The sequence below is a fragment of the Pleurodeles waltl genome, chromosome 3_1 (assembly GCF_031143425.1).
Source record: "Pleurodeles waltl isolate 20211129_DDA chromosome 3_1, aPleWal1.hap1.20221129, whole genome shotgun sequence".
Taxonomy (NCBI): Eukaryota; Metazoa; Chordata; class Amphibia; order Caudata; family Salamandridae; genus Pleurodeles; species Pleurodeles waltl.
In genome coordinates this window covers 736,502,998-736,575,086 of record NC_090440.1, presented here as the reverse complement: position 1 = coordinate 736,575,086, position 72,089 = coordinate 736,502,998, and positions in this window count along the sequence as shown.

Genomic DNA, 72,089 nt, shown 5'->3' with positions numbered 1-72,089 from the left:
CAAAGGAGATAGATTTTTAGCCCATGTCATTTCAGGCAGGAGGGACACCCAAATACCTAACTATTTGAAGCTAAGCCTACGTTGGGGTATTGTATTTTGCCAGTCAAAGCAGTCACGTGAGTTTGCCAGTGGGATCAGAATTGATTTAGTGGAGTTCATTTTAAGTCCCGATATTTGTTCATAATGTCGTAAAAGGCAAAGACTTCTCGGGCCGGTGATTCTGGGTTCCTCCATGTATAGCAGGACGTCAGTCATCCGCGTATAGTGCTATCCTATCCTCGCGGGTAGGACCCCATTTCCATCCGCGGTGGATTGAATCGGTCCTATTCATCGGGGTCAAAGGCTCAATGGCCAGGGTAAATAAAAGAGGGGATAGAGGACATCACTGCCGCGTGCCCCTGAAAATGTCAAACGCAGAGGACAGAGTCCCATTGACCTGCACACAAGCCATAGGGTTAGTGTATAGCATTTGGACCAGTCGACAGAACCGTACTCCGATGCCCACGAGTTGGAGTACCAGAAAAAGAAATCCCCAGTCAACCTAATCGAATGCCTTTTCGAAATCGATAAGCAAGACGGCAAGGTTTCGGGGCAGTCGGCGTCTCTCTGTCAAGGCCACATGCAATCTACGGATGCAGTGCTGTGTACTGCGGGTTGCCCTAAACCCACATTGATCTGGGTGGATTAGTTGCAGTAAGACCCTTTTGAGACGAGTGGCAAGGATGGAGGCGAAGATTTTAATTTCAGTATTAATCAGTGATATTGGTCTATAGTCTGCGCAGTGTGGTGAGGGGGGTTGGGTTTTGGGGAACACTACTATCATGGCAGTGTCCAGCTCTTGGGGAAAGGATCCATCCTTTTCGACTTCCGTGTAAAGTCGCCGTAGTTATGGGGTCAGGTCCTCCCTATACGCTTTGTAGTATTCCGTGGGGAGCCCATCAGGACCTGGCGTCTTGCCCGTGCCCAGTGCCGAGATTGCCTCCCCAATTTTCCCTGCCTGATGGGTTCTTCCAGGATTTGTGTTTCTGCTGTGGGCAGTTGCGGGAGGGGAGTCCCTTCTAGTATTTGATGGGCCTGATGTAGATCTATTTGTGCGGGCGCCTGGTACAGAGTGGTGTAGTATTTGACGAAGGCATTTGCAATTTCGGAGTGCCCTGTAACCAGGGTCATGCCCTCATCATAGATTTCAGTACCAATTCTGGAGGCATGCTGGTGGGAGATTAGCGAGTATAACATTTTACCAGATTTGTGTTTTGCGGCTTCTAAGGAGCAATCTCGGATTTCCTCCCGGATTAGAAGGAGCTGTTGCTCCAGCTTCTCACTTGGGTTTGTTGTGCTTTCATTTTCAAGGGCCATCGCCCGGAGCCCTGTCGCTGAAAGCCATCCATTGATTTCCGTCGCTAACGTGTATCTATGAGTTGAAAGTGGCCCGGCTACATCTTAGGTCGGGTCTGGGGTTGCGTTGAAATTGCCACCTAATCTAGTATGTCCAGGGGGTAGGTCGGAAAGAAGTGTAGTGAGTGCCTGGAGAGTTTTGTTGATCAAGGAGGGGGGGTGTAGACACTGATTATGTTGATTGTGGCTCCTTCAATCTTGCCGGTGAGGGCTATATATCGTCCCTGTTTGTCTCCCTGTATCTGGATGTGTGTCATGAGGAACGTACGATGTAGTAGTATAGCTACCCCTCGTGACCCGCGTGTAAACTCAGCGTCATATACCCTATCAAACCCCAGGCGGGCCAGAAAGGGACAATTGTCACCTAAAAGGTGTCTTTCCTGTAGCATAAGTAGTTCTGGTCGATATCTATGTATATATGAGAATATTGCAGTACGCTTGATTTTGTCAAAGAGACCGTTAACATTCCAGGAGATAATCTGCATCTGATTCATGGGGGATGAGTGGTTTTGAGTAGAGTTTCACAGTGATTGTCCCTGTTTTTAGCTATGGAGAAGTGGAGTTCTGGGGAGCCTGCCTCTTGACCTCCCTTTTGCTGAACTTGCGCCCCAATTGTGTCAACTGTATTTCTAAGTCTTTTGCTTTGTGTGCTAACTAACAAATATAAACATAAACCTTGCATTGGCATAACAATCTGAACATTGGCCTTAGAAACTAGGCCTGAACCCCTTTGCCCCCCAACTCCCTCCCCTCCCCATACTTCCCCCCAGAAGCATCTGTCGCCCATATATATGACACCTCACTTCTACAACTGGTGAGGTGGTTTTCAACTGGTAAGGATGTGGTAGTGGTGGTACATTATTATTACTTTTAATAATGCTAATTGTGGTTAGGAAATAGGTAGAAATTTGATTCAAAACCTATTTTAAAGTGTTATCCAATTTACTTGATTTTTAATAACTATTAACCTCCACCTGGTAGCTAAATAGCCCCTTTCAAGATGATGAAAACAGCTCTCAGAGCAGGAAACAAAGGCTGGGTTGTGGGGAAATGTTTCTGTATCTCAGGCAGGATGGCCATTTGGGCAGTGCTCAGAAGCTTACTTATCTTCAAAAAGGCCTCCCTTGTCATGGGCAGCTGTCAGGTGACACCTTCACAGGCCCATTCTTTGTTCCCCCCGACCAACCAGCCAGGCTCTGATTCCAATGGGGAGGGACCTGCTCCCTGAACTGGTTTGAAGTTACCACACAGGAAGGGTTGATCATTTCCCAGGCTACATGTCTGGGGTGGGTCCACGTGCACTGAAGGGAAAATTGGTTTTGCCATCTTAGATTTAGGCAGAGAGGGGCACTGTGTGGTTGTTTGCTGATGGGCAGAGGGGAAATGCTGCAAAAATGGGTAAGGTAACCACTAGAAAGTTTTATTCCATTGGTTAGGGAGGAGCCAGGAGTCGCATCCACCCAATGGTTAGTGCCAGATATAAATGTGACAACCCCAGCAGCCTTCTCAGAACACTACTGAACCCGTGGAAGATCAGAAGAGGATTGAAACTCCTGTCTGACACCTGAAAATAGCTCTGTTAGATTGGGCCTGTGCTCCTTCGTGTGCTCAGGACCAAGACGTGGAATCCAAGGACCATAAAGCAGACCTCTTGTTCAAGCTACAGGGACACATCAATATACAAGAGGTGTTGGAAATGGCCCTTTCAGCAGGGTCACCCTCAAACCTTGCTGAATTTGTTTTTGCCGGCTTTAGGACTCTGAGCATTTTATTACTTCTAACCAGTGCTTAAGTGCATGTGCTCTATCCTCTAAACTTTTCAATATTGGCTTATCCTCAATTGACATATTTTATTTACTATTAAGTCCCTAGTAAAATGCATTACATGTGCCCAGGGCCTGTAAATTAAACGCTACTTGTGGGCCCGCAGAACTGATTGTGCCACCCACTTAAGGTTGCCCTTTAACCCTGTCTCAGGTCTCCCATTGCAGAGCCTGTGTGTGCAGTTTTAAACCGCCATTTCGACTTGGTCAAGTAAACCTCTGCCCAGGCTTAAACCTTCCTTTTTAATACCTATAAGTGTCACCCTTAGGGTATGCCCTGGACAGCCCAGTGGGCAGGGTGCAATGTATCTAAAAAGTAGGACATACACTTTTAAGTTTTACATGTCCTGTCTGTGAAAACCTTTTTTTACTACTGCAAGGCCTACCTCTCCTATAAGATAACATTGGAGTTGCCTTTTTACATTTTATATGTGTCATTTTCAAATGGGACGACATAATTCCTTGAAGTTTGGTGTCTCTGGAATCACAATTTTAAATTCCACCTTATAATGAACCTCAGGGAAGCCGAGCTGATTACAATTCAGCTTCCCACCAGCCTTTTTATGGTTGTCACTACGCCATGGAGGGGCTGGCTCAAAGCCAGTGCCAGGGCCCCCCTGCCCAGCACCATCAGAATGCGCACTGTCTGCTTTGAAGATAGTCCTCATTCCAAGGGTGCTGTGTGCTATGGTAATGGCCCCAACTTCCCTAAAGGAGCCAAGGCCAATATCGTAGCACTGATCCCACTGCTACCCACTGCTCCCACGTCGTAATACAGTGTTACCGCCAGACAGCCCGGAAGGAACATTGTAATACAAAGGAGGAGGTGGGGCTACCGGCATGGTGGTGGTGTCCTCCCCAATGCATTGGCAGTCCCGTGGTGGGACCCCCAATGTTGTAATCAGATCCATTGCCTCTGAATGAGGGAACACTGGGGCGTGCCTTTAGGTTTGAATATTTGGGCATCATGCTGGATAGTAGACTGTTGTGTTCCCCCAAATTAATAAGCAGAGGACAGTCCTTCAACACCAAGCTTTGTCTATCTATAAAAAGCATCAAGCTTCCTACTCTGGAGCTCTACTCCCCACTGGAAGTGTATACAATAAAGCTCAACCAGCAGCACTCTATGGAGCTGAAATCTGAGGACACACAAACACGGAATCATTGACTCAGAGTGAGAAAAAGTTTGTGCGCTCTCTCGTGAACCTCCCTAAGTGTACTCCAGATGTATTTGAATGTCGCACTCAATAGGGTGGGCTGTACTCCCAAATTAAGGCCTCTCCTATATTGAATGCAGCTTTGGACCACAGAGAAACTTTTGCCTTCCAGAAATGCTGTGAAGGAATTGCTAGCTCTTGATAAGAGAGTTTTCTTTACATGGTTTAGTCACATTAGACAGTGGTTTGTATGGTTGGGTCTTGGATCCTTCTGGACTAATCCTGAAGAACTCACACCAGCCTCAAAAAAGTATCTTAAAAAAAACATCTATTGTGATTACATTATAGCCAATCACTCTTGTAATCATACTTTGGGGACACTATCAGGAGAGTTCAAGGCCTTTAAGGCATTCCCCTATTATGAATCATTTTTGGATAAACCGCAATCCCGACTGGTAAAAACTTTGTATCTTAAATCCGCTACAGTACTCTGGAAACAGGGTTCTTTACATTACAGTGGATTTCAGGAAGGCCAACAATCCACACTGAGAACTGCCCTATGTGCTGTCTACCCCTCAAGGAAAACACCGACCACATACTATTTTTTTCTCTAGCTTATGCAAAGCCGCGATCCAAATGGAGTTGACCAGTATGTAGTTGGCTTGGCTTTGGACATTACAGGGAAGCTTCGAAGGTATTAAGAAGTCATACTACTATTGATGGTGTGTTTTTCCTGAGTAAGTATCTATTTGCAGTGGGTCTTCTAAGAAAACGTAAAGACCTTAAGCTATAACCATGTAGAACTTTATAGCATTCTTCATTTAAGCTGGTTATTGACTGCATACCTTTTAATGGGAAAGGCCATAGTTAGCCCTTGCCTATTTAAATCGGGTCCTTTTAGGGCATATGTAGTTTTGGTTATCTTTGATGACTTATTTGGGTAGTACATGCACTTTGAATTGAATACTATTGCGTATCAAATTGTTCAATCAAACCTTGTGTTATTATTTTCTTTCAATATTTTTATTTGTTGATTTTCTGACTCTGCTTTTAGCTTGTATGTTATTGATTTTAATGGTGTTATTGCATCTAATTTTTATAACTCTAGTTGCAGCTTAGGCATCGGTTGAACTGCACTGGAGCCAAAAGATCCATGTTGCGGACTATCAATTGTTTACTTGGCATATGAGACATTGGGTTGTTTTTGGTGAATTTCCCTCATATTTCAATGTTTTATACTGTATTGTGTTTTTTTGCACTGTACGTTTTATGGAATAAAATTTCCAAAATAAACATTTCAAAAGTCAAGAGTCAGTTAAAATACTTTCCACCGTAAACCCCTATATTTACGAAACCCCCAAAGATTAGCAAAAAAAAAAAGTAAAGACTACTAAAAGAATTTTTTTGAAAAAAAACATGAATTCAATATAAAAAAAAATCTAATTTAAACTATGTATTAAGATGCTTCCCACTCTATACCCCTATTTTGCCCAACAACCCATTGAAAAAATAACATCAATAAGTATAGTACATAATTTAAAAAATCTAAACATATTTAAAACACTATTTAAATGTTTTATTTTTGAAATCGTAAACAAATTAATATTTAAATACTACCCAACCAAAGCCCCAATAACTCCCAATACCCTAATAAAGCAAGTAATATGAATAAAAACTTTAAAAATACTAAACTTTAACACAACTTTAAGAATTTTCAAACACAAAATGTAGAAGCAATCACAAAAGATACACTTTTTACAATATTACACTAACAATAAAATTACAAATGATAAAAATGCAAATATTAATGCACAATATTAATAAACATTACTGCCATAAAAGGTATTTAAAATGATAATTAAAACCAACAACATTTGAAACTATGATTTCTTTAACTCTGACTTTACTAAACCAACTAAAAACATACTTCCCTACGATATTACTTACTTCGATATATTAGACTCTTAATATTTTGTCTTTGATATTTAGTTCTGTTGATATTGTCACTTTGACATTTAGGGCGACCACCTTCTTGATTAAGTCACTTCCTCAGAGGACAGCAAAGAAGGGTAATACTTTTTTAATACATAGAATGAGACAAATAATCTGTCACACGGATCTCTGATTTGCTCATGATGAAGCCACCTTCCTTCATAGCTGCCTGGATTGGGTTTCTGTTTCTTTTATATGGTGTCCATACCTTAGCTGATAGGCAGTTCCTTCTGAACTCAGGAATAGGCCCTCTAAGAGGTATGGTCTGGCGAATCTTTCCCTACCTAAGTGTAACTGAACACCTTTATGTAGTTTATGTCACATTCACTATTAATCTCTTCTTTGTCCTTCCTTTGAGTTGACTAAATGCCCAAAAGCAATGAGGGTGTTTGTTTAGCCCTTCTTTCTGTGTGCATGCTGGTGGACCAGTGAAGAGCAGGGGAGTGGCCACATTACCTATCAAACATCTAACCTGTAACAGAGGTCTTGGATTGCTAAGTCTACCCAAGATCACTGCAAACGTGTTAGACAAGCCGGACTCCCCAGCAATTTGCCGAACACTGAGGGCTAAAAGTGTATCTCCCTGTGTCTCTATCCTCCAGCTCGCCTAAATGCATGGAGCAGTCTACATTTCTGCCCTAACAGGCAGTTGATGCCAGCCTCTGCTTACGACTGCAGCAGTACTGGGGAGCCTGGAAGGAGATTAGAATGGGGTAAAAGTAGCCAAAGGCAGCAAGTGATCCTAATTGTACACAAAGTCCAGGTTGCGACTGCTTCCCTTTCTCCACTGAGATGGCTGTTGGATGGGGTGGTCTTACAAGAACATTTGGGAGTCTGAGGTCTTTCTTCTTCCCTTTCACCACCCTCACAGATGGATAGTACCCCATTTGCTTTCTAACAGTTCTAAATCCAGGAAGTAGAGAAGAAATGCAATCTATTAGACAGGATCTGAAGGAGTAACTTGAGCCCTTCCTGACTAGAAAGTGAGAAGCATAGAGTATAGCAGAACACCCTTTCACTCTCCTTAATTTAATGATTTTCATGCTATCTCATGGTAAACCATATGTAAAATAATGCATTTGTGATAATACATATAATACATCTTCTAAAAATGATTGTGTAAACTATTGTGAACATGTCAAGACTCTGCATTGGCTCGTCAAACAAAGCAAATACTGATATTCAGTAGGGAATTTCAATTTGCCGCAAGCACTACATTTAAAACACAGTAAGTAAGCCAATTAAATCAAGTGAAATAGAGATGGAATCTTTAGAGAAAAGCTTGAAAAGTGTATCCCTTGTTACCATTTTTCTTTCAATACAGTATATTCAACTAAAAATGTATGGAATGCGATCGATATATACCGTCAAAAATGTTTAATTATTGCATTTTTCCTCACTTGAGCATTTTTAACATACAGTGCAATGTTTACATTTGCTTTTTTACACATAGTTTGTAAGTTGTTTGGCCAAATGATATTAATTTTCAAAGATACTTTTAAATAGCTTAATTAAACATCAGTCCTCCACCCTTTGGACCTCACTCCTCCCTGGAAAGCAAACTTACAGTTTTAAATCCATTACTGGAAAGAGAAGAAGACCAGAAAGTTTACCTATCAGCAGACAGGGGAGTGACGCAGGATCCTTCCACCACTGTTGCACAGGGTGGACCCACGGCCAACCCTTCATGGGCTCGGTAGCCCTTCAGGAGGGCCCCATTCGGACCAAGGCCAAAAACTCTCTATGACATATAAGATGCTAAGGGCCCCTCTTCATACGTGTTTAGCCGGCCCAAGATGACCGGCCAAGCATACATGTGCACTGAGGGGGATCTCTGAGCACTCCCCCTGTGTACCCGTCATAGCCCGTGGCCCCGCCATTTTGTAGTAAAAGTTTTGCAGCTGCGTCTGCTGGTGGGGAGGAGGCGTTCTTCACATTCTGCAGGGGACAAACTGCGCTACTGAAGGCCAACATTTTGTGTTTACTCATCCCATCATAAAATTGAAAAGCTCATTCTCTTTCTGAATCTATTTTACCTGAAGCACGCGGTTATACTAAATATGTGGCCCTGTTGACACAAATTGTGAAAATAGTTATAAGATTTCAAAACAGGGCTTGGGAAAAGGTAGCTTTAATTTTTGCATCTCTTATGCTTTGCCATGGTTGATTTCATGCGTTTTTTATTTTGTCAGCTTGGTTCATCTTCGTACTTGGCTAGTATTCCATTTTGGATTTCAAGGAGCGAGGCAGGTGCGGTGGCTCGGTTTGCACCATTCTGGGCTTGCTTGGCAAGTGAAAGCGTCAGAACCACAGGGGCCGGGTTCAGCTCGTTGACTTTGAATGAACTGAGCCCGGCATGCAGAGTTCCCTGTGGCTCGTGGCTCACCGAGGCCACCCTTATGTGTATGTATTTCCCAGAAGATCCCAGAAGGCTGTCACTACATTTGGCTGAATGTCTATTTTCATTTTTCACCTCGCTGTGTTTGGCAATGTTAAAATCAGCCCTGGAAATGGAACAAAGGGAGCTGAGTTGAAAATGGTGTCGCCTTCGTGCGATTTTTGCCTTTTGCATGGTCTTTTGAGTAAGCATATGTCTGCTTGGTGTTCTGCGTGTGCTTGTCCGGTCCTATAAGCTTGCTGGTGCTTGCATTGCTGGGAGCAGTGGCACATGTATCACGCCCAGAGACACAGCAAGCATATGGACACTACCGAACTGAGCGCAAATCCCAGCAGTGAGAGATTTCACTGGTCATTACTGTCACTTTCCGGAGGTGACTGGATTCACGGCGTTTTCATCCACTCGTCCTTTACAGGCACATATTGTTAAAAGCTGATAGCTTGTGCTAACAATTTCATTTATATACATTTGATTTCTTTTCTAAAACGGCCTGCCTTTACTTTTTCGGCGTCTCACTATAACGTGCTCATGAACCGGTTGTGCTTGTAGAATTTGTAGAATTAAACTCACGTAAAAGTCTTCACTGCAGAGTGTTGTTGCAAGGGGGGGCTGTTCATGTGTTTTTCGTTGGGGGCTTTTGACCCTTGTGACAGTGGGAAAACTGAAATCTTTCACATACATATTCACTAGCTGGATACTACAGAGATGTTTTAACCAGAGTGCACCGGAATTGTGCCTTGAGAGACCTTTTTAAGGGCAGCTCCATAGAGCGCTTAAATGCAGAGACGTTTTAAGGCCTGTGGTAAGTGGGGGATTGCCCTGGGAAAGTCAGCTTTATCTCTTTGACCTCTGCCTATTCTACTTCTCTACCTCTGTCTCTCTACGCTGTGTCATCTCGAGGATCTTTAGATGTCCCGGGTAAGACATATTTCAACTGTTTTTCGGAGTCCCTGGTGAAGTTTAGCCTATTATTTAATACTGTTTGGCATCCTGTGAGCCCGAGTAAGCGGCAAATGGGTAATACAATTCAAAATGTGTTCCTTGAATGAGCCCCTAAAATATGCTTGCCCGGACTCCCAAATCCTGAGGATGGCACTGTTTCAACGTCTTGTCAGGGGTAGTTAAAGCACTACATAAATGCAATTAAAATACAAGAGAATGACCTGAACTCCTGAGGTACTAAATTAAGACGCAATCTCTAGCACAGCTTTTGGATAACTAGCCTAAAGACAACTTATGCCAGTGGTATTGTACCACCTTGGGCAATGGTAAATAGTCGTTTGTCAGAGGAGCTTTAAAGGCATATGCCGCATTTGCCTCGAAATATAGCAGATTTTGTTGACCTCTCTAAACTAATTACAGAGCACAAATAATACAGCAAATACTGTAACAGCTACATTATCTAAGGATAGATTTATTAAGATACAACAAAACAGAATGCAGCAGAAAAACCACAGCTCAACGCAGTACAATGCAGTAATGTGGCACAAAAACACAACAGAGCAAAACAATAATGAACACATCAATATCACAACAAAATACAACACAACAAACACGCAGAAATGTTTCTTGCCACGTCACCACCTCTACACGTCCACTTCATAAAAGGATGGTAAACGGTCTTAGATCTTTGGAGGAAAAATTCCAATTCAAGTGAGCCAAAACTCATTTTAATTATCTGGGAATTGAAACTAACTCTCATATAAATGACCTATATAAAACTAACTCCCCTCCTCTACTGGATGAGTTAAAAAAATATTTCATTAACTGTACTCTTTTGGCTAGGCCCAATTAATAGAGTTAAAATGATTTACTGCTGGAGATTTTATATCTTTTTCAGGCTCTGCCAATTAAAGTAGGTAATACCTTTTTGAGCGGATCCAGGGGTTGGTGTCACATTGCGTTTGGAAAGGCACTGTACCAGAGTTGTTCTGCGCCTTTAACAGTAATCAAAACTGAGGGCCTTCGTGCCTCTTCCTAAATTCTATATGTATTATGTGACTGCTCAGTTTAAAATGCTCTGAGATAGAGACAGAAAATACTTGTCCCTACATGGATCATGCAATAGTTGTTAGACCTTTATTGCACCTGATCTGAATAGTCAAACGGGGAAGTCTATTGAATGCACATCTTAGTGTGCCTGTATGTACCACTATGCAGCTTTGGGATACAATAAGTGTTACAGTTTTTACATCCCATATACACTCACACACTGTAATCCTAACTTTCTCCCATTGTTATTGCTGGTTCTTAGTAAGTGGAAAGAGGGACAATGTAGAATGCTTTTCAGTCTGTTTCAAGGAGTCTGTGTAAAAATCTACACAGTGGAAAAAAAAACCTGTAGATTAGATGAAAGTGAGAGTTTGCATTAAAACAGTTGCATGTTTAGGTGTTTAATGCCCAAGTGAGGGAAGCAGCTATAAGAGAGAAGGTACTAGTATGAAACTGATCTCTATACTGATAGGCTACAAATAGGTGAACCATGCACTGCTTCTATATTCCTTACCAGTGCCTCCTTGGACACATATGTATGTGAGAAAACAGCTATTTTTTTAGATTACCCCCATTTGTTGGTCTCTGTGCACTGTGATACTACTAATTAGGCCCTTGTGTACACATGCTCTAGCCCCTAAAACAAGCTGAAATTGGCTAAAAGCCTAATCAACATATCTATATCTTACTTTTCTCAAATACATTAGCATATAGTATCTAAACAGACTTTATATGAAAAGTTAAATGTCACCTATGTATTACACCAGTAATTTATTAATGTGACAAGTGAACCGTGAATCATGGCTCTAGGCCTAACACTGAAGCCTGACTTCTGCAGTTTTAAAAACTGCAACCTCACCTGTCAAAATAAACCATTTCTAACAGGAGAATCCCTCCCGTATAAATATTAATAAGTCACCATAATAAGGCCTTGTAGCCCACAAGTTAGGGTTCATGGTATTTAAAAGCAGAACACATATACATTTAAAGTTAACATGCCCTTACAGTGACAAGCTCCCAAAAGCTATTTTAACTGTAGGAAGGTATCGCCCATAGAGAAACACTAGAAAGCAATATTAAATATGAATTCTGTTATTTCAGGTTTGGGACCAGCTAGAACTAGTTTTACTATTTATCAAAAGCCGGACACTATGGTGAACATGGATATTATAATAAATAATAAGGGGAAGGGTATTTAAGAAAGTTACCTTTTTCCTGCCCGAACCTCCTATAGGCTAACTTGCAATAGCCTCCAACTGTCACCTACCTTGTGAATGATGTGTAAAAACTGCCTCCAAAGCAGAAACAATGGCCTGGTTGTATGGAGGTGTTTTTTTTTTATCGGGCAGGATGACTAGTTGGGCAGTGGCCAGGCACTTAATTTACCTTAGAGGCCCCTACTGTTACAAGCAGATTTCAGAGGACACCTGGTGGTCACCTTCATTTGTCCTATCAATCAGGCAGTCTCCAATCTAAGTGGTGGAAGCTGCCCCTGAACTTGTTTGGAGTGACAAGGAGGAGGGAACTTCTCATTACCCTGACTGCACCTCTGTGTAGGGGCACAGCCTTTGAAATGGTGAGAATGGTTTCTCTATTTTTGATTTAGCAAGCGAGGGGCACTGTGGAATTGTTTGCAGTAGGGTACACAGGAACTGCTTCAAAGTGTGTAGGATTACCCCTGAGAACTTATTCCCTATTGGTTAGTGAGGGCTCAGGAGTCAGCCCATCCACAAGCTAGTACCAGTTATAAATGTACCATCCCTGGGCACCCTTCCCAGAATACTACTAGACCTTTGAAAGAACAGAAGAGGGACTGCACCTCCTGTATGAGACATGTGAAGAGCCCTGAAGGGCTGGACCTGCTCCCACCCATATTGAGGACAAAGAAGTGGTTTTCAAGGGTCAGTTGACTGGTGTTATGTGTAAGTGATCCAGTTAGTGCACTAGATGATAGGATTCAAGTCCAACCAGAAACAAATCAGCAGTTAGTGGCTATGTTGCAGGGTTTTTAGTGATGGGCTACAGTGGCTGCCCCGAATAGAAAAAGGATGAAATTCTCTATTAATCATCAATTAAAGCTATATTGTTTACAACATGACAACTGAGAAGTGGGGGATTAGTTAAGCTCAGTAATACCAGATTTAAATTAGAAACTAGGGTCAAAATTGCACAAAATCCTCTCCCTCAACTGTGTATGGATGGTATGGATATGGGTAGTAAAAAATATGTAGCTAACCTGGTTTATGTGTGCCTCGTGCTCAATGGAACAGGTGTAAAGAACTCTGCTGGACGAAAGGTCCTAGTTGGAGAATCACAAATAAAAGGAGGTTATCGGCTCATCTAACCATGGTTAGTAGATACACATCCTTGCCAGTGTCCGGGAGACCATTCAGTGCTTCCCTGAAACTCCATGTAGAATTAGTCAAGCAAAATGCTTGTCTAATTCCAAGCACTATGCCTCTTCCTTCTCCCTACACTATGGTCCAAAATTATTCAAAGTGCACACGGACGAAGTGGGAGAGACTTATCTGCATGTGACATGTGCTTATTTATTGGAAACCCAACATCTCAACAGTTATGTGGTAGTAACATAAGGAGTGCACTGTCAGTGAAACTTCCATCAGAAAACACTCACTGCCCATTACTGTCCCGGTATGCAGTAGGCAGTAGGTTTCTGGCAGGCGGTAACCATGATTAGCACCTGCCAAGTCTCTACTGTCATTGAATTATTATGGGACACGACTTGGCTAGACCAACAAACTGACCAACCTCTCAAACTTAGAATCTCATATTTTGCACAAGCTTGTATGATTCCAAATTACCCTCCGTTTAGTGAACAACATTCGCATCAAATAATACTGAATAGTTCAAATTTAGTGTGTTGCCTGAATTGGAACATCGTGCTCGCTATTGTAAGGGACACCCTCTCTTGTACATTTTGTTCTTTGGTTTCCATATAGATCAATAGCACATTTGCAGAACTCGTCTACAAGGGGCTTTGCTGCTGCGAATTGGTCTTGGATAAGTTAAAAATGTACTAATCTATTTCACCATGAATGGAGCTGAAACTGCAAACGCAACGTTTTCGCAGGAACGAAAAAAATCCTATGCAAACGGCCATAAACCCCCATGTCTCCACCTTTAATAAAACCTCCTGGTTTTTAATTACTCCGGTAAAGTGGGAGCATTCACACGATCCTCCTCTGACATTTCCAAGTTTTCTGTCTGCTCCACTTATGAGAAACAAATGGGTCTGCCGTGCTCCATCCAGATTGAGTTTTTCATGAAGTCATTACATCTGTCACACAGACTATTTTCAAATTGAAAAATCTGAAACAATAAATGATGGTGAAGCAGTTAATAACTGTTAAGAAATCACATTTGGAAAATTGCATTTAAGCAATAACCTTTCTCCCTGTAATTAAATGACAGAAAGGTCCTGGTTTTAATTAAGTCGGCAATTTATAGTTATGAAGCGATACTTCACTATGCAGATTAGGCGATGATAGGTCACGCGGCACCCTGAGTGCATTTTTAGAGGGGCTGATCTGGTAATTACGCCACTGTTCAGCAGTGGTGACCACATTGAACCTTATCTCCAGATTAAACAATTTTCTGCCCCCTCCGACCCCCCTCTCCGCTTCATGATGCATAGCCGCGATGAGTAAGTAGACCAGTAGAGCTGCCGCGCGCATCTTTAAAATTAAAATGGATTTTAAATGAGGGGGCATGAGCGAAGAAGTAATGTTTGAAAAGCCGCGCTTGGAATGAATGGGCCGCAGGCCAAGGCCCAGCGGTGGAGAATATATCATTGTTTTAACGGGCTTTATATCTGAGACTGGAGCGTTGTTAAGTGCAGATTTATGAGGAAGTAAAATGCTAATGTTAGTGTATTTATAAACATATGATGGGAGTTTCATCTATAATTTATTCGCGGTATCTGCATTATGCAGTGCTTGAAAAGGGAATGAAAGGCTAGGCTGGACAGCAAAAGGTTTTATTAATACAGCTTTCACATTTTATTTAACTAACCCCCCAGCGTGTATTACGCATTTATTAGCACGCTGTGCGATGAGTCTGAATGCTCATTATGCTCGGCTCTTGAGGTATGTGTTGGAAATGTAGTTGTGAATTCAACAGAATTCTAATATCTCGCATTGGCAATCAATCGCCCTTGTATCTTTTCTACGTCTGGGATGAGAACAGTATGAACACATTCAGAGTTTTTTACAGAGTAGTTGAGTAATCACAGTTACTTTGATCACTCAAATATTCTGTAAAGAAATCTAAGTATATGCTTACTTTGCATTTAAAAACCCTCAGAAATTCAATGAAAAACATAAAGGCTAAAGTGACTATAGTTAGGCGAAAATGTCAGCCAAACATAACTATTTAAACAAAAAAACCCACTGAAATTCACCAATTAAAGTTATCTCAAGTAACCACAACTCATTCCCTAAGGTAACTGTAACTCACACCCTCTCCATGCACAATGTTATCAATTATGTCATTTCAGATGTCAATAGAGATGTTATCAGTGCAGTCACTGAACATGTCATGAGTGTTTTAATAATCAAGGCTAGAAGCTGTGCATAGCAAAAGTTATAGTAACCCAAGGGCATGCATGGCCAGGTCCTGCGATCAACCCTCCGAGCGCAGGAGCCCAACCCCTTTTTCTTGTTTTTTTCATGCACTTAGGATCTGCTTATCTGTCACGATACTCCCAGGGTGCTGAGTTTGGCGTCACAGTGGATCCGTGGATCTACACAACCCCCCAAAAACATTTTTTCAAAAGTTTGACTCCAGTGAAGTTCTCTCTTGGATCCCTCTGCCCACACAAGGCCCAGGGTGTCAGACTACCCTTATCCTGTGTTCTTATGTCTTATTATGTTTTAAATTTTAAGGCTCAGGGACAGAATCCCCAAGTCCTTAGATGGTGGCTGCATCTTTTCCTTTTTCTTCAGGTTGTGGCCAGCCGAACACAGCATGTAGTTGACCTTATGGTTCTGTAGATCCACTGCGAGAGATACGCGGTACTAATGTGTTGCTATAAGTACATAGAATGTGTACCTTAATTACTCAAAGCTCCTGAAAGGATTTACACCAAATAAAAAAAACAAAAAAAAACACTTTCTTGCTCAAAATCTAGCTTTCTGTCAAATTTCGTATAATTCCATTCAACTGTTTTGGCTGTAGCTGTGTCTAATTATCCTATGGAAAGCTGCATGTGAAAAAAGAGTTTTGGGCCCTCCCTTTCTCTCGGCCCCCTGCATGATAGATCACGCTGAAACTTTTCGGAAAGGAGAAGAGGTGAATGAGACTTTTTTTGGTAAGTTTTGTGAAGATTCGTCAAATGGTATTAAAGTTATTAGCAAACCAAAAAATCAATTTCCTTCGGAAATGTGGTCCTAACTATAACTACATAGTGGTGACTGCCACTGGGTAATAGATACATAAATAGATACTTAACAAGTAGTTGTGTAATATGGTCCAAAATACAGGAGTTATGGTGGCATCATAAACCACGATGGCCGAAGGTGAGTGGTTTCTAAATGTCAGCAGAACCACCTAGATGACTATATAGTACATTACACATATGGTATTATAGATATACCACATATTCCCTATTATAGATATTTTATATTACATGTATATTTTGGGATACTTAGCTTGAAAAAGTTGTTTTCTTCAAAGTGCAGCTAGCACTGGGCACTGACTGATTGAATTAGAATGGTTAGATTTTATAATTAAAGAATAATTTATTTCTGAAAGAGTGGACAATAATGAGGGTAAGTGTAGTTATGTGATTCTCTGGATGTGGCATGTGTCGCATAATTATGGATTTCCCACTATCTGCAAAATGTGAAGATTTCTCAAAGTGTTTGTATCTCAAATGAGTGAAATTAATATTATTAGAGAATGTGCTGCATAATTTGTTGTAATTTTGATAACCTTGCTACATGATTTGTGTACCCAAGCCACATTGCCACATAACCCTAGTGGACATGACAATGGTAGAGCTCTTTAGGGTACAGTTAGGGCTATCATTATGATGATGCAACCCGTATTTCCCATCTTTCACAATTCCCTTTGAAATATGAGTGTTTATTCCACTGAATTTAGTGCAGTAAAAACCTGCAAACATGATATATAGCTGTAGTTAGGGACCTAGTTTTTATAGAAAAAGCGTTTTAATCTTGCCTGTATCTTTAACAACGGTTGGAGAATCTTCACAAAATTCTCCCACAAATTTGATGCTCATGTCAGCTGCTGTCTGGAAAGTTTCAGGGTGATCCATTAAGCAGAGGTCTAAAAAAAAGGGGGGGATCCAAAATCGTGTTTTCTTCATGTTAATTCTCATGGGGATTTTGAACAGTAATAGCACCCGAACCACTGGATGGAATTACACCAAATTTGGCAGAAAGGTAGCCCTTGGTCCAGAAAGCACCCTTTTTATTTGGTGTAAATCTGTTCAGTAGTTTCCAAGATATTATAGAAAATTCAAATTTTTATATATCGAGACACAAAGGCTCTGAAACCCCCACAATGTCGTGCTGAGGCCTAGTTAGCTGCCAACACTTCAACCAGGAAGTGTTGGTAGCCATCTTGGGACTCAGTTTCTGCCTAACCCCAGTAAAAAAGGTAAACAATTAAGAAAAGGGGATGGGTAGGATTACCCTGACTTCTTAGCTCTGGTGATGGGGTCCCAGAGGGATCCCGCTAGGGCAAAAGAGCATTTGAAAAAAAAATTTTGTCACTAATTTATGACCGAGTCGCAAATTAACGGCAGAAATAAAAAAAAAAAGTTCAGTCTCCCATGGTTGTTTTAATGAAGCTCCCCGGGTCGGCCAGGTCCAGGGGCATGGTAAAATAAAAGAAGGGGTGCATGGGGACCCCTCCTGGGGCTTACAGAAACCCCAGGAACTGTCATCTCCCCGGGGCCAACTTTCATTAATATGTGTAGGGACTGCACCCCCCGCAGCTCCGGGGACCATCACCTCACTGGGGCAAACAGTCAGTGAACTACAGGGGGGACATGCAGAACCCCTGTAGCTCCAGGCACCATCACCTCCCAGAGGCAAACATAGAACGAAATGCCGGGGGCTGCCGCCTTCCTGGGATCATCTTTGCATTGAATGCAGGTGGACCGTTGCAGCCCCTTGCAACCCCTGAGAACGCCACCTCCCTGGGGCCAACAGTCAATGAAATACGTGTGGGCATGGAGAATTCTCGCAGCCCCGGGGACAATCACCTCCCCAGCGCAAACACAGAATGAAATGCGGGGGCTGTGTGGCCCCCCCACAGCCCCAGGGGCTGCCACCTCCCTGAGGCAAATATTCAATGAAATGTGCGGGGCTGCACGGCCCTCCCTGCAGCCCCAGAGGCCACCACCTCCCCGGGTCTCCATTTTTAAATTGCCCCAGTTTTGGACCCCCAGCCACAGTGACTACCATGTCCCGGGGCAAATTCGAAAGTTCGAGAGGGGCCTCACCCCTCCCCTGTGAAGCCAATAATGGCCCTGAGGACTGCCACAACCTCAGGCCGATTTCTGCTATGTCCCAGAGTTCACACCCCCAGGACATAGCTGTTTAATCTGACTTAGCGAGAACTGTGATTGATCCTTCCAAATCAAAGAAAACACTCTGGTTCCAGCAAGTGAGAGCTATCAAACAGCTCTCCCTTGTTAGAAGCAGAGGTCTCCTCTGATTCCGGGCCTGCAGACATGCAGCCAGCAAAGCAGAGGAAACTATTGCTCTCACGGAGAGGGAGCTGCATTTTTAGCAGCTCCCGCTCTGTGACAGCAATGCTGGCTCCCGCAGGAAGTGCGGAGCCATCTGGGACCGCAGGGGGCCTTCATCGTCTCACACCCAGAGAGACAGGCACTGCGGCCAACTCCTGCCGCAACACGGCCAAGCGCCATGTGCAGCGTGGGGTTGGGTGGTTAGGGAGGTTGGCTGCAGGGACTGGACAGAGGTCATGTGTGGCGTGGGTTTGGATGGTTATGGGGGTTGGCCAGAGGTGGTGGTTGGATTAACATATAGTAATGAAAATTACTGTGTGCCCCCCTCCCCGGCTGATTTTGGCCCTGGGGACTAGATGCCCGTGGCCCAGCCTTAATACATATTATATATTATTGGGGGAGAGGGACCGAGTGGCCTCCCTCCCCCGGCCAATTTGAGCCTCAGGGACAAACTTAATGAACATTCATCAACCAGCACCAAAGATATAGGCAAGCAAAAAAAAAATTTTTCTATAGAAACTAGGTCCTAACTATAACTACCTAGTGGTGACCTCCACTAAATAATATCTATCTATCTATCTATCTATCTATCTATCTATCTATCTATCTATCTATCTATCTATCTATCTATCTATCTATCTATCTATCTATCTATCTATTTAACTATGTGTACATATATTTTTTGAGACCCTTTGTTGAAAGTCTTCCATCTTATATTAAAGATACAACACAGTTTTTAAGGATTATTGATGGAATTGAATGGGAAGAGGACTATCTTCTTGTAACAATGGATGTTACTAGCCTGTATACCTGCATCCAACATGATTTAGGGTTAGTAGCAATTCGACATTTTCTAAGGGAAAGATCACTTTCATTTCTGATGCACACGGAAATGATTTGTGATCTGATCAGTTTTTGCCTCAATAACAATTTCTTTCTCTTTGATGATAAGCTGTACAAACAAACACAGGTACGGCTATGGGAACTTGCTTCACACCAAGTTATGCAAATCTGGTGATGGGCTGGTGGGAGGAGCAAATATCCACTAGCTCACCCGACTTTGATGAAATAGTCATTCTATGGTGTCGCTTCATAGACAACATCTTTGTGATTTGGAAAGGTGATGAGACTTCGGCTAGAGACTTCGTAGCCTTTCTCAATAACAACAACTATAACTTACATCTAAGCGATCAGAGTAGTAAACAACAGATTGCATTTCTTGATGTGGAAGTTATAGTCCAAGAACAGTCACTAAGGACTAAACTTCATAGAAAATTGACGGCGGGTAATAGCATATTGAATGCGAACAGTGCCCATCCACCAAATCTTATTGCCAGTATTCCCTTCGGGGAATTTTTAAGAGCCCGCAGGATTTGTAGTACTTGGGAGGACTATCAGAAAGAAAGTGACAATATGCTTTCATATTTTCTAGAGAGGGGGTATAGGAGTAAAATGATTCTTCAAGCTAAATATAAGGCGGACAATATAAAGAGAGAGAATCTAATATACCCCAGAGTGGACTCAGATGGAGGCGATCAAAAGATAAGATTTATTACAACTTATTCTAATCAGTCACAGGTCCTGAGAAAGATTCTGAACAGGAGTTGGCATATACTACAGAATGATTCCACCTTAGGTAGTACCATCCCGGAGGCGCCCGCAATTAAGTTTCGCAAGGGCAGATCGTTGAGAGATGATCTCAGCCGGAATAGAATAACTAGGGATAGTGTCAGAGCTATGTCACTTGATCACTCTGTGGGCTTTTTCTGTTGCAGACAATGCAAGGCATGCAAATACAGCAATAATTGCCTTAAAGTATGTGGTGGGAATGGGCATTGGATGTACCAAATTCGAGGACATTTTAATTGCAATACAGATTTCTGTGTTTATAGTCTGATGTGCCCTTGTGGGAAACTGTATGTGGGCAATACAATACACAAGGCTAAAAAGAGGGTTCTTGAACACATTCGAGCGATTCGTAATTTTGATAGAACATACCCAGTGGCAAGGCATTTCCATGATAAACATAATGGGGATGAGAGGTTGTTGAGTTTTGCAGTCATTGATCAGGTTAAACCCAGTATCAGGGGAGGTAATAGAGAGAGAAAAATGAGGATTTTGGAATCAAAACTGATTATTAGACTCAACACCCTGAACCCTGGGGGTTTAAATTCAAGTGAGGAGATGAATGAGCATTTAGGTTAATTGAAGCTGCTGGACATGTGTGTATATATATTTTTTGTCAGTCACTCTAATCATATTTTATTTATCTTTGTGGTGTTTTTATGTAAAAAGTTTTTGTGATAGATGTGACAGTGTGGGAGGTGTTTTGATTAGTGGTAGGTAGTAAGAGACACATATTTGCACACATGTCTAGGAATAGTTTTGAATATTAATATAGGGCTGTCAAGGTATATTTGAATTATCTTTTGATATTTACAGCATTTAAAATATTTAAATATTTAATATTTAATATGGATGTCAGTCAAATGATTATCATTAATTAGGTCACGGAGAGTAATTAATGTGGATATTTTAGGAATAGAATGGTATTCAGTGCATATTATGTTTTCAAAAAATTATTTTGGACTATTTTGGATATTAATAATATTTAATATTTAATATTTAATACCATATATGTAATGAAGGTAGAAAACTGCTCTGGACCATTTGGGTTATTAACAGTATTTAACATGTAATATTTATTATTTTATATGCAATATGTAAGCTATTTGAATGATTATATAGAGATTCAATGAATTTATGTACAAAGAGAGCAAATAATATGGATAATTTTGTAATTGTAAGATCAACTTTGGTATAGCTTTTGGGCCATTCTAGACATTCCAAGATGTCCAAGATATTTGCACACTTGGGCAAGTTGGGTGACCTGATAGTCCTTCTTTTATTTTTTGTCCTTATGTGTATGCTGGGTGTGGTATATAGTGGGTTTGTGAGACACCCTCAATTGTTACGTGATCAAGGCTACGGCTGAAACGCATTGTTCTGGGAGGAAGCATTGGTGAATAAAAGTTTTTTGGACCTCCATTTGGTGTCCGGGAACTCTCTGCATGTAACAGGAGGATTGTTGGCAATATATATATATATACATATATATATATATATGTATATATGACATCAAGGAAAAAAGCACCGCACTCCCGGAGGCTGAAATCCATTCTTTATTGACCACATGAAAGCTTCCAAGCAAACCCCACGACGCGTTTCGACTACAAGTCTTCTTCCAGGTGGTTTGGTCTGCTTTCTCTATTTCTCTCCTACCATGTACGTTGATACTTAAGCATTCTGGGATATTGAGTCCACGTATGCCTCACACCTGCAACCAATTATGTCATTTTGTTCTCCCCTTGGCACGAACCTTTCAAAACAAAAGTGTAGAAATATATAAATAAAGACCAAACCACCTGGAAGAAGACTTGAAGTCGAAACGCGTCGTGGGGTTTGCTTGGAAGCTTTCATGTGGTCAATAAAGAATGGATTTGAGCCTCCAGGAGTGCAGTGCTTTTTTCCTTGATGTCATATCTGAGGGTCCATGGCCAGAATCCTAACACTGCACCGGCAGAGAGGCACGTCGCTATCAATGGCCAGTTTTTTGTATTACATATGTATATATATATAAATATATATATATATATATATATATATATATATATATATATATATATATATATATATATATATCTTTGCTAGCCACTAGCAGTTGTCAGTAGGTAGTTATAGTTAGGACCTAGTTTCCATAGGAAATTTTTTTTTTTGTTTGCTTATAGCCTTAGAACCGATTTGCGAATCTTCACGTAACTTTAAACATAAGTGCTCTGCTTTATCTAGCTCTCCATCGAAAGTTTCAAGGTGATCCATCTATCAGGGGTTGAGAAAAAGGGATGTTTCTCATGTTATTTCACATAGAGATTTTATACATGACTACAGCCCGAGTCGCTGAATTGAATTACACCAAATTTGGCAAAATGCTAAATCTTAGTCCAGAAAGAGCCCTTTTTGTAATTTAGTGTAAATCCATTCACTAGTTTTGGAGTTATTAAAGAAAAAAGACATTGATATAGACATCTATAAAGACATCGTATATCTAGGGACACAGATCCTCCATGGATCCAACAGATCTCATGTTGAGATCTGATTTGCTGCCAGCACTTTAACCAGGAAGTGCTGCCAGCCATCTTGGGTCTCATACTCATCTGAGTCCCAAGAAAAAATTAAAAACTAAAGAAAGAGTAAAAGGGGGCAGGGTGGTGGCTTCCCACAGGAACCCTGCTTGGGGCCAAAGGCATGATTTTTAAACATTTTGCAGTGAAATCACAGTGGATCTACAAATCTATAGCAAAAAAAATAAAAAAGGCCTCGGACCCCATGCCCCGGGGCCCAGCCTTAAAGTATTTTTTTCTTCGGTGGGAGGGGCCAGATTTAGGCTCTGATAACCCCATCTTCTGGGGCTGGGCCATGACACTCGCATGCCCTCCCAGGACACCAGTCACCACCGTTGGGAACCACAGGGGAAACCTGAATGCCAATGTGGTCCCAGTCAGCTCCTTACCTCCTGCAGGAGCCGGCATTGCTGTCACAGAGAGGGAGCTGCTTAACATGCAGTGAGAGCAATCCTCTCGTCTGTTACCCTGCCTGCATCTCTGCAGGCAGGAAAACAGATGAAAACTTCACTCCCAGCAAGCAAGAGCTGTTTGGCAGCTCTCGTTTGATGGGAGCAGAGTTGTGTTTGCTCTGACTTGGTGGGAGCTGTCAATGCTCCAGCCAAGTCAGAAGCAAACAACTATGTCCTGAGGGGGTGGGCATCCCTGGACATAGATAACAGAATTCAGCCCTTGGGGGGCAGTCCCCAGGGCCATCTGTGGCTCCAGGAGGGGGCTGCATGGCTCTCCTCCTTCTGTGTCACGGGCTGACCTTGAGGAGGTGGTGGTCCCGGATGCCATATATGGCCCAGGAGGTAAGCCACGCAGCCTCCCTCCCCCTTTCAAAAACTATTCTGCCACAGGGAGATGGTGGTCCCTGGGGGGGTCTGCAAGGCCCCTCAATTACTTTTAACCTAGCCCAATGGAGGTGGTGTTCCACTGGGGAATAGAGGGTCCACAAGCCCCCCATTACTGTTCTTCTGGCCCCGGGGAGGTGGTGGTCCTCGAGACCCCCCCATTATTTTGAAGGTAGCCCTGGGGAGTTGGTGGTCCGTGGGGCAAAGAGAGATCTGTGAGGCCCGTCCATTACTGCTCATTTGGCCCCAGGGAGGAGGTGGTCCTCGGGGAATGGGGGGCTCCCAACAGCCCCCACATTAGTCTGGATCCTCCATGAACCTCTGTGAAAATTGATTTAAAAAATGCTTTTTTACCCTGGCCCCCAGCACCAGAGCGAAGGGGTCAGGGTGTCCGTGATCAAGACCTTGGTGTTCGAAGTGCGTCGGTGGTGGAGGCACTCACCTTTTGCTAAAATTAAACACACTTTCTGATTTACACTTCTTGAAGTGCAATGGCTTGACTTTTTTGTTTTGACATATTCTAGGAGTTTGGTCGCAACTCCCACATTTGCACTAGCAGCACGAGCGTGCAGGCTGAAGTGTGGCCTTTTGATGGAAAAAAAAAAATAAAAAATACATATATATATATATATACGTGTGTGTGTGTGAAAACAGGGCTGATTGCAGAGGCCCTCTAACTTTTTGCCCCATTTTTCACTTTTTGATAGCCAGTCCCAAGGGCTGTGCTCTGTATAAAATAAGTATGCAAATTAGGCTAATTGTAATTGGCTATGTCAACCTACCTATAAGTCCCTAGTATATGGTAGGGCATGTATGTTTAGGGACCCCAGCATAGGTGGTGCACCCATAGGTGCACTGATGCGGTGCCTAGGGTCATTTTAAAGGCAGGCCTGCCTTGCTGGCTACTTTTAAAATAAAGTTAAATGCAAATTCGACTTTGGAATCAAAAGTACTTCCAAAGTCTTAAACTACCTTATTTTTACATGTATGTCGCCCCTAAGGTGTACCCTATGTGCCCCTAGGGTTGGGTGCCATGTAACTATAAGCATGAAGCTTAGAAAAATAGTTTTATAAGCCCTGGTGAGGTAAAACAGTCAAATTAGTTTTTCCCTCACTGTAGTGAATGGCCTCCATAGGCTAAAATGGGGAGACTTTACTTTAATTAACAAAGTCCTCTTAAGTGTCAGATACCTAGAGTTTGATATCAAATAAATTGTTATAACAAATCCCACAACCTACAATTGTTCGATTTAATATAACTAGTTCAGGTAAAGAGTTTTGAACTCTACCTGAAAAGTTGCCAGCTGCAGCTCTGTAGTGCCCTTCTCCGATTGGCCAGCCTCTGGCAGCCTGGCTAGGCTGCTTTGGTGAGGTATGAAGTGGCCTGGGCTGAACACAAAGGATGTGCTTGGGTGAGGAGAACTACCTCAGCAGATGGGAAAGCAGCAAGGAGGGAGGGCTGCTAAACTGGTCTTCAAAGGCAGGGAAGGACATTTGGAGCAACCTAGCACCTCCCTCACATCCTGCAAACAAGGACAATTAGGTTCCCTCTTGATTAAATTAGGAGAGGGCAGGAGAGGGGTGTGTTTAGGATTTGTAGCCACACCAGTTGGTGGGCTCAGCCATATGTAACCTCCAAAAATCAGTTTCAGCCATGATGGATTTTTGAAGAATGTTGCTCTCTGGGATTGATTTTTGCCACACTTCCCAGGAAGTGGTCATCACAGGGGGAAGGATCCTGCATCTGATTGGAAAACCAGGACCCCCCTGTTTTTCACCCAGGAGGAAGGATAAATATGGCAGAGCTGTATCCACACCTCAGATCCCTACAAGATCGCTATAAGGAAGAACATCAAAAGAAGAAGGACTACCCTGCTGGATCCCTGACCTGCACCTCGACACTGCACTCTGAAGGACTGCACCAGCTGTAGTATTGGGCTTCATCACAAGAAGGACTTTGCCTGGCTTCAACTGGTTTACAGAGGGACTCCCTGTTTGCTACAGGTGAAAAATTGTTATCCAGAGTCCCCTGCATTAAATCCTGAAGAAACTGACCAGCTGACCACCGTCCAGTGGCCAATTTGGAGTTTGAGCCAGATGCATTCTCGGAGTTGTAGTCTGCACCCTCAAGGAGCAATTCAGAGCTTCTGGAACCTTGGGGTGAGCTGTGGACTCCAAAGGAACCTTAAAAAGACCTTCTTGAAGAGGATCCAGAAGTTTGGAGAAGATTAGAGAACTTTTTGGAAAACGCTCCATAAAGGGACCGACCTGCCACGTCAACTCTAGACAGCTTGCCTCAACCACGACCCGGCCTGACTTGCAGGTTTGTCCGCCTGAAGAAAATCTCTGAAAAAGTGACTAAGGGGGTCATTCTGACCCTGGCGGTCAACGACCGCGGGAGCACCACCAACAGGCTGGCGGTGCTCCCAAGGGCATTCTGACCGCGGCGGTACCGCGTGGTCAGAAACGGAAAACCGGCGGTCTCCCGCCGTTTTTCCGCTGCCCTGAGGAATCCTCCATGGCGGCGCAGCTTGCTGCGCCGCCATGGGGATTCCGACCCCCTCACCGCCATCCTGTTCCTGGCGGTTTTGACCGCCAGGAACAGGATGGCGGTGAGGGGTGTCGTGGGGCCCCTGGGGCCCCTGCAGTGCCAATGGCATAGGCACTGCAGGGGCCCCCGTAAGAGGGCCCCTAAAAGATTTTCAGTGTCTGCCACGCAGACACTGAAAATCGCGACGGGTGCTACTGCACCCGTCGCACCCTTCCCACTCTGCCGGCTCCATTCAGAGCCGGCTTCCTCGTGGGAAGGGGTTTCCCGCTGGGCTGGCGGGCGGCCTTCTGGCGGTCGCCCGCCAGCCCAGTGGGAAACACAGAATAACCGCGGCGGTCTTCTGACCGCGTAGCGGTATTCTGTTGGGGGAACTTTGGCGGACGGCCTCCGCCGCCCGCCAAAGTTGGAATCACTCCCTAAGTCCGAATGTAGAAAGTTGACCTTGATCTCCCGCACAGTGTTTCCGAAGAGGGCTTTGGGGACGTCCAATTAAGATTCAGGTTAGCCCGGTCAAAGGATTTTCATCTAAAAAAATCGTCCAAGTCTGAACGTAGAAATCTTCACTGAGGGCTCCCGCAACGTGTATCCGAGGAAGGGCTCTAGGAAGGTTGGATTGGACTGGCGACCGCTGAAGAAAATCTTCAAGAAAATGACTAAGTCCGAAAGTAAACTTTTGATCAAGGCCTCCCGCTTGCTCTAATTCTTTAAAAATTCATATCTACGGTTCCCCTTATCCAATTTTATTTGTTGTGGTGTCATTTTAAAGATAAAAATATAATCGATTTATAGTGTTGGGTTTTTATTGAGTTTTGTGTTTTACTTATTTACTGTTTTGTGATTTTTAAATGCTTTACATACTTGTCTCCTAAGTTAAGCCTTGTCACTCATTGCCAAGCTACCAAGGGTTGAGCTGGGATTAATTTATTGAGACCGAACTGGATCTAAGTGGAGGTTAGTGGCCTATTGCTAAGCGTAGGTACTTACCTGCCCTTACTAATAATCCACTTTCCAACAAAATACACTCAAACTGCATTGCATGATTATCAGAGGTGCCCTTCATGCACTACTCCAAGAATATCTGAATCCAATCATGCTCCCCACAATCAAAGGAGGCAGGCACTCTGTGGTCCAGTGCATTTATATTTTTATTCAACCCAAGATGGGACCAGAACGTGTTTCAGCAAGATGCCTCGCCTTAACCAACCTGCATGCCACCATTGAACATTTATACAAATAGTGCATATGTCATCAAAGTGCAATACAGTAAAAAAAAGTAAAAACATTTTTCATACAAATCTATCTTTGCTAATCACCTAATGGCTGAGATTATCAAAAAGACTGGCATAAACAAAAACATTTAATTAATTCAAATTTTCCAGTAATATGAATTCACCTGCTTACAACAACGTCAATAGGCTTAACAATTTTCACCACCTTGTCACAATATGTTTAGACGTTTTCATTCGGGATGAATTACCACCACATCCTTAAAATGAAACCAATGATACAACACAGCTGGTAATAGCATAATGTTAATATAATCTTTGCATTTTTGTTTCATACTAGTCATCTCATTTCATGGATTTTTGTTATGCTTCCAAAGTGGGCTGATTGTAATATCACCACAATGCAAAATACCTTGCATTTCTACATCCTCTCTCAAAAATCTTTTATTGTTAATCTTTCATGACTACTTATCCAACATAGATATAAATATCTCCTGTGCTGCCGGTGTGTATCATCTGATAACTACTGGACCAACAAAGAAAGCAATAAAAAGCAGTTATCACACACCCATTCACAGCTAACACCACCCATCTGGATTCAATCAAAGAGCAATAGTTCAACTTCTTACACTCTGGAACACCATTAATATCCTACAGAGGAACATATAATTCTTCATTGCAATTGAGACCACTAGGCTCTTTGCTATTAAATGCCAATATATACTTGGATTCCAACACTCCTAGTCTTCTCTCTCTGTCTTCTCCCCTAGCATCCTTCCCTATCCCATCAATTACACCGAATTTCAACTCAGTCATATCACATCCATGTATCTCTTGAAAGTGCATGGTATGTTTGATCCTTGTGCCTTATGGCCAACATCTCTCTCATAGACTTCCCTTTACCAAAATATCATAAGTAGATGTCTCGTCAGCTCTGCTCCTATGACAGGATCACTCTCAAGAAGATGCCAATATTTGTCAATATGGTTATCAACTGTTGGTGTGCCTCATTGTAAGTATTAATAAATCTCTGTTGGGTCATCGTGGTTCTACTTCTTTTCTGAACTGAAAACAGAATCACTAAAACACTGATGTATGCACTCTCACACCCAGACAGACACTCTCACCCCCAGGGTTACCCTCTCACACCCATCCTCACATTAGCGTGGCCATAGCCAACTCCCGGAATGAATGCCCAAAGGGCTGCGTACAGCATGGGGCTGGGTGGTTAGGGAGGTTGGACACAGGGTCTCGCTGCAGGCCAGGTCTTGTGGCAAACGGCTGCCATGGACGGCTGAAGGCCGTGCATGGCGGTGGTTGGATTAACATATAGTAATAAAAATTACCATACATTAAAAAAAAAAAATATAGAAATTCACTGAAAAACTAAAGGTTTGAGGGACGTTATAGTTAGGAAATAGAATTAAAAAGCATAAAAAATCACTTAAAAAATCAAAGGTTACAGGGACGTTACAGTTAGGCTCCCATTTTAAACGTACAAAACCATGTAAATTCACCAGTTAAAGTTAGAAACGATAACTGGTGCCCTAAGGTAACTTTTACTCATGCCCTCGCCATGCACTGCTAATTAACCCATACATTACGACACTCATGACATCTTTGATAACATGATTGATAATATCAATGTAATATTTGCAGTAACATTTTTGATGCAAAAACTGTGCATGGCGGGGGCACGCATTATAGTTACCGTAGTACCTGAGTTATAGTTATTTGAGGTAACTTTAACTAACTAGAATTTCTATGGTTTTGTACATTTAAAATGTGAGCCTAACAATAACATACCTGTAACCTTTGGTTTTATATTACCCACTGGTGGTCGCCAGTAGGTAGTTATAGTTAAGACCTAGTTTCCATGGAAAAGGCATTTTTGACCTGCCTATTTCTTTCGCACCGTTTGATGAATCGTCAGGAAAAGCGCCCCAGTGAATCTTGCTGCTCATGGAAAGTTTGGGAGTGATCTGTCAAGCGGGGGTAGAGAAAAGGGTGGGTCAAAAAAGTTGTGTTCGCCATGCTAACTCTCATAGGACCTGTAAATCCGACTACAGCCCAAACCACTGAACGGAATTACACCAAATTTGGCAGAAAGCTAGCTTTCAGTACTCAGATTATGCTTTCACTTATTTGGTGTAAATCCGTTCAGTAGTTTTTGTGATATGAAAGGAAATCCAAATGTGTACATCTGAGATCATAAATAATTTGCAGTATGCACGAATTTTCATGAATGCGCATCTGAAAAGAAGCACTGTAATTGGCTGACCTCAACCTTTCCAGAAAGTTGCGGTTGCCATTTTATTTCACACATCATGGACCCCAGATGTGAAAATCCTAATTGAAAGGGGCATAAGGGGTCAGAGTGGAGGTACCCGGACCCCAGGGGTGTGACATAGGTGTGTTTTAGGGGCTAAATTTGTGTTTAAAGTAATTTTCCATCACCATGAGTGATAGTCATGAATATTCACAAAATATTCACAAATATGAAAACAATTTGGAAGAGAAACCACAGACATTCATGCACTAATTTATTCACTTATACTTGCACTCAGAGACTCATGCCCCCACTCACACCCCCAATCAGACAGTTATGCAATCACTCAGATGCTCATTCCCCTACTCACAGACCCATTCAGACACTGATGCTCCCACTCACAGACCCAGTGGAACACTGATGCACCCACACACAGATCCACTGAGACATTCATACACCCACTCACTGACCACTCAGAGCCTAACACACCCACTCACAGTCCCACTGAAACCCTCATTCGTCCATTCACAGACTCACTCAGACACTGACACACCCACTAACAGACCCACTCAGACCCTCATACACCCACTCACAAACCCACTCAGACACTGATGTATCCACTCACACACCATGTGAGACACTGATGCACCCACCCACAGATCCACTAAGAAACTCATATACCCATTCACAGACCACGCAGTCTCATGCACCCACTCACCAACCCACTCAGATCATCACACACCCATTCACAGACCCACTCTGACCCTCACACACCCATTCACAGACCCACTCAGACACTCATGCTCCCACTCACAGACCCACTCAGACACTGATGCACCCACTCACTGATCCACTCAGTGAGACATCCACTCACAGACCACTCAGACACTGATGTACACACTCACAGACCCCTCAGCCACTGATGCACCCACTCACAGACCCATTAAGACCCTTACGCACCCCCTTACAAATCCACTCAGACGCACCCAGTCACAGACCCATTCAGACCCTCACGCACCCACTCATATATTTTCACTTAAAACACCAAAGGTTATTGGGCCGTTATAGTTAGGTTCACCTTTTAAACATACAAAACCATTTAAATTCACCAGTTATAGTTAAGAGTTACCACAAGTAACTCTAACTATAACTGCAGCCAAGCCAGAGCAAACAGCTATGTTCCAGAGGTGGGCACCCCGGGATATAGCATGAGCTGGTTCTGGGGGGTGGTGGTCTCCAGGGCCATCTGTGGCTTCAAGAGGGGGGCTGCGGGATGCTTCACTTTAACCTAGAGGGATGATGACTCTGGCTGTTCAAAATGCTATTGCCAGCAGTTGGTTTGTGGTACAATAAAGTGTTCATCCTTAATCCTAACTTCCCAGTTAGGTAGAGTGTTGGAACACGAGGGCCATACGAAATGTTGACAAGAATTATTCTGTGGCAAGGCATTGGTCCCAAGTACATAACTGAGACAATGATGAATTATCTTTTTATGGCATTGACAGGCTCTCCTTGCTTTCCCCCTCATTTTTGTGTGCCCGCACCTCGCCTTTCCCTCATTTTCACTGCTTTCTCATTGGTTTTCCCCCATTTTTGTGATTTCTTCTTGCTTTTCCCTTGTTTTAACTTTCTCCTTGCTTCCCCCCATTTTTTGTGTGCTCTCTCCTTGCTTTCTCTTCATTTTCACTGCCTTCTCTTTGCTTTTTCCCTCATTTTTTGCATGACTTCTTGCTTTTCCCTCATTTTCAGGCTTTCTCGTTAGTTTTCTCCCATTTTTTGAGTGCCTTCTCCTTGTTTTGTTCTTGTGGTGTGGAATTGGATGCACACGATGAGTTGGCCACAGGGCCTGCGGCCACCCCCCCATAAAAAAAAACATAGAACTTCACAAAAAAGCAAAGGTTACAGGGATGTGTTATTTAGGATCAGAATATACACCCACAGAACCATAGAAATTCAACAGTTATAGTTATAGTTATCTCAAGAAACTATAACTCGTGCCCTGAGGTAATTATAACAAGCATGCCTGTCAAATAGTAACAAAGTAATTCGCAAAACCAAAAACGCTTTGTCTATGTGAGTGAAAAGTTGGTCCTAATTATAGCTACCTAGTGGCTATCACTGGTAGGTTTGGAATTCAAAGAAGACGGACACTGTCTATGTATTTTCAAGGGTGGTGGGGCTTGTTGCCTTGAGAAAGGCACGTGCAAGCCGAAACATGTCAGATTTCCCTCTGCTAAGAATAAAAGCTTTGATATCACGCTAACCTGGAGTTCCCGTCTTCTTTAGATTCCAAAGTTGTATGCTGACATTTTTGCTGGGGTTCATGCCTGAGATGGGACACCCACATGGCAGGTGGATGGGACTACTTTCAGCTAAAGTCAGGAAGTAAAATAGATAGATAGATAGATAGATAGATTAATAGATATTCACAAAAAAAACAAAAGCTAAAGCAACGTTAAAGTTATGTGAATGTGTTAGTGACAACATTAACAATTTGAACTAAAGAAAGAACACAGAAATTTACCAGTCATAGTCAGCAGAGCTAACTATAACTTGCTGCCACCATGCACTTCTTATGACCTTACTTAGTAAATCACTCATGACATGTTTTATAATGTAATTTATGACACTACTGATGACATCTCAGATGACATTATTGATGACATCACTGATTACTTCACTGATGGTATAATTCTTCAGGTGTGCACAGAAAGGTGTTGGCAAAGGGCCTGGTTTGCGGCAGCCCCTGGAGCCAATTCACTCAAAGGCAGCCAGTCCTCCGCAGGCTGCCAACCACCATGCTGCATACAACCTTTCATCGAACGTGACATGGGGTTGGTTGCAGGGTCTGGCTTACAGATAGGGTCTGTGACCAAATCCCCACCGTCACCCACCAGGAATCATCTAACCCCCACTGCACACTGCATTGGCGTGCACAACACACGGTTGGCCTTTGCATCCCAGGGGCCACATCCTCTGGGGCCAAAACATATATATTGAGGGGACGAGTGGTGTGCAGCCCACCTCCCCAATTTTCAATAGGCCCCATGGACCACAGACACCAGGGTCTAATGCAATAAAAAAGAGGAGGGGTCACATGGCTGCCCTCCTCAAGCCACTTGCGCTCCACCATGTACTGCTTATGACCACACTTATTACATCACTCATGATATGTTTTATGATGTCATTTATGACACTACTGATGACATCTCAAATGTCATTATTGATGACATCATTGATAACATCATTGATGGTACCATTCTTCAGGTGTGCACAGAAAGGAGTTGGCAATAGGGCCTGGCCTGCGGCAGACCCTGCAGCCAATCCACTCAAAAGCAGCCAGTCCCCTGAAGGCAGCCAACCACCATGCTGCATACAACCTTTCATCAAATGTGACAATGGGGATGGCTGAAGGCCCTGGCTTACAGATAGGTTCTGTGTCCAAATCCCCACAGGCACCAACCAGGAGTCATCCAACCCCACACCACACACAGCCTTTGGCGTGCACAGCACATGGTTGGGCTTTGCATCCCAGTGACCTCATCCTCTGGGGCCAAAACATATATATTGAGGGGAAGAGGGGCGTGCAGCCCACCTCCCCAAGCTTCAATAGGCCCCGTGGACCACAGACCCCAGGGCCCAATGCAATAAAAAAGGGGAAGGGCCACATGGACGCCCTCCTCAAGCCATTTTCGGACCCAGGGTTCCCATTCCCTAGGGCCCAATACATTGATTTAGGGGAAGGGGTGGGTGTGCAGCTCTACTCCTGAGCCCCTAAAGGCCCTGGGATGGAATGTACTTTAAAGAGGGGGCCCTGTGGATCTGTATCACCCGGGCCAAATTCTAGGGGGAGGAGAGTGTGCACCCCCCCCCCCCCAAGTGTTCTTGTGCCCAGGGATTTCCATACCCTGGGACCAAACCAGTAGGCAGTGGGGACCCCCATATGCCAAGTCCTGATGGATGGTATATTTCAGATGGTATATTTGGTGGTATATTTAGGAGGAAGGGGCACACAGCCCCTCTTCATGAGTAATTTTGGCCCAAGGGGCCCCATCCCCGGAGCCCAATCTATTTAATAAGGGAAGGAGGGGCACGTGTCCCCCTCCCCAAGCCGTGTTCACACCCAGGAATCCCATCCTGTGGTGCCAACTATATTGATTAAGGGGGTGGGGTGCGCAGCTTCCATCCTAAACCCCTATAGGTCCTGGGACGGAATGTGTTTTAAAGAGGGGACCCTCTCCCCCAACCTTCTCAGGCCCTAGGGAACCCATACCCAGAGCTGGATTTTTTGAAAGAGGAGGGGCCTCCGTGGCCCCTCTCTCCAAGCCTATTTTTGCCCGAGATCCCATACCCCAGGGCCCACATCATTTAAAGGTGGGTGCCCCGGTGCCCACCTCGGGCACCCACCAAGCACCCTTTGGGGGCCGTGGGTGGGCCCAGGACCCCTACAGCCTCAGCTGTTATCTGCATGCAGCAGGAGCTGGCATTGCCTCCACCCAGAGCAAGCAGCTTTTGTTGTTGGTCTGTTTCACTGCCCACATCTCAAGTCTGCTTCCACCTGGCAGGAGAATATTTAAGTCTGGAATTGCCTTTGTGATTGCTCCTGTTTGGCAAGTGATTTGAAAATTCTCCCACCTATGGGAGCAAACATGTTTCCCTGCCCACGCCAGTGCAGGCATGGAAACCACTGTGTCCCAGGGGTGAGCTCACTCAAGATACAGCAAGTGAGTTGGCCAAAGGGCATGGGCCTGATTTCCCCAGACTGTCCCTGTGTCCCGACGCTTTTGTTAATTTAAATTCAAAATGTATGTCCGACAGGTCAACCAGAAGTGAAAGTTATGCTCTCATCTCACAGGCATCTCTGAAGTCTTAAATGATTGAAGGTTTTTATTGGCAGGAGCAGATCCGCTGCAGCAGAGATACAGACACAGGTTGGAGCTCTTGCCATGTATAAAGTTATGTAAACATAGCCTTGTAAATATGAGTGTATATATATATATATATATATATATAGATATAAAAAAAAGAAATGTCCTGACAAGCGTGTTACGGCGCACTTATTTCTCCGGTGGTGCTGGTTAAAGGCAGGACGTCCGTATTTCAAAAAAGGAGAATTCTCTTTCTACTTTGACAAGAGAAAAACCGCACTCCATCGTTGTGCCAATAATAATTAAACTTTTATTCCATTCGTGAGATCACAAGAAAACAAAACAGGAATCCCCTTACGCGTTTCGGTCACACCGGACCTTGTTCACAGGTGTTTCATGTGTACTGATTTAGCGCTTCAAATAAACTACGTAAACTCCACAGAAAAAATACTACTAAAATTACACCAAATTATCAACAATTACTCCTTAACATCACAAAATATATATACTTTAGCAAGAAAACACCAAAACCTTTTTACAAATATCCTTCAACCATCAATAATATTTTTACAGTAATCCGGGTTATTTTTCTCCTAAATTCCACATTTGCAATGTCTTCTGGTAGATGTAGTTTGTAACATCTCCTCAGATGAAATGATTTTTTAATTTATATTTTTAGATTTTGAAATTAAAAAAGATTGAAAGACAATATTAGAAAGGTTCTCGAGGTGTGTTAACATACTGCATGGGGCCTCATTAATTTTTGATTAATGTTCACATAGGAATCATATACATTTGTTGCCTAAAGTGGCACAATCGCTAAACATTTATTTTAACAATCGCCCTCACTAAATCCTGCACCTCTGATGTAAATGTATTTTGATGTTATCCCTTAAATAAACTTTTATTTTTGGCGCCAAAAATATATATCTATCTAAATATTTAACACCTCGAGAACCTTTCTAATATTGTCTTTCAATCTTTTTGTTGATGTTACAAACTACATCTACCAGAAGACATTGCAAATGTGGAATTTAGGGGAAAAATAATCCGGATTACTGTAAAACTATTATTGATGGTTGAAGGATATTTGTAAAAAAGTTTTGGTTTTTCTTGCTAAAGTATATATATTTTGTGATGTTAAGGAGTAATTGTTGATAATTTGGTGTAATTTTAGTAGTATTTTTTCTGTTGAGTTTAGGTAGTTCATTTAAAGCGCTAAATCAGTACACAGGAAACACCTGTGAACAAGGTCCGGTGTGGCCGAAACACGTCAGGGGATTCCTGTTTTGTTTTCTTGTGATCTCACGAATGGAATAAAAGTTTAATTATTATTGGCACAACGACGGAGTGCGGTTTTTCTCTTGTCAAAGTAGAAAGAGAATTCTCCTTTTTTATATATATATATATATATATATATATATATATATATATATATATAAAACACAGCCTTGTACAAATGTGCATGTGTATACAGTATATATTCTCCATACACAACACCAAAGAACACTCTCACTTAGGTTGTAGGTGACCACATGTATAAATATATATATATACATATTACCTACTGGTGGTCGGAAGTTGGCAGTTATAGTTAGAACTATGTTTCCATAGGAAACCACTTTTTTAACTTGCCTATATCTTTACCGTTGTTTGACAAATCGTCCTGAAATTTTCTAAAAAGAAAAAGAGTGCAGTTGGTTCTTGTTGTGCATGGAAAGTTTCATGTGATCTGTCAAGTGGGGGTCAAGAAAAAGGGTGTGTCCCAAGAAAAAAGGCAGGAAAGAGAAAAAGGGGGCAGGGTAGGAACACCCTAAGCCCCAGACCTGGTGGTGGGGAATCAAAGTGGCAAGACCCAAAAGCATTTTTTCAATTTTGCTGCAAATTTACAGAGGATCCACACATTTGCCACAAAATTGGAAAAAACAAAAGCACCGTCTCCCATGCGTGTCTTTTTTAATGTCCCTTTGGATGGGCCAGGTCCCAAGAGAAATATTGATGTTGTAATTGGGGAGAGGAGCTTATAAAAACTTAATTTTTCTCTGCTGCAAGAGGTGGTGGGTCCAAAAACTCTCTGGAATTAAACAAATGCAGCATGAAAGGAGGAAGGAATATTTAGCTTGAGGGGCATGGCCAATGCCAAATACTGAAAAGTAATATGATGCCTGGTTGTAATTAGAGTCTGGATATGTTTGAAACGAGTCATTTCTTTTCACGTCAGCAATCAGAGTGCTTTAATCAGCAGCAGGTGCTCACTGGACCAGCCAGTCGCTCTGACAAGGGGGCGAAATATCTCTATAAGCGGCTATACTTAGAGTTGGCTGTGTAATTTTTAATGGGCTGTAAATATCTCCATTTGAACGTTCTAACTTGCCTTTTCCCTCCTTTTATTACTGACAGTTCAAATCGTGATTGTTTTGGCATTTGTACATATGCACTCAGGGGCGATGACCAGAGCCGCGTTTACAGGCCAGAGACTGTGCTCCAGTTGAGACTAAACCAACAAGAAACAGGGTAATAACTATATTAAATCAGGCCAATACTTGGTACATCCATCCACTGTGTAGATGAGCACACACGTACACACTAAAGCCTACATACAGTCACCTACCAATGCAAAAATACGCAAAGAAAAACACAAAAACACAGCTAAGTACACATAGATTAGACACACACTCACAGAAGCACTGTTACGGACACATGCCTACAGAGAAACACAAAAATACACACACATAATTATTCTGTTTACCTGTCAACATGCAACATTTTACCATGCAATTTTTGGTTGGGTTGGTTCACTTTCATATATAGATTGGCTACAGGGTTGAGTGCCAAATCTCTGCCCCATACCTACAAATAGAGTTATGATTGTGTCTATTGTACATAATGGAGTAGTGTAGACCTCCATGTTTCATGAGTTATGCATACATACTTCTGTTTACCTGTCAACATGCACCATATTATTTTTTAATTTTTGGTTGGTCTGGCCCACATTCATTCATGTATAGATTGGCTACAGGTCTAAGGGGCTCATTATGACCCTGACGGTGTTTGATTATGACCGTGATGGTTGTGCCTCAGTGTGACCGCCAGCACTACCAGTTCTCCTCCAGGAGGGTCTGGTGGTCCTGGCGGTCCTAATCCACCAGGGTGGCACGCTTAGATTACGACCCCCTTCTCCAGTAGCTTTTACATGGCGGTAGCACAGGAGTGCCCTGGGGGAAGGGTGGCCTGCACTGCCCAGGCATTTGGCATGGGCATTGCAGGGGCCCGCCTGGCCAGGCCCGTTGTGATGTTCACTGTCTGCAAATTGCAACGGGTGCTGGTGAAGCCTATGCACTACAGCATTGCCGCTGGCTCTATTATGAGCCGCTATCAATGTTGTAGGCCGTTCCCAGCGGGGAACTCCTAATGGGGCCTGCGGGAAGGCGGCAGCTCTGGCGGCAACCTGTCCACGGGGCTTCGACAGACGGTGAAAACCATCCGCTAAAGTTGTAATGACCCCCTAAATGACAAACCTTAAAAAAAAACATTTAGTACTGTAACACATATCGGTCTATTTAAATGTATATTTTATCTGTCAGCCCCATATCTACAAATATAAATATGGCTGTGACTATTGTACACAATGCAGTAGTGTAGCTCTCCATGTTTCATGAGTTATTCAAACATATTTCTGTTTACCTGTCACCCTGCACCGTTTTATCATGCAATTTTCGGTTGGTCTGGCCCACCTTCATATATAGATTGGCTACAGGACTAAGTGACAAACCTTAAAAAAAACAAATTTAGCACTGTAACATATATCTCTATTTAAATGTATATTTTATCTGTCAGCCCCATATCTATAAATATAAGTATGGTTGTGGCTTTTGTACACAATGCAGTAGTGTAGAAACCCATGTTTCTCATGGGCTCATAAAATATGGAAAATATTTCACAGGCCTCTGTCAAATTTGGGTCTCTGCATCACAAGGATGGACTCAAACTATGCTGCACAGCTTGCACTTCTCCCCCGTACATCCAATATATAATTTGTGAAAGTTAAAAAAAATCATAAACATTTTATTTCCAATCATATTCCATTTGTGAATGTTAAAGGAAACTCCTGAACACTTTAATTCTAATCAGTGCCCTTTGTTAGCTCAATCTTGCCCGGTAATAGCTTCAATAACCTCTCCCTTCCATATGCAGAAAGTATGTTTTTTAAATAAAATAAAGCAATGCATGTTTTATAAACAAATTCCCCACTCTTGAACTACATAATTATTTTTCTTGTATTTTGCCTACGGACAATAAAATAATATAGTATGGTATTTCACTTACTGTTTAGAATAAATATTTTCCTGTTTGGAACAACACCTTTTCAAGCTAACTGCCCCAAAACAAGAATGTCATATAAAGATAAATGAATAACATCTGTATTATCATCCTATTTTGCTAGTTCTTAAGCGTGTTCAAACCACTGGTCCTTCAGCCTCTCCATATGTAATTACTGTCATCATGTATAATCCCTCTATCCCATGCATGTATATATATATATATATATATATATATATATATATGTTTGACTCATGTGCCGACTCACACATGCACTCAGACATTCATGCACTGACTCACAGACCCACTCAGGCATTGACGCACCCACTCACAGACCCACTCAGAGACTGACGCACCCACTCACAGACCCACTCAGACCATAATGCACCCACTCAGAAACCACTCAGACCCTCACACACCCTCTTTCACACCCAGACAGACACTCTCCCACCCAGAAATACCCTCTCACACCTATGATCACACAAAGAGATACAAACTGTTTGGCTGTGCATGGTGCGGGGTTGGGTGGTTATGGGGGTTGGCCTGCTTGGACCAGGCCATGCGAGCAACTCCTGCTGTGCACGGCCTAAGGTCATGTGCAGCATGGGTTTGGGTTGTTATAGGTGTTGGCCACAGGGCCTGGCCATAGGCCAGGGCCTGCGGCCAACCACCACCGCACACGGCCAAAGGCAATGCGTGGCAGTGGCTGAATTGATGTCTAGTAATTATACGTTTAAAAAAATGTAGAAATTCACTGAAAAAACCCAAAGGTTACAGAGACATTATAGTTAGGGTACAGATAAAAAAAAAAACATAGAAATTCACTGAAGAAACCAAAGGTTACAGGGATGTTATAGTTAGGCTCACAGTTTAAATGTACAAAACCGTAGAAATTCACCTGTCATAGTTAGAGTTATCTCAAGTAACTATAGCTCATGCCCTAAGGTAACTATAACTCACACCCAGACTTGGTTTCCATAAGAAAAGCTTTTTTGGTTTGCTTCTAAATTTGGAATTGTTTAGTGAATGTTGACTTAAGATAACTTTAACTGTAACTGGTGCATTTCTCTTGTTTTGTATGTTTAACATGTTAGCCTAACTATAATGTTCCTGTAACCTTCGTTTTTTTCAGTGAATATATATATGTGTGTGTGATTGTATATATATGAATATTTATATATACAAATATATATATATATATATACATACACATACAAAAAAACAAAAGTAACAGGAATATTATAGTTAGGACATATAAAATTTAAAAACAACTTAGAAATTCACTGAAAAAACTAAGGTTTAAGGGATGTTATAGTTGGGTTCAGATTTTACACACAGAAAACCATACAAATTCAGCAGTTATAGTTATCTGAGCTAACTATAACTTCAAACCCCAAAATGCCCTGCTTATGACCTCACATATTACATCACACATGACATGGTCAGTGACATCACTGATGACATCTGAAATTACATCACTGACGACATCATCCAACAAATTAAAATTAATTAAATCTTATTTACATTTTTTTAAAGTAAGAAGAAGCCACAGGTGAGACACGTACAGAAGTCAGTTTACTGTAACCTTGTCAACTACTATACTCATTTATCACCTAAGAGAAAGTTTGCAGTAGAAAATCCTGTCTGTTCTCAACCCCTACTCTAAGCACTAATGACTAAAGTAAAACGTCTAACTGTATGCACTAGTGTATTGTAAGCCACAAAAACACTATTCATGAACCTGGAAAGAGGTTTTAGTGTAAATGTTAGATTTACACAAACCACTACAACATACAACCAGTAGAGAGGTCATAGCATCCAGGCCATGGTGTCACAAACCACTAGCAAAATTATTCTTCATCCTGGAGAAAGGTGTGAGCATAGAGGATAGTCTGTTGTAAATGTCTACTCAACTCCGCCATGACGTTGGGTAAAGCTCGAACAGATTAATTTATTGCAATCTTCTACTACACTCATTCATCACGAAGAAAGAGGTCTAAGGAAACTGGTCAGTATGTCATAAAAAAGAACAATTCTCAGCCAACACTGTCAAGTCTCAAAGAACAACTTGGACTGTTGCAGAGCACTACCATACATATACATCAGCAGGGAACATGAGGTCAGTGTAAAGGCTAGTTCACCCGTTGTCAAACAGAATTACAGATGAGATGAAATATCTGAGAAATACTATAACTAGTTAGTAGAACAGAAAGAATAGTTCTTAAACTTATGCAGCACCTTAGGATATATCTTTAAGTCTCAACATGTTTATAAAACACTTACACTTACTGGATGAGGTCATCAGTGATGTCATTTGAGATGTCATGAGTGATGTCACTGATCATGTCATGAGTGATGTAATATGTGGGGTCATAAGCAGTGCATTGTAGGGCATAATTTGTAGTTAGCTCAGGTAACGATAACTCCTGAGTTTTTATGGTTTTGTGTGTAAAATCCGAACCTAGCTATAGTGACCCTTTAACCTTTGTTTTTTTCAGTGAATATATATCAGATCAGGTTGAGGGAGCCAGACTTCTTTGGATATTGTATGAGGAGGAAGTGGAAATATATACATATGCATATATACATGCGCTCCTCTGCCACTTCTACCGAGCTGCCTACTGCCTGCAGAAGGAGTGGAGCGTAACATCCGGTGCGGTTACAGGCAACATAAATCCAAGGCACACTCAAAGAGGATACGGTCACTCAGGAATGATTCAAAGGAGTTTTCATTCCGATATTCATCACCAGTGACATGTTTCGGCTAGACAGCCTTGTTCACACTGTTCAGGCCAAATTGTTCCTGAGTGCGCCTACTCTTTTGAGTTCGACTTGGAGATATATATATATATATATATATATATATATATATATACTGTATATATACACTTAAATGTGGTGTGACCTTCCCGCATCTAACCGCCGGTGGTGCCGAACAGATGACATGCCCCACCGCGTCTTTATGTCCACACTTTCTTCCTCAGTCCAGAAGCACAGGAGCATGTCTTGGTATTTCTGCCTTTGTCCACCTGCCGAAACTCGTTCCTGTGCGTCAATAAAATTGCTTTTAAACTTTCCTCGCTTGTGGGGTGCCATGCTTTTGGACTGAGGAAGAAAGTGTGGATATATATAATATATATATATATATATATATATATATATATATATATATATATATATATATATATATGTGGCAGGCGTTCATTCCTTCTCTTTCCTTGGCCTGTGCAGCTGGAATACCTTACCCCTTAATTTGCATCAAACGACGGTGGAGGCTGTCTTTAAGAAAAAGCTTAAGACATGGCCTTTTGTTCAGTAACTGGATTTACTTATGATGCCTTAAGTGCCAGGACATTCTTGAGTAGCCGAGCGCTTTACAAATCCAGTCACTATCGCTATCGCTATCACTATCACTATCACTATATGTGTATATAAACATATATATATATATATATATATACATATATATATATATATATATATATATATATATATATATATATATATATATATATTCATTGATGCAGAGCTGTTACCCATGGTGTCCCATTATGGTATATCAGCGAGAGGATAGAGCAATCACCTTCCCGAGCATGTGGAGCTATGATTTTGTCTGCCCAGAGCCCCCCAAGCAAATGATTTGCTCACTACTTTAAGCACTTAGAATCTGAAGCGCCTGGTTTGGAGAGGAAATAGGGTGGAGTCAATTATGCACTTTATCTCAACCTGTATCCACCAACATAACACCACACAGGAGTCATCTTTGCTTCAGTGTTGGGAGAAATTCACTTCTCTCTCTTAATGAACTTCTCTGCAAACTTCACTGAATGCCCCCACAACCAAAGGAAAGGGGCAGCCTGGTATACATTCTTGCTCTTACAGAACAAAAATAATTAAATAGAGATATCAGAAAGCTCAATAAAGTGGAGATGCCACATTGTCAAGCAAGTAAGTAAATCGCAAACCTAAGGCTATTATATAGAAAGGCCTTCTGGCCTGCTAAACAAACACACTTGGGAAGAGTATGGTTAGAGGTTCTCCAGGCAATTAGAATGAAAAACAGCAAGTTCCTCTGGGCAGAAATGAATTCGCTTGCAAATGGCAGTATTCAGCACCACAATGCAGGTATCAGTGAAGGGGAGTGGATAAAGCATAATACTGCTGCAAACGCTGGACACACAATAGTAGACACAATATCCATTGATCCCATAGATCCCTCCAGCACTCTCACGGAAGCTCCCTCATTGGCCCTCATGGAAGGAGCACAGCTGAAGGAACCAGAAGTTCTGCTGGCTCTTAAGAAATTGAAATCAGATGGGGCTCCTGGTCCAAATGGCCTGCCCAGTGCCCTGTTTAAACATGACCAACATCTTTTGGTTAGCTATTTTACCTCCTTGTTTAATCAGGTTTTTTACACCAACTCCAGCCCAACATCTTAGAGAGGCAGTATATTGCACCCTATTTTTAAATCTAGCACTCGGTCTGACACGGTGAATTACAGCTTAATCGATATTGAGGCTAAGATATTTGCCTCCAGTTTGCTAATGGACCTGGATGCCTGGGCCATTGCCAAAAAACAATTACAAAAATGCAGATGGGCTTTAGGGAGGGAATGAGCACTATGATCAATTTTTTGGTAGCTACTCTTCTGGCCGAAAAAGCCATTAACAAACGAACTAACCATTCTGACTGCTTTGTCGATTTGAAAACGGCATTCAACAGGGTCCTGAGGCATATGCTGTGGACCAAGATGGCAAGTTGGGGAGTTCCATCTAAGTTACTGAAGATGGTGATTAATCTGTACTCAGATACTTGGGTACATGTAGATTTAGGCAAGGGTGATAGAACTACCCAGGAGCTCGCAACGTACACAGGCCTCAAGCCTCAAGCAGGGGTGCATTCTTACACCAACCCTATTTAACATCTACGGGCTGATCTAGCTAAATGCCTTTCAGAAGTTATAAGTGATCCTCCTAAGTTAGCAGGTGAGCCAGTGAGTTGTTTACATTATTGTGAGAGGAAGGTTCTGACTATCTGGTCTGCCCTTTTTTTTTGCTTTTTGATCACCTTGTTTTTCACATTTATTGTGAGGGAGCCTCATAGTTGGGGACTTACCCACAGTAAACTCATGGTAAAATGGACTGCACCTGTTTACCACCGGTGTGGCAATGCTAAGGAAAGGCTGTAATGCCGCAGCAAGAGTAGGAGGGCCTGAGCTGATTACATGTGATCAAGTGCATACACATGTGCACACGTGTGAGGGCTGGGCAGGGAGAATTCCTGGCATGCACAGCCCAAGAACTGTGCTTAGGTAGTCTGGTGCAGAAGGAACCATGCAGTGGAGGTGGCAACCTGGAGTAGGTCTCATGAGATGGGTCTACACATGTGAGAGATAGTGTGCTTACTGTCTGTTCACTGTGGGGACACTAAATTAAATGTCAATGTCAGTGTGCTTACTGTCTGTTCACTGTGGGGACACTCCATTAAATGTCAATGGGAAACGGATGGTCTAGGGTGCAACTCAGGTCCCCCAGGGTCCACAGAAACTAGAGTCACACCAATTTATAGTGTAACCTGTGTGAAAAGAATAAAGCAGTTGGTTACACAGGCATGGTTGTTCGACTTATGGGTCATCCAGGAATGTCAGCTTTCTCTGACTCAGCTCAGGATTAGGGTCAATTACTACTCTGTCCAGTTGCCTGAGCAGGGCTTGCATTAATCAGCCAGCTGTCATCCCGTGCCAGGAAATGGGCGGAGAGGCCCGGGAAGGAATGTCAGAGAGAAGAGGCTGAGACTTTCAGAGCACATGTGGCACTAGCTCCTGGATGATGAGCTATCACAGAAGACTGTGCAGGGATGAGGGGACGAGGGCAAGGAAGTGATGTGACACACCTGGATTGGCCTGAGGTGCAGGCCTGCTGGACACTTCCACCCCCACTCAAAAGGTCTTGCACAGGGGAGAGCTCTCTCTCTTGGCTGTGCTTCACTGCTGGACACTAGGACTGAAGACTGGTGTCATGGACCACTGGAAGGAAGAACCCACTGACTGCCCAATGGGGCATGGACTCTGCCCCTTAATGATTTCAGACCCAGCAAGGTGCATGCCAGGGACAGGTAAGCTGGCCGCCTTACCCCCTCTGAGGACTAATTGGGGGACAGACTGGGCTGGCGCAAGGAGAGGACACTGCCCAGAAGAAAAGGAAGGCACCCAGAGGAAAGGTTGGCGCAGGGAGTCAGTGGGACATGCTCCCTTCTAGTTGGGAACCTTCTAGGCCAGGAGGCCTATTTCAAGTGCTCCTGGTGGCAGGGCTCATCACCAGGAGCGAAAGGACTCCAAGATCGTCAAAAATCAGCCCACAGGGGCCCAAGATGTCACTAGGAAAAAGTCAGTGAACTTTGAACGTTTCTGAGCGAACAGGAAAGTGCGTGGGGCTCTGCTGCTGCTCCAGACTGTGCCCCCAGGGTGGGCCAGGGCCCGGGATCTGCCCCTAAAAAGAAGTAAAGCTAGGGGGTGCTGCCGTGCCCCTGTGAAACCTAGCAGAGGTGCCCCCGAAGAGGAGTAATATTGGGGAGCACTGTTGCGCTCCCCGTGAATATGTGGAGGGCCGCGGGCCCAAAGTAAACCTGGGGGGCACCGTTGTGTCCCCTGTGAAGGTGCTGGAAGGGGACCCAGGCCCCATCCCAGGGCCCTGCAGAGAAGGCTAAGTCAGGGAGCCTTATTGCGCTCCCCATGAAAATGTAAGAGAAGCCCCAGACCCCATCCTGTGGCCCTGCCACGAAGAGAATCCAGAGGACACCGTCATGTCCCCCGTGAAGATGGCTGCCAGCTGAAGAGAGGGCCGTTGGCAGAAGACTAAGCCGGGGAGAGCTGTTGCGCTCCCCCTGAAAATACCCTAGAGGGCCCTGGACTCCATCCCAGGGCTCCACATGGACTGTAAAGTCTGGGGACGCCGTCGTGTCCCCCGTGAAGCTGCCCAGTGGCGCTCCGGACCCCATCCCGGGGCCCTGTGAAGAGAATTAGAGTGGGGAAAACTGTCACACTCCCTGGGAAGGTCAGGAGGGGCCCCAGAACCCATTCCAGGGCCCCAATGTTGCAGGAGAGGAGGCGGGAGTGCTTTTGCACTCCCCCAGGTGGCCACCTGGCCACAGCAGCAGCACACATCTGCTTGCAGAAGGGAGCAGACCGCCAAATGAAGGGCCAGCTCCCGTGGTAGCACCTGGAGGTGCTGGCCATGCAGGAAGCCGGTGGGAGCAGCCAGGGGTGGGCTCCCTGCACTGATTCCCAATGAGTAGCCCATACCTGGTGTGAGGTTATCCAAGACCGGGCATCCCAAATGCAGCGCTCCAACTCAGGTGGCATCGCGAGTCTCCTGATACAACGGGAGAGCTGCTCATTTCATGTGCATATTTCCAACAATGCCTTGTGAGGCACAACGTCTTCCTGAACTACGTTTCAGCTTGTGGTGGCCCCAGGACGATGGGACCACCACCAACAAACTGCCCATGAACAGGGGGAGCTGCAGGAGCAGCACAGCCTCCCCACAATGCAGAGTTTGTGTCCCCACCCTAAGTTGGGTGGGGCAAAAGAAGTATAACCCCCCAAGGGTTACAATGCACTGTGAAGCACAAGCTGGATGAACTGTTTTCCTTTGTTTGTAGAACTACGTCATCTAGGGGAGAAAGGTTGTAATGGCAATTAGTTTTACATCCTTAGTGAACACAATAGCAAGTTAGGCTAAAGGAAATTTAGGAATATGTGATCCCAGTAGGGAGCCCCCTAGTATGGCCCGGAAAGGTTCATGTGAGAAAGTACCCTCTAGGGGTGGTGTTACAGAATGTTAGCACAAGTATTCTGGAAGTAATCTGAAAGCAATCCTAACAGCCCAAAGTATTCCAACATGCATGTACAGGTTCTTGTTCATGCTTATTTGAGTAATGATACTGACAACCACCTCTTATCAAAGTCGATGTACTTTATTGCAAGATTTAGGTGCTCTCACTCCAACTTACAGTCAAATATTGCATCAGGATACAAGTAACTGTTTTTCCATGTGGGTTGTTGGGTTATAATTCCCCTCTGGGGAAACAATAATGATTACACAATGTCATCCAAAAGTAATTCCATCAATTTGTGGTTATTTGTAAATTGTTGCATAGTTTTGAGCAGTGTGTGTGTAATAAATGTACTTTTACTTTAACAAAAGAAAAAGCACAGACTGGACAATGCTTGTGTGCTCGTGAATGGGGGTTACTAGCCCACACCACCTCCCTTGAGTAAGCCTGGGACTGCTCTGTTTGGTTCCCAGTGGTGGTCGAGTGCAGATTAAGTCAGACCCCGACAGGCCTTCAGCGTTTAATCTCTAAATTGGCCAAATATATTGACAACTCGGGCCTGGAACTCAATTACAATAAAACAAAAAGAATCCGCTTTTCACCTAATTTGAGTGTCATCTATAACAAATACAGATGAAAGGTTGCAGGGAATTATCTGAAGCCGGTCGAATTTTACAAATACCTGAGCGTGGTCTTGGATGCCAGATTATCATACAAGGAACACTTAACTCACAGGAGAGCATCGTTCAAGGAGTTATGATTCACTGTAAGCTTACTACAAAAATAAGCTTGGAAGCTCATCTCAGGATTATTTATTCCAAGCTATTAGGGCCAAATTTCTCCCCTCAATTATTTATGGATCTGAATTAATGAAAGGGCGTGATGCATCCATATTAAATCAGCTTCAATCGCCTGTGTTTAAATGCATATTCCACATCCCACAGCATATTTCACGAGCACAGGTGAGACTGGAGTTCGGCCTCTTTGACCAAGTTCCGGTCAGGCTGGGAGCAATTCTAAAACTATGCAGGAAGCTTAGATTAGCATCAACACACTCATTGGCCGCCCATTGTTGGCTGGAAATGAAGCCCTCTCCCGATGAAAAAAACTCATGGCCAACAGGTATCCAACACGCATTTGGCACTTTAGATTTGAATAGCACATGGGATTTACAAATTGAGTGGATAAGGTTTAAAAAAATCATTAATAAGGCTCTCAAACTGAACTCAAAGACATAAGATAAAGCCGAGCTGGCCGGAAAGAGACATGATTGGACAATCCTCCAGTCCTACACTTTGTGGAGTCCACAACCATTTCTCATTAATCACATTTCAGCATCTATCCACATTCACTTCTCCTATTTCGTATGGGGGTGTTTCCATCATATGACCAAATTCCAGCTTTTTAAGCAAATCGGGCCAAACCTTTATGCTTGTTGCTTATGTGGTTTATTTGAAGAAAGCGTACTGCATTTATCCCATGGTTACTCGTTTGAGACAGCAGCTGATATGTTCCGCCTTGAGGTTGCTCCAGATTAACTCCTGTTGCCGTGCAGTCATAGCGCTTTTAAACGGGCACAACATTCAGCTCGCCTGCTGGGCAACCACATTTTTAGTGCAGGTGAGGAAGGTACTTCTAATGCTAGCAGCTCAGGCTCATGAAGCTCAATTGTTGTCTTTTTTTTTACAGTATTTAGAACAATGCTTTGTAATCGTTCAACAAAAGCTGCCGCGAGTGGGACTTTTTCAGAGTAAGCTGATTGGGCCCTGTATCGAAGATCACACTTTAGCATTAATAATTGTTCTCAGCTGTTGCTAATTTACATTATCAAATTTTAACATCATGTTTTGAAGGGCATTTTCTGAGCATTGATACTGAGCCAAGGTTTGATAATGCATCAAAGTTTGCAATTTATTAATTGTCTTTTGCTGCAGTTAATTTAAATCATCAAAGTTACATTGCCAATTTTCATTACCTCACATTTGAAAGGTCATTTTTTCGAGCATTGGTACTGAGCTGAAGTTTGACACTACACTGAAGTTTGTACTTTAGCAATTGTCTTTAGTTGCTGTCAATTTGAATTGTCAAAATTTAACACCATGTCTTAAAGAGTATTTTCTCGAGTATTGATACCGAGCACTTTACTGAGTATTGCTCACTGGATGACAAAACAGGTTTAAATCGTAAGCTGAAAAGTGTCCGTTAAGCTAAAAGTGAGCCAAACATGTTTCAAGCCAGGCTTATGGCACATGTTATCATGTGCTAGTACCTGGATATTGCAGCAATTTTTAAATTGTTATGATTTGCTTAATTTCCAATTGCACACCTCAAAAGTAGTCCATGGACCTTAATTGAGGTATGATCATATAAGTCCAGATGTAAACCAGGAAGTAACCCTTAAGGCAACTCGTAGCTTACTATATTTTAAAACTAGTCTTACCTTGGCTACAGACCTGGTTCCAGTCTGCCTGGCACCTAAGGGGGCAATCACTGTGGACATTTTAGGACTTATGATTATGCATACATTTAGAGCTTTAGATCATATTTTAAGCTGTTTTGATCGGGTGGTTTTATTGATTTTAATATTGTTGTTTGCCACATATAAATGGCAAAGGTGCCTAGGAGTGAATTAGGCTTTTAACATCTTTTGTATTTTCGAGTATTTACTGTCATTTTTGCTCTTTAGATGTTGTTTGCTATACCAGTGGTTTATAATTGCCATTATTTGCCATATTTTTTATTAATCCGCAGTAAAGAATTCATTCCTTCAGATTCATATATATATATATATATAATATATATATATATATTATATATATATATATATAAATATTACCTAGTGGCGCTAGCATTTCTTGTTTTGCCAATAACTTTGGTGTCCCATAACAAACCTTCACACAATTTTCCAATTTTATACTTTGGGCAATTCAGCTGCTTTCTAGAAAGTTTCAGGGTGATCTGTCAAGTGGGGACCATGAAAAAGGGGGTTCCCAAAACACTTTTTCCCCATTCTATGTACATGTGATTTTTCAAAACTTTTAACACAACTACAGCCCGAACCGCTGAATGGAATTGCACCAAATTTGGCAGAAAGCTATAGCTTGGTCCAAAAAGCACATTTTTTTGTGTAAATCTGTTTAGTAGTTTTGGAGAAATTAGGGCCATATTTATACTCTGTTTGCGCCAGATTTGCGTAATGGTTTTTTAACAAATCCCGTGCAAACTTAACTCTATATTTATATTTTGATGCTAGACCCATCTAGTGTCAAAATATTGGAGTTAACGTCATTTTCTTTTACCATCAAAACCTACCTCGCATCAATGAGATGCAAGGTATGTGTTCCCAAGCAAAAATTGACTCTAAGGCCTTTGCGCCTTATTTATCCTCCCGTGCAAAAATCAGACACAGGAGGAGGAGGGCCTTAAAAAATGGCGCTAAGCCTGTTTAGCGCCATTATTTAATGCCTGGGTCAGGGCAGGCATTAGGGGAACTGTGGGCTCATTTCCATTGTCAGAGACCATGGAAGCTGTCTACAGGTGCCCTTCCATGTCCGCAGGGATACCCTCAGCCAACCCCACCCTCACCTGGAGGACATCTAAGGATGGGGCGACCCATCCAAGGTAAGTCCAGGTAAGTTGTACATATTTTCCCCAAGTGTCATAGGAGGGCCTGGCTTGGGCCTCCCTACATGGCACTGTGCCCAATGGCCATGCCCAGGGGACATAAGTCCCCCTGGGCAAGGCCATCGGGCAGGGGGGCATGACTCCTGTCTTTACTAAGACAGGAGTCAACTTGGAGTTAGTGTAATTGCATTTCCTAAATGCCCAGTACGCATTTAGAAAATGCTTGATACATGTGCACAGGGAATCACAAATAGGAATTCCCTATTTGTGACTTCCTATTTAGGGAATCGCGATTCGCAAAATTGAGTTGCAATTTTAGCGAATCGCTATTTTACCGATTCCTTAAAATTGCACTGTGTATGCCTTTCATAAATTGTGAAAAGGCTATTTTGCATTTGCAAACAGTGGAATTTTGCGATTCACACCATTTGCAAATGCAAAATATTTTGATACATCTGGCCCCTAATTTCGATTGAATAAGCGTTTTTTGACTTGGCTACATCCTTGGCATCGCTGGACGAATCATCACAAGTTTCTCCATAAAAAGTGTGCCCAAGGGTCTTGTGCATAGAAAGTTTTGGGTGATCTGTCAAGCAGGGGTCAATAAAAAGGAGAGGTTAAAAAAGTGTGTTTTCCAGTTTAATTCCCTTAGAGATTTTGAACACAACATCAGCCCTAACTGCTGGACAGAATTACATCAAGTTTGTCAGGAAGGTAGCTGTTGGTCTAGTGTTTTTTGTTATTTGGTGTAAATTCATTCAGTAGTTTTTGAAATATTAAAAGAAAACCACATTTGTATATCTGGAGACATGAATGCTTTGGAAATACTTTCAATCTCAAGCAGAGGCACGTGGGAGGCATGTGAGAAATGTTTTTAGGAAGGCTGCCACCACAGATTATGTAGCTATACATTTGTGCAGCTTTGAAACTACAACTGAAGCGGAACAAGGGTTGGTTGAATTTCTACTAAAGTATTAGAGTAAATATTTCAAAATATTGGCATCACCCACTGGAGGGTTTTGTCCGTTCAGGACGACCACCGACCCCACCTGTGATCAAGCTCATGATGAGCAAAACATGTCAGGTTTGCATAATGCAGTAATAAAAACTGTAACAGCACCATCTTTATAAGTGTGACTAATTGTCCTGCAAAGGAAAGAGTGTTTGGGATATACTGGTGACTTGGTTCTGTCTTGCAGGTCGCACCGCCAGCAAGGAGCGCCTTACTCTTGTAACACGTGAGAAACATTTTTGGGAAGGCTGCCGCCGTGGATTTCTTTGACTAAGGATCCACCCAGCGCTGAACATGAGTGAAGCAGAACAATGGTTGGCTGAAATTCTACTGAAGTACTAGCATACATATGGCAAAATATTGGCATCACTCACTGGAGGGTTTTAATGTGTCTGTTCATGACCACCAGCCCCAGCATAAATTTAATTGGTAACCCATCCGGGAGCCCACTAGAGGGCATAGACTTTAATTTGCAAACTGCTGGTGATAGTCTACAGTTTTAAAGGGACTGCCATTATTCCTCACCTGTGATCAAGCTCATGATAAGCGAAACACGTCAGGTTTGCCTAATTCAATAAAATTAATAACAACTGTCACATCGCCATCCTTGTGAGTGTGACTCATTTCCTGCAAAGGGAAGAGTGTTTAGGATATACCGGCGGCTTGGTTCTGCCACGGAGGACACACTACCAGCTAAGAGCGCCTAGTCTCCCACAAGTAAAACCTACTTTGAGGCATGTGAGCAACATTTTTGGTAAGGGTTCCGCCACTGATTTCTGTGGCTTTGGATCCAAGCAGGGTTGAAAATACGACTGAATCAGAACAAGGGTTGGCTGAATTTCTACTGAAGTACTAGCATAAATATGGCAAAATATTGACATCACCCACCGGAGGGTTTTAATTTGTCTCTTAGGGACCACCAGCTCTAGCATGCATTTCATTGTTAGCCCATCTGGGAGCCTGTTAGAGGGCATGGACGTTAATTTGCAAACTGCTGGTGTCTTTAGTCCTACTTTTATTTCTGACTGTCCCAGTTTTTCTTCTCAAAATCTGGTCACACTAGCATTAAAGGCTCGGGGGAGGGGGGATGTGGGGGGGGCTGGGTAGTTTTCCCTCCCATTTTTTTTAAAGTCATGGCCCTGGGATTGGGTTCCCCTCAACCTTTTAAAGGCTCAGGACGGAGGGACACACAGCCCCCCTCCCATTAAAAAACTCTTCATTCGCCATGCAGTTTTCTCCTAAATAATTTTTCTAAAAATAATACATTGATATTATCAATGGTGTTATCAAAGATGTCATGAGTGTTGTAATATGTCAGGTAATTAGCAGTGCATGCCAAAGGCATTAGTTATAGTTACCTCAGGTCACAAGTTATAGTTACGTGAAATAACCACAACTACAACTGCTGAATTTCTATTGTTTTGTTTGTGTAAATTCAGAACCTAACTATAACGTCCCTGTAACTTTTGTTTTTTTTAAAAGTGAACTTCTATGTTTTTTTTAAATACTATTTTCTAACTATAACAACCACATAACCTTTTTTTTCAGTGAATTTTTCTGTTGTTTTTAAATGTACTTTTGATTACTTTGCGTTAATATGAGTATCGCGCAAGCCAGAAGGCTGAAATCACCAAACCTTACGTCATGAATGGCCTTTGGCCATGCACTCTAGGGGCTGAGACCTTTTCCACTAGACCACAGTTGACTCTTTACCTTGCAGTGTCCAGAAATAAGTATGACATTCAACCCAAAGATCTTGATGCGAAAATGATGTAAATATTCCATCACTAGAAATGTTTACCATCCAAAACATGAGTAAAAAAATAAAAAGAGACACCCTGCCATGAGATATCAGGATTTGAACCTTCAACCTACTGAATGACAGTCCAAAATCTTTACTAGAAGGCCATAGATAACTCTATTCTGCTGTGCATCAAAGCATAGCTATAAAGTTCAAACCTAACATCTTGTTAGGGTGATGCTTTGAAGTTTGTATGGAAAAACCATTGCAATAACAATTGCTCTTTCTCTCCCATCCCATTATAGGATGAGAGAGAGAAAGTGAGAGGGATTGAGAGAGAGAGAGGGGCAATTAGAGAACGAGATTCCCAGAGAGAAACTGAGAGGGAGAGAGACTTTTATGCTTTGATGAATGATGTGCTTAGAATAAGATATTTCCAGACAAATTGAAAAGAAAAATGTATCTGTCAAGTAAAAAGAGTGTGATATCCTTTTGGTATGTACCTTAAATATTTGAAGTTGAAATTCACGTATTGCAGAGAAATGACCACGGGCACACCCAAACTTGACTCTTCAACTTTCAGTGTAAGAGCCTGAGATGTTAACCACTAGGATACTGGTGACTCCTTACACTTGAGATGTCTAGACATAACTATGTCATTCAACCCAAAGATTTTGGTTGCAAAAAAATGTAAATGTTATATCACTGGGAATGTTTAACATTGAAAACAAAAGTAAACATATAGACACAACACCATGAGATACCAGGATTTGAACCGTCAACCAACTGAGTGACAGTTCAAGTGCGTTCCTAGAAGGCCACAAAGGACTCTCTTCTACTATGCATCAGAATATAACTATAACTTTCGAACCAAATATCTTGCTAGTGTGACGCTTTGAAGTTATTGTATAGAGAGACCATTGCAATACCTATCTCTCTCCCTCTCTTCTGCCTCATTATGGAGAGAGAGAGAGATTTGTTGAGGACTGCGGGGGCACCTGAAGGCCTGTGGTACCAGCCAGCTCCCCACCTCATGTGAGAGCTGACATCACTCTCCTGCATGTAGTGAGCATCTATAAATACATCTCCCTATGTGAGTAGGCAATCCTTTCATCTGTTGGGCAGAACAATCAATGAAAACTCCACTTCCACCAAGTGAGAACATTTTGACAGCTCCCACTTGCTGGAAGCAGAGTTAGAGTTTGCATTTGCTTGGAGGGAGCTGTCACAGCTTCTGACAAGCAAAAGCAAACAGCTCTCTTCAGAGAGAGCGTTCCTCGGGAGATAGCAGGAGCTGGACTGGGAGGGTACCCTCCTAGAGTTTTTTATGGCCCTAGGGCCATAAATAGATATAGGAGGATAGCTGCATGGTCCCCCTTCTTTATTGTATACCAATCGGCACTGCAGAGGTGGTAGTCCCCCTGGGCCATATATGGCCCCCTCCCTCTTCAAATAATTCAACTGGACCCAGGGAGGTAGTGGTCCCAGAGGCCCAGGGGGACCATGTGGGCACCTATTCAATGTTTAGCCCAGAGGAGGTGGTGGACCCGGGGTGGACTCATAAGAGCCTCAGGAGGGGGGGGGGGCTTGTGCACTCCCTCCTTTATTTTATATACATGTAATGCCCCTGGAACTTGGCCCAAGCAGGGGCTTTGTAGAAAACAAGCACGGGAGACCACACTTGTTCTTTTTGTACATTTGTGCCGTGAATTGGCCAAAAAGTTGCTACAAAACTTTTCTTTGTTGCGTTTTTTGCCTTGGTGGGCTCTCAGGAGTACCCCAGCACCAAGGCTAGGGCATCAGGATATTTATACCTTGCCCCCTTTTCTTTATTTTTCATCTTTTTGTTTGGGATTCTGCTGAGTCCAAGTCCCAAAATGGCTGCCAACACTTCCTGGTTGAAGTGTTGGTAGCCAATCAAATCTCTGCACTAGATTGGGAGAATTAGCAAATTATTTAAGCACCTAGATATACAAATTTGGATCTTCTTTAATATCTTAAAAACTACTGATTGGATTTACATCAAATAACAAGAATCATGCTTTCTGAGCCAAGAGCTACCTTTCTGCCAATGTGGTGTAATTCCATCCAGTGGTTCTGGCTGTAATCATGTTAAAAAATCCCTATTGGTATACAATCCAATCAGTAGTTTTGGTGCTATTAAAGGATAAAAAATATACATATCTAGGGAGGCAGATCCTCCACAGATCCAACAGTCCTGTGCTGATATCTGATTGACTGCCAAAACTTTAACCAGGAAGTGTTGGGCACCATTTTGGGACTCTGCTTTAGCCGAGTCCCAAAAAAATCAATAAAAAAAGAAGAGGGGACAGGGTTGGAATACCCTAACCCCCCAGCCTTCGTCATGGGGTCCCCCTGGGACCCTGCCAGGAGAAAAAAGTATTTAAAAGAAAGTTTTTGGCAAAATCCACAGGTGAATCCATGGATTTTGCCCAAAATGGTTTAAAAAATTAGCACAGTACACCAAGCTTGTTGTTTAATTAGCGCCCGGATGGGCCAGGTCCCAAGTGCATTGTGCAAATTATAAATAAATGGAGAGGAGTGCACAGAGACACCTCCAAGTGCTTATTAAAGTCCGGGGGACCACCACGTCCCGAGGCTGAAATTAATTGCAATCAAAATAGGGGGTGCTCTAACCCCCCCCGGGTGCTGAGACCACCACCACCCAGGGGCAAATACAATATCTTTCTTTTCTCTGGCTCTCACACCCATTTTGTGCATGCCTGATGCCTCCTTTCTGTCCTTATCAATGATTTCTCCTGGCTCTCAACCCCGGTTTGTGTGTGCCTCCTGCCTACCTTTCCTTCCTTCTCACCATTTTCTCTGGGCTCTCAGTCCCATTGTGTGCACACCTGCTGTCTCCCTGACTCTCCTTCTCACCACTTTCTCTGGGTTCTCAGCTCCAGTTTCTTCATGCCTCCTGCCTACCTTTCCCTCCTTCTCACCGCTTTCTCTGGGCCTCCCAGCCCGGTTACGTGCATGCCTGCTGCCTGGTGTCCCTCCTCCTCATCGCTTTCTCAGGGCTCTCGGCCCAGTTGTGTGGGCCTGATGCCTGGCTGTCTCTCCTTCTCACTGATTTCTCAGGGCTCTCAGCCCTGTTGTGTGTGTGTCTGCTGCCTGCCTGTACCTTCTCCTCACTGCTTTCTCTGTGCTCTCAGCTCAGTTGGGTGGGTGCCTACTGCCTGATTGTCCCTCACTCTCACTGCTTTCTCTGGCCTCTCAGTCCCGTTGTGTGCACGCCTGCTGTCTCCCTGTCCCTCCTTCTCACCACATTCCCTGGGCTCTCAGCTCCAGTTTCTGCAGGCCTGCTGCCTGCCTCTACCTCGTTCTCACTGCTTTCTCCTTTCTCTCAGCCCCATTGTGTGCATGCCTGCTGCCTGCCTGTCTCTCCTTCTCACTGCTTTCTTCCAGCTCTCAGCTCCCTTGTGTGTGTGCCTGCCTGTCTCTCCTTCTCATCACTTTCTCCTTGCTCCCAGCCCTGTTGTGTGTGTGCATGCTGCCTGCCTGTTCCTCCTTCTCACTGCTTTCTCCGGGCTCTCTGCCTTGTGTGTGTGTACCTGCTGTCTACCTGTCCCTCCTTCTCACTGCTTTATCAGGGCACTCCGCCCCAGTTTGTCCATTCCTGCTGCCTGCCTGTCAATCCTTCTCACTGAGTTTTCTGGTCTCTCAGCCCCATTGTGTGCAGGTCTGCTGCCTACCTGTCCCTCCTTCTTACCACCTTCTCTGGGCTCTCAGCCCTGTTGTGTGCATGGTTTTCTCCCTACCTGTCCCTACTTCTCACTACTTTCTCTTTGCTCTCAGCCCCATTGTGTGCGTGCCTGCTGCCTGCCTGTACCTCCCTCTCACTGCTTTCTCCGGGCTCTCAGCCCAAATACATGTCTGCATGTTGTCTGACTGTCCCTCCTTCTCACTGCTTTCTCTGGGCTCTCAGCCCGATTGTGTGCGTGCCTGCTCCCTGTCTGTCCCTCCTTCTCACTGCTTTCAATGGGCCTCCCAGCCTGGTTGTGTGTGTGCTTGCTGCCTGGATGTCCCCTCCTTCCCTCCTCTTTCTCAGGGCTCTCAGCCCAGTTGTGTGCATGCCTGCTACCTGACTGTCCCTCCTTCTCTTTGCTTTCTCAGGGCTCTCAGCCTGTTGTGTGCGTGCCTGGTGCCTGCCTGTCCCTCCCTCTCACCACTTTCTCTGTGCTCTCAGACCCATAGTGTGTGTGCCTGGTGCCTGCCTGTACCTCCTCCTCACTGCTCTCTCTGGGCTCTCAGCCCAGTTGTGTGGGTGCCTACCGCCTGACTGTCCCTCTCTCTCACCGCTTTCTCAGGGCTCTCAGCCCGTTGTGTGTGTGTGTCTGCTGACTACCTGTCCCTCCTTTTTACCACTTCCTCTGGGCTCTCAGCACCATTGTGTGCATGCCTGCTGCCAGGCTCTTTCCTTTTCACTTCTTTCTCCGGGCTCTCGGCCCATTGTGTGCATTCCTGTTGCCTGCCTGTCCCTCCTTCTCACTGCTTTCTCCTGGCACTCAGCCGTGGTTTGTGCATGCGTACTGCCTGCCTTTCCCTCCTTCTCACTGCTTTCTCCTGGCTCTCAGCCCCGGTTTGTGCATGCCTACTGCTTACCTTTTCCTTCTTTTTGACAGCTTTCTTCTAGTTCTCAGCCCCTGTTTGTGCGTGCATGCCTTTCCCTCCTTCTCACAGCTTTCTCATTGTTCTCAGCTCCATTTTATGCATACTTGCTCCTTGACTTTCACTCTTTCTCACCGCTACCCTGTGCTCTGCAATCCATGAGGTTTCTGCTCCTGCTGTGTTCTTCAGCAAATCTAGGAAATCTGATTGTATGCACATGCACCTGAGAATTTATTTTCCCATGGACAGAGGGACAACGTCCTTCATCACAGTTTTCTATCAAAAGGCAATCTGCATAAAAGTGTCCTTGGAACATATAGAATATGGCAAAATTAGAAAAATATTGTTGGAAAATGGGTTATTGGTAAGGGCAGGTAGGTACCTACACTTAGCAATAGGCCACTAACCTCCACTTAGGTCCAGTTAGGTCTCAGTAAATTAAACCCAGCTCAACCCTTGGTAGCTTGGCAACGAGCGACAAGGCTTAACTTAGGAGAAAGAGTGTAAAGCTGTCAAATATCACAAAACAGTAATTAAATAAAACACAGGAAACAGTTTAAAAATCCAAAACCAATTTATAAAAATAGATTATATTTTTATCTTTAAAATGACACAAAAACGAATAAAGTCAGATAAGGGGAACCGGAAACATTAATTTTTTAAGAATTATTGTTTTCTAGCGCCTTGAAACAAAAAGTGCCAATCTGGTCGCACCTCAACTGGGGCAAAGTCAAAGTTTAAGGCCGACCACGATGGAGCCCGGCTCGGCAACAGGCCGCGGGAGGCCTTGGCCAAAAGTTTACCTTCGACTTAGTCGTTTTTTTCTGAAGATTTTCTTCAGCGGAACTAACCTGCCAGTCCAATCCGACCTCCTGAAACACTTCTCCGGATACGCATCGCGGGAGCCCTCAGTGGAGATGTTTACCTTCGGACTTAGTTGTTTTTTTGAGGTGAAAGTCCTTCGACCGGGGTAAACCTGGATCTTGATCTGACGTCCTTGGAGCCCTCCTCGGATACGCTGGCTGGGAGGTCACGGTCAACTTTCTACGTTTGGACTTAGTCTCTTTTTTGGAGATTTTCTTCACCGGGACGAACCTGCAAATCAGGCCGGGTCACGGTTGAGGCAAGCCGGCTAGAGTTGCTGCGGCGCGTCGGTCCCTTTATGGAGCTTTTTTTCAAAAGTTCTCCAAACTTCTCCAAACTTCTGGGTCTTCTCCCAGATGTTCTTTTAAGGTTCTTTTGGGGTCCACAGCTCACCCGAGGCTCCAGAAGCTCTGAGATGATCCTTTGGGGGTGTGGACTACAACTCCCAGAATGCACCTGGCGCAAACTCCTTTTTGGCCACTGGACAGTGGTCAGCTGGTTGATTTCTTCAGGAGTTGGTGCAGGGGACTCTGGTTAGCAATTTTTCACCTGTAGCAAACAGGGAGTCCCTCCTTGAACCAGTTGAAGCCAGGCAAAGTCCTTCTTGTGGTGAAGCCCAAGTGTGCATCTGGTGCAGTCCTTTAGAGTGCAGTTTCCAGGTGCAGGCCAGAGGTCCAGCAGGGCAGTCCTTCTTCTTCTGTAGTTCTTCCTGGTAGGGATCTGGTAGGGAACTGAGGTGTGGGCACAGGTCTGCCAGTTTTATCCTTGCTTCTGGGTGAAAAGCAAGGGGGTCCTGGTTCTCCAGTCAGGGGCAGGGTCCTTCCCCCTGTGATGACCACTTCCTGGGAAGTGTGGCAAAAATCAATCCCAGGAGGCAACATTCCCCAAAAATCCATCATGGCTGAAAGTGATTTTTGGAGGTTACATCTGGCTGAGCCCACCCACTGGTGTGGCTAAAAATCATAAACACACCCCTCTCCTGCCCTCTCCTAATCTAATCAAGGGGCACCTAGTTGTCTGGGGTTGCAGGATGTGGTAGTGTTGCTGGGTTGCTCCAAATGTCCTTCTTTGCCTTTGAAGACCAGTTTGGCAGCCCTCCCCCTTCCTGCCTCACCATCTGCTGAAGGGAAATCCCCTCCCACAGGCACATCTCTTTGTGTGAAGCCAGGCCTCTTCACACCTCATCAAGGCAGCCTGGCCAGGCTGCCAGAGGCTGGCCAATCAGAGCACAACAGCAAAAACAATGCAGGGCTGAAGTTGGCAACTTTTCAGGTAAAGTTTAAAACTCTTTACCTGAACAAGTTATATTAAATCCAACAACTGGAAGTTGTGGGATTTGTTATAACAATTAATTTGATACCAAGCGCTTTGTATCTGTCACTTGAGGGGACTTTTAAATTAAAATAAAGTCTCCCCATTCTAGCCTATGAAGGCCATTCACTACAATGAGGGAAACACGAATTTGGCTGCTTTTACCTCACCAGGGCTTATAAAACTATTTCTATAAGGTCCCTGCTTATATTTACATGGCACCCAGCCCTATGGGCACATAGGGCACACCTTAGGGGTGTCAACACCAGGACAGTGCGCGCTCTACGGGCATCTAGAATGCAAAAACACAACACTCGCAAGATAATGTAATTTATGCATTGTGATGATATGTTATTGTTTAACCTTTTGCATTGCAGAATTCCATCCAAAAGATTCACTTTTAAGGTGCTTATAAATACTGTACATTTGCAAAGTATTGCTGCAGACATTCAGAGAGTGTTAGGGTGTGGTCCCTTTCCAGGGCCTTCTAGAGACTTTCGCTGCAACATGCCTGGGCATGGTACTAGGCTGGGACAAGACTCTATAAAAGAGAGTCAGCCCAACTTCCAGTGCTCACTATTCAGAGGTCCTGGTGCAGAGCAGCAGCTTCTTCCTGAGCTCCTGTCCCGGCGGCCTATTTGGATTTTCAAGTCTTCTGCACTCATCTCTCATTGGTGATCACTGTTTCCAGGCGGTAAGACGGTGTTTGGACATTTCCCAACACCGTAATTTAGAAATTTCATATTCTTGATTTTAATTCTTAAATGAATAACAGATTACTTGTGCGCTGCCATTTTTGGGCATTTGTATGGTGGTTTGCAAATAGGGAGGACGCGCAATTTATTCCATAAAGATTTGACTTCGTTATTACATGGTTGTTCATTGCGCGCTGATATTTCTTGACATTTACATGATGTTTTACGAGTTGGCAAGACGTGCAACTCGTTTCATGAGCATTTAGCTTTGTTGTTCATTGCGCGCTACCTTTTCTTGACATTTACATGGTGGCATTCGAATCGGCGAAACGCGCGATTCACTTCTCGTGTGTAATTCATGCTGTTCATTGTGCGCTACCATTTTCTGGCATTTACATGGTGGCATTCGAATCGGCAACATGCCCGATTCTTTCCTTGAGTGTTTTTTCATGTTATTCATTGTGCGCTACCATTTCTTGGCATTTGCATGGTGGCATTTGAATCGACAAAACGCGCGATTCTTTCCCTGAGTGCTTTTCATGTTGTTCATTGTGCGCTACCATTTCTTGGCATTTGTATGGTGGCATTTGAATCGGCAAGACGCGCAATTCTTTCCTCGTGTATAAATAATGTAAATTACTGTGTGCTACTATCTTAAGACATTTTCTTGGTAGCATTTCAAGTTGACACGTTGCGTGATTTATTCCTTGAATCTACGTTGTGTGATTTCATGGTGCACTATCCTTTATGGTGTTTAATACTCATATAAAAATCTGCAATGTGCGCAATTCACTTCCCAATGTTTTTTCTGAGATGAACACAACAATACCAAAGTTCTAGATGTAATGCTGTGTGTTCCTGATATGTATTCTTAAAAGGAGATTCATATGGTTGTTTAGAAATTGCTCAGAGTGTTTCCTGATTCTCATGCTAAAGAAAGTACTCGAATCTGAAAGTCCTATTTAACTTTTCCTGTTTCCTCCTCAGGTATTCGGTCATCTAAAGCCTAGTCAGTTTTAGGACTATTCTAGGGTTGTTCATGTTTTTCGGAAAAGACGAAGCTTAGAGTTGTAGCATGGTACTGAATTCATGAGATGTAATTTTGATGTTGTGTTTTAACCTTTTGCTTCCTACAGGTCTCCTTCCCAGCTGTTCCCGTCCTAATCCCCTTTTCCCCACTTGGACTCTCTTAGACTCTGTGATAAATCTAATCAGAGTATTGGAGCTGTCTTGTGGTGGAAGTGTTGGGAACGTGCACAGACCCCGAGGATCTGTTGACTCTGACAAGGGGTGACTTATATAAAAAAATATAAGGTAGTTTAAGACTTTGGAACTACTTTTAATTCCAAAGTCGAATTTGCATATAACTTTAATTTAAAAGCAGCCAGCAAGGCAGGCTTGCCTTTAAAATGACACTGGGCACCTCAGCAGTGCGGGTGCATTACCTATGCTGTGGTCCCTAAACCTACATGCCCTACCATATACTTGGGACTTATAGGTAGGTTGGCTTAGCCAATTATAATTAACCTAATTTGCATATTGATTTTACACAGAGTACAGGCCCTGGGACTGGTTAGCAGTACCCAGGGCACCATCAGAGTCAGGAAAACACCAGCAAAAAGTGGAAAATGGGGGCAAAAAGTTAGGGGGCCTCTGCAATCAGCCCTGTTCTCTCACAAATATGTAAATAGTTATGTCCGCACAATTTTCCCTGAAGCTGCTGAAGGTCATGGTTGCCAATACCAAGGCTGTTTAGTCTTGATTTCCTCTCATGCATCATCAGGCACTTCTTGCCTCTTAAACTCACTCCTGTACTTTTATCTTTTGCCTTCTTTTCTTCTTTTTTGCTCTCTCTTTTCTGAGTCAAAGTATACTGAAGAATAAAAGTGCATATGTCCAGAAATAGGTGTAGTTGGTCCCAACAGCAATGAACGGCTGAAGTTACTCACTTACCACTACAACTACTGAGAAAACCAATCACTCACACATAGAACTACTTACATAGCCACTTGTTTACCCATACAACTACACAGAAACCCATTCACTCTTTAAAATAGCTAGTGACATTGCCAGTCACCCAGCTGTAGAGCCACTCACACAACCACTGACATACAAATGAAGACATCCACATATCCTTTCAGATGACATCCATTACAAATACTATCACTGATCAGTAACTCTGGAAGAGTACAAATTTAACTTATGCAATACCTTAGTATGTATCTTTAACTCACGTAAACATTTTTACACACTTACACAGACTGGATGATGTCATCAGTGATGTCATTTGAGATGTCATCAGTGATGTCACTGACCATGTCATGAGTGATGTAATATGTGAGGTCATAAACAGTGCATTGATGGATCATAAGTTAAAATTAGGGCTGGGACTTATAACTGATGAATTTCTATGGTTTTGTCCAAGTATATTCAATACTTAAATATACATCCCTGTAAACTTTGTTTTATTAGTGAATATATACATATATTCACTGACAAATCCAAAGGTTACAGAGACGTTATAGTTAGGAAATAGAATGAGAAAAACCACAGAAATTCACTTAAAAAAACAAAGGTTATAGGGACGTTATAGTTAGGCTCACATTTTGAATGTGCAAAACCCTAGAAATTCAGCTGTTATAGTTAGAGTTATCTCAAGTAACTATAACTTGTGCCCTAAGATAACTATAACTCGCGCCCCTACCATGCAATTTGTTTTGTAAAAATGTTTACTGCAAATATTACATTGATATTATCAATGATGTTAACAAAGATATCATGAGTGCCATAATTTGTGGGGTATTAGCAGTGCATGGTGAGGCACGATTTATAGTTACCTTAGGGTACGATTTAAAGTTACTTGAGATAACTCTAACTATAACAGATGAATTTCTATTATTTTATACGTTTAAAATGTGAGCCTAACTATAATGCCCCTTTAACCTTTGTTTCTTTAAGTGATTTTCTATGTTCTTTAAATTCTATTTCCTAGTTCAAACGTCCCTTTAACCTTTCTTTTTTTCTGTGAATTTCCATGTTTTTTTTTAACGTAAAGTAATTTACATTGTTATACTTTAAGCCAACCACAGCCGTGCATGGCCTTTGACCATGTGCGGAGGCGGTTGGCCACAGGCACTGCCCACTGCATTTGGCCATGAGCGGTGGGGTTGACCAAGTGCCTGGAATGCAGCCAGCCCCCAACCACCCAACCCCACACGGTGCATCGCCTTTGGCAATGCACATCAGGAGTTGGCTGCATCCCCCAAGGGCCTGGCCTTCAATAAAAGGAGGTGGGTGGCCAACTGGCCCCCATCCCCCGGTCGATTTTGGCCCCATAGACCCACTCTCCCAGGGCCCAGCTTTCCCAAATATTTGTTTTTGAGGGAGGGGGACAGTGCAACGTTCCTACCCTGGCCAATTTAGGCCCCATGGACCCCATCCCCCAGAGCCTGGCGTTAATATATATTTTTTTTGTGAGGGGGGCCACGTGGTCCCTTCCCCGGGCCAATTGTGGCCCCAGGGACCACACCCCCGGGGCCCAGCCTTCTAAATTTGTTTGGGGGGAGGGGTACCATGCGACCCCTCTCTGCCGGTCGATTTCAGCCCCAAGGACCCCATCCTCTGGGGCCTGGCTTTAATATATTATATTTTGGGGGAGGAGGGCCATGCAGCCCTCTTCCCCAGGACATTCTTGGCCCCGGGGACCCCATCCCACAGGACCCAGTCTAAACGTTTAATTTTTTGGGGGGGAGGGTGGTCGTGTGCAGCAGGGCACTAGGGCTCCCAGTCATTACCGTTAGGGGCCACTGGCAGTGCTGGAAGCCCCCCGTGATCCCAGGTGGCTGACCCACCTTCTGCGGGGCCAGCATTCCTGTCACATAGAGGGAGCTGCTAAAGGTACAGCTCCCTCTCTATGAGAGGAATAGTTTCCTCTGTTTCTCTGCCTGCATTTCTGCAGGCAGAGAAACAGAGGAAACCTCCGCTTCCAGTGAGCACACCTGGGACATAGCAGGAGCTGGCCCTGAGGGGGCCATCCCAGGGCCATCTATGGCTCATTGAAGGGGACCACGTGGTTCCTCCTCTAACCTATTTAGCCCTGGGGAAGTGATGATCCCTGGGGCTGCGAAGGGCCATGCAGCCTCAAGCATTCTTAATCCACTTGGCCCGGGGGAGAGGCGACCCCTGGGGCCTTAATCGCTTAGCCCCAGGGAGGCGGCAGTCCCCAGGGGGCTGTGTGCCCCACCACATAGAGATTGTATTTTGTCCCAAAGAAGTGGCAGTCCCTGGGACTGTGGGGCTTTCCACATTCTTAATCTACTTAGCTCTGGGAAGGTGGTGGTCCACAGGGTTGTGGGTGGACCGGGCACCCCCTGCATCAAAATTTTGACATGTGCCCAGGACCTGGCCCACACAGAGGCTTCACTGAACCAAACACATGCCTGTTTTTTGGGGGGGAATTTTCAGCGGATCTGCAAATCTGCCATGTCTCCTGATGAAAATCTTTAAAAAAATGCTTTTTTACTCTGGGGGGTCCCTCTGGGATCCCAGCACCAGGACTAAGGGGTCAGCATGTCCCTACCCTGGCCTTTTTTGTAAAAAAAAAATTCTGAGACTCGGCTGAAGCTGAGTTGATCTCAGCACGAGATCGGAAGGGCAGAGCCTTCACATCCCTAAATTTATAGAAATTTAGATTTTCTTTAATTTCTCAAAAACTACTGAACAGATTTACACCAAATAACACAAAGAGTGCTTTATGGACCGAGGACTACCTCTCTGCCAAATTTGGTGTAATTCTGTCAAAAACATTACGAAAAATGCAATGGGGGGAGCGTTTTGAGTGCCCACTTCTTTTTCTCAGCCCTCATATAAAAGATCACCCCGAAACTTTCCAGACAAATGCTGAAGTAAGCATCATATTTTTTGTGGAAAATTTCACAAAGATTAATCAAACACTGCCAATGTTATTAGGAAAACAAGAACCACTTTTTCTATAGAAACTCGGTCCTAACTATAACTACCTAGTAGTGACTGCCAATAGGTAAAATATACAGATGTATATGTATATATAGATTGATACATATATCTATATTGATATATATGAACATATATAAATCAAATCTATATATATAATATATAGATATCTTTATCTATATATATATATACACATATGTGTACACATATATGTGTATATATATATATATATATATATATATATATATATATGAACACAAAGACAAATATATAGTACTCCCACACTCGGGTTTCAGGAACAAAAAAATCAGAGTGTGCGAGTACTATATATTTTTCTTTGTGTTCAATTAACTACCGGCTTGCTCGTACCGGTTCTCGCACCTCCCCTTTGGGCTGAATGAGATCTTATCTCGAGCATTCTTTGAAGTTATATATATATATACATATATATATATATATATATATACATATATATATATATATATATATATACATATATATATATATATATATATATATATATATATATATATATATATTACCTACAGGTGGTCACCAATAGGTAGTTAAAATTAGGAAAAGCATTTTTTGACTTGCCTATATCTTTGGAGACATTTGACTTATCTTCACAAAATTTGCCCCAAAAAAGTGTGGCGGTAATTCTTGTTACACATGGAAAGTTTTGGGGTGATCTGTTAAGTGGGGGACAAGAGAAAGGGGAGGTCAAAAAAGTGTGTTTCCCATGTTAATTCCCTAGGAGTTTTGAACATGACTCCAGCCCGCACCATTGGATGGAATTATACCAAATTTGGCAGAAAGCTAGATTTTGTTCGGCTAATTGTGCTTTTTCCATACGGTGCAAATTTATTCAGTTGTTTTCAAGTTCTTAAAGGGAAAATAAATTTGTATACCTATGCGTAACCTAAGCACAGATACCATGGTGAGATCTGTTTGGCTGTCAGCACTTCAACCAGAAAGTGATGGCAGCCAACTTGGGACCAAACACATGATAGCACTGAAATGCATTGTAGTGACTGGTATGTTTTGAGGGACACAAGAAGGAGAACACATAAAGAGTGATAACAAATTTTAGTAACTATATAAATCATTTGTTGATGATGCCATGCTCAATTTAGATATTTTGGTGTGTTCTAAGGTCATTTTACCCTCCTGGGATTTCATGAATGATGTTTGAGAGAGGATGGTTTTCTCTGGAATCTCCCGTAGAGGTTATGGAAGGTGCCCCAGAAGCTAAAATGAAAGCATATTTTCTGTAAATTCACACCATCGTCCTCAGCAATATGAATATGAATTCTGACATTTTCCGTACTACATGTACTTCCAATAGGAGCAGCCTGTCAGTTGATTCTCCTGTGTTCCACTTCAGCCTCCCAGAGTGTTCTGAAGAACAACTAGAGTGCTACCAGTCTTACTTTTGACAAAAGTGTGGTACACCTGTAGCCATCTTTATTGAATCAAACTGGTAAAACTGGAACAACGTGAAACATTTAATTTAGAAAGGAACAAAATGAGGGTGTTCATTTTGTCATAGAAATTATGGTTAGTACTCTAGAATGAAACATTACCACACATTTTAAGTGAGTTCTCAAATATCTTTCTCTTCTAATAAAACATTCTGACATGAGGACTGAAACATGCAATTTCAACACGAGCTGCAGACTGCCAGTTAACTCCCTGGTGATCAGCAGCTTACAATATTCTAATGAACAACTACAGTGCTAACATTATGAATCTATGCAAAAAGTGTGGCACATCTGAATGCCATCGTGATGGAATCGAATTGGAAAACTGAAAGCATTTCCTACTGAGGATACTGTAGTAAATAAGGAAATTAGGGAGCCAGGCCCTGCGTCCAACCCCCCCCTCCACTGTGCATTGCGATGGGAATCTTACTTAATGTTTCAAAAAAAATGTAAGGTTACAGGGATGTTATAGTTAGGAAATAGAATTTAAAAAACTTGGACATTCACTACAAAAACAAAGGTTACAGAGATGTTCTAGTTAGGTTAAAATGTTATCTACACAAAACCATATTAATTCAGCTGTTACAGTTATTTCATGTAACTATAACTGATGCCCTAAGGTAACTATAACTCAGACCCTCACCATGCACTGCTAATTTCCAGAGATATTACATCACTCATGACATCTCCTTTGACATCATTGATAATATAAAACTGTGCATGGTGAAGTCGCTAGTTATAAGTACCTTAGGGCACCTCCTCGTTTTAATTAATGAGGAGGGGGACATGAGGGCCCCCTCCTACAGCTTTGAAAAGCCCCGGGGACTGCCACCTCCCCTGGGCTACGTTTAATAATAATACTGGGGGCTGCGAAGACCCACTGGGCCCCGGAACCACCACCTCCCCGGGCTACATATATGTAATATGATTTTTGTGGGGGGCCACAAGGATCCCCCCCGGGCCCAAGGACCACCACATTCCCAGTGCTGCAATATTAATATAACGCCAGAGGGCTGTGCGGATCCCCCTTGCCAGGGAACACTACCTCCCCAGGGCTATAGAGTAATGATGCTGTGGGAGGGGTGCATGGACTTCCCCAGGCCTGGGGACCACCACCTCCCCAGATCTACAGTATTAATATGATGCAGGGGGCCTCACGGACCTCCCCTGGCCCAGGGGACTGCCACCTTCCCGGGGCTATGAAGAAAAAAGTAATGTGTGGTGCGTGAGCTGATGACCCCGTGCTCTGAGGAACACCACTTCCCCAGGGCCAATACATTTTAAAAACAGAAGGAGGAGTGCCATGTGCCCCCCTCCTCCCCCTCCCAGGCCATATATGCCCCAGGGACTGACACCTTCCCAGGGCCAGATATATGCACAAGAAAGGAAGGGGGCCATTTGGCCCCCCTCCTGGAGCCAGATGTGGCCCTCGGGACCACCACAACCCAGGGCCCACTCCTGACACCTCCTCGGATGTAAATGTTTGCTTTTGCTTGCCAGGAGCTGTGACAGCTCCCTCCAAGCAAAAGCAAACATAACTCTTCTCCCTGCAAGCAGGATCGTTAAAACTGCTCCTGCTTACTGGGAGTGGAGTTTCCATTTCTTTCCCTGTCCGCTGTCATTCAGGTAGGGAAAGAGATGAAAAGATTCCTCTCACATGCAGGGAGCTGCATTTTTAGCAGCTCCCTGCTTGCGTGAGCAATGCGAGCTCCCGCAGGAGTTGGGGAACCTGCTGGGACTGTGGGGGCCTTGAGGCTCCCCCGCGCTTTCCTACTCATCAAAATTTTTTGTACATGGCCAAGGCAAAGCAAGTGTGTTTTCACTGCATTTACACCAAGAAGAGTTACCTGTACTCCTTGAAGGAGGTGTTTGCATCCTTGCTTTTTTTTAGCGCAAAATCTCATATAGTGTCTGCGATTAGTGTTTTTTTTTCTTGTCATCTGCTTCTGAGACCAGAGATTGTTTTCTAAACTTTTAAAAATGACAAGTATGTAAACCTGCCTAGAAGACCCGCCCATTTGACTATTGTCCATATAAATTAGTGATACGCAGCATCTTACCCCCTATTTTCCCTTGAAGAGGGAGACCTTACTAAAAGGACCCCCTGAGTGCATTTCCCCCAGATATTGGAGACATGTATTTGATGAATAGGAAAATGATCACTTCTTCAACAAACGAAAAAACACTTCAAGAGTGCTGTGGGGCTGGACCTGACCAACTGTCAGGCCCTGAGGCCTAACCCTTCCATGCATGGCCAAAGGCCGTGCGTGGCGCGGCTTTGGGTGGTTATAGCGCATTGACCACAGGGCCTGTAGCCAACCATGCCACGCACAGCCGAAGGCCATACCCGGCATTAGTTGGATTAATGTAAAGTAATTAAAAAAACTTTATGTTAAAAAAAATAGAAATTCACTGGAAAACAACAAAGGTAACAAGGACATTATAGTAAGGAAATAGAATTAAAAAACATTGAAATCAAGTTAAAAAATCAAAGGCTACAGGGACATTATAGTTTGGTTCTGGATTTACTAGCACAAAACCATAGAAATTCGGCAGTTAGAGTTAGAGTTATTTAAAGTATAACTCATGCTCTAAGGCACACACCAAAACAAAGAAGTAGAACGTGTATGATTTCAATAGCAGACAGTAAAGCTCAGAAACAGTGAGCAAGGCCAGCCAATGAAGGAAGGCAGCAGTCCCAACCATCCTGTGCAAGTTTGAATGGTACGAATGTTGTTAATGGATGTGCGTGCATGCGTGCGTGTGTGTGTGAAAGAATGAGTGTGTGCGATCGTTTAAAATGAATGTTTGGTGCGTGCGCGCATGTTTGAATGGTATGAATGTTGTTAATGGACGTGCGTGCGTGTGTGAAAGAATGAGTGTGTTTGTGATGTTTTAAAATGAATGTTTGGTGCGTGCGTGCATGTTTGAATGGCATGAGTGTTGTTAATGGATGTGCATGCGTGCGTGTCTGTGTGTGAAAGAATGTGTGTGTGTTTGTGTGTGCGTCCCGCTCGCCCCACTCCCTCCTAAAGCTGCCGGCCTCCACTGCTCGAGATACCATCAGGAAACTGGTTTGAGCTGACAATTTCTGCTTCCATGAGGAATTGTCTCTAAGCAAAAAAACGTCTGCTCCAGTGTACACCAGTGTAATTCACATAATTTTAGAAACTTCGTGAAACACGTGTTAACCTGAAACGACACCTTTATATCATGATGCTTAATTACGCTACCGATCACAACAAAATTATAGCTTGTGAATGCAGGAACAATGCGTACAACCAGAACATGAGTGGCTCTTGTTTAGTGGCAATTTTGTTTTTGCGTAATTTCTTTAGCACAAAATGTTTCCTTGCATGAAAAATATTGCAAGTATTTACTGCGCTCTAAAATATGGCGCTAGATTATGGATTTTAATTTTAATTTCACGTCAGTTGCTTGAAATTTCGCATGATTATGTGTACGCAAATGATATTAATTATGCACCCCCTCCTTCCTAATAAAAATTAAGCACAGAAAGGGACATTTTAAGGATTTTGGGGGCCCTGTGCCAAATGTATTTTGGGGGGCCCTGTTCAGAACAGCTTTAAATTTATAATCCAGTTTCAGCTCTTTCATGCCCTCTTTGGCAAGGTCACTGACAATACAAGACACATTGGTCCATATTTTAAATGTGTTTATGCCTAGTATTCAGGGATGGTGACGTGTTTTCAGTGTTGCACCACAGCAGCAGCTCACTGATATTACTTCATGTAATCTCTGTACCACCCTCCCATTTTTCATGTGAGGTCCTGTTTTGATGTAAAAGAAACATTTTTTATGGATGTTGCATGAAACATAAACAACTTTCTCTGCTTTTTTTTTGTTATACGATCTCACACATCACCCACATTAAAAATAAATAAAGGGAAACTATATTTGAAACAATCTATTTAAGAATTATTAGAGGTCATCAAGGAAAGGATCTCTGCAGAACAGAGCTGGCTCTATCAGGGGGGCCCTGAAAGGCTGGGGCCCTGGGCCACAGCCCACTTTGCCCATGCCTCAAAACATCTGTGCGCACAGGGAGATTGTTAACCTACATGTCCCTCATAAAAACGTATTCACAAAAGAGAATATTGGATGTGCTAGCATTTTACCAACTGCTTTGTGTAAGCTTTCGTTGTGTTTCTCGAATTGCATAACAATACTACAATAATAGACAATGATTAAGAATATTTTAAAAAAAGGTAAATGATTGCTATGAATAGTACAGTGACGTCCTTTAACTCTGCTCGCAGACTGTCAACCTGATTTGTCTATTTGTTTAGTACATTGGCTAAACATTTTGCAAAAGAACTTGACACCACAAAGAATTCATAAGTGGCTGCAACTTTGTACTAAAATGTGAAAGCTTGCAATAAAGGTTGAAATGTTTTAGGAAAAAAAGTTTGGTTTAAGAACTAAGGCCCATATTTATACTATTTTAGCACCATTTGCGTCATTTTTTGTATTTTGTAAGTTTGTGCCGTTTTTGCCTCAAAAAGCGGCGCAAATGCGGCGCTAAAAAAGTATAAATATAGGCCTAAGAGGCATATTACTAAAATATGCTGAACTATTTCAAGAGTGCTAGCTCAGAACTGACTACCTCTACCAATTGTCATTTTTCCTCTAGCTTCTCTTCCATTATATTGTTCCCTGATAAATTCGGAGTTACATTTCAGGCCCATCTAAAAATAGGAAGGGGGTTTTATTCAGATATGTCTGTGGGGCTCCTAATTTTAAACAAAAATCGTAATGCCACAGTAGGGAACTAATTGAATTTCAGAAGTGGGAATCAGTCTAAGTCGTGATGGTAGCTGGGGCACAGAAAACGAAAACCAGTGACTTAAAAGTAAAAGTAGGCTTCTAGAAAAAATCCTGAGCGCTTGGGAGCTGTGGCCCAAACAGAAGACTTCCCTCATACATAATCCGTGAGGTTCGACGAGCCGCACCAAACATACCCATTACAAAACAAACTTATTGAAAATAAAACACTTTAGTTATTAAGATGTCACAAAAAATAGATATGTGTGATCTATTGCTACCTGAGATATTAGGTAACAGGAAGGGAACTCGGGATGGCTGAGAGCATTACAAGGCATTCTAATGGCAGAAATGAGCTATACACATGTCGATAACATTAATGTTA